At 40.7% G+C, this 72,089-nt stretch overlaps 1 long non-coding RNA gene across 1 annotated transcript; it reads left to right on the top strand.

The window, feature by feature from the left end:
- The first annotated feature begins 16,942 nt into the window (after positions 1 to 16,942).
- LOC308617562 lies at positions 16,943 to 50,507 on the top strand. The gene is made up of 4 exons (XR_014015888.1): positions 16,943 to 17,189; positions 46,395 to 46,452; positions 46,534 to 46,603; positions 49,841 to 50,507. It is a non-coding gene; the product is annotated as an uncharacterized lncRNA (long non-coding RNA).
- The last annotated feature ends 21,582 nt before the right edge of the window (positions 50,508 to 72,089 follow it).

Genomic DNA, 72,089 nt, shown 5'->3' on the forward strand with positions numbered 1-72,089 from the left:
GGCAGCTCCCTTCACTTGGCTGGGTTTTGATTTTCTTATCTGGCATGTACTCAGCCTCTGGCTCATAGGAGGCTCTCAGCAATAATACTTATTGGCTCGATTAAGTGGTCGGATGAAGGACTAGAGGATGAGGTGACCTCCAAGCTGCTTTTGATTCTGTGTAGAATGCTAATATGCACGTGGTCAAGATGGAGAAGATCAGTAGAACTTTGGAAATTTGAATTACCCGACCAGTTACCTCTGTTTTGTTTTTCACTTTGTGTAGATAGAGTCTTTTTTTGTCAAGGAGAAAAATAAATGAAATTTTACTCGGGAGAGATATAAGACAGTTACTTTCCCCTTTGGACTCCGACTCCTTGATATCTGTCAGTGGGCTGCTAATGAAAATAGCTTCGGTTCTATGGGAATAGCAGTGAGGATGATGAAATCCAGAGATGTGAACTCGTAGCACAGGATGTCCAACCAGGATCGTTCTAAATTGCTCAGAAGGCACCAATGAAAGTGAAATGCCATTGTTAATAAATATTTGTTGATTGGTTAAAGAACATGAATACTGGGTCTACCTCTGATAAAGATATCTTGTAGCTCTAAGCTTATATACCAGGGACCAAATGTAAATAAGCATGGTGGTTTCCATGAACAAGTAACCCCTTCCAAAAAGTTCTAAAAAAATTTTAACTCAAAATGGATCATATATAGATATGTAAAAAGTGAAACTATACAACTTTTAGAAGAAACCATAAGAGAAGGTCTTCATGACATTGGACTGGGCAAAGAGTTCCTAGATAAAACACCAAAAGCATGATCCACAAAAGAAAAAAATGATATATTGGTCTTCAAAAAAATATAAAACTTTGTTCTTTAAAAGGCGTGCTAAAGAGAATGAAAAGACAAGTTACAGACTGGGAAAAAATCTTTAGAAATCACATATCCATCAAAGAACTTGTATCCAGAATATATAAAGAACTCTTAAAATTTAGCAATAAGAAAACAAACAACCCAATAAAACTAGGCAAAAGATTTGGACAGATACTTCACCAAAAAAAGATACATAGGTAGAGAATAAGTACATGAAAATATGCTCAAAAATATATTGGTCATCAGGGAAATGTAAATTAAAACTACAGGGTAGTTTATTAGAATGTTTATTAGAACGGATAAGAATAAAAACAAAACTGACACCTCCAAGTGCTGGCAAGGATGTGGACAAACTGGAACTTTCAGACATTGCTGATAAGACTGTAAGATGGTATAGCTATTCTCCAAAACAGTTTAGCAATTTCTTATGAAATAAACATACACAAACCATATGACTAGGAGTCCCAGTCCTAGTTACTTTTACCCTAGAAAAATGAAACTCAAGTTCACATAAAAACCTATATCCAAATGTTTATAGAAACGTTTATAATTATTTATAATTGCCAACACCTGGAAACTACAGTATCAGTGATTTTCAAATGCATCACACTAAGTGAAAGATGCCAGAACCAAAAGGTTACATAATATGTAATTCAACTTACATGACATTCTGGAAAAGTCAAAACTGTAGTATGGAGTTACTAAAGCCTGAGGGCAGGTGGATTTTTCCAAAGGGGAAGAATCAAGGACATTTTGTGGGTGAGGAAATTGTTCTGCATCCTGACTGTGGTAATAGTTCCATGACTTTATGCACTTGTTAAAACTTACAGAATTGTACACCAAAAAAAAAAAAAAAAGAAAAGAAATGGGGTCAGGAGGTAGTTAATTTACTGTATGTAAAGTGAAAAAAAAAGTTCTGCGAGTAATGAAGGTGAAAAAAAAAAAACTGGTCAGGAACTACCCTTGGTTAATCATGAAGCTTTAATTTTTACCCAGAATAATCCTGTTTTTGGTGCTTAACTAATAGCACAATGAGTACAAGTGAACATTTTCCTGATGCTATATTTACATAGCAGCTAAGGTGACCCTTAAAGACATTCCCAAACAAGGGGCAGCTCTATCCCCTTGCCTTTCCCAACCAAGTTATCTGACACTGAAGATCCTATGACCTCGGGAGAATTATGACTGCCCAGCCAAACAAAGCGTTGATAACACCATGCCCTGCACTTTTCACCTGAGCATATGTCACCAAGACCTCACACCTGTCATCTGCCTTGGTGAGCGTGCTGGCCTGAACGCAGAGTTCACAGGAGTCATCCACGACCTCCTCACCAAATCCTCCCTGGCCTTGCCCCACGGATTAGCCCCTACTGTGATGACAGATGAGACCCAACCCGGGTGCTGCCCCTGGGCCGGGCTCAGCTGGGACAAGCTGGATTTAACACTCCATTTCTTTCCCTCACAAAGCCTATCTGTAACTCCGTGACCATTTATTGTTTAGGAATTAAAGGTCTCCTTGAGAGTCTTTTGTGTCCTTGCTAGGCCCTTGCCAGGCTATTGCTACTGCTGTTCCTCTACCAGCCTAGGGCTTCATTCTGAGGCTCTAGGGAAGTGACGGAGAACTTCAGTGCTCACATCCCAGACTTAACCTGTATTAGTTCTTCAAGGACCACCCTCCTGAAAAATCATCGGAGTCCCAGGGAAACCTCTTGGAGTCTTGGCCGCCCAGGAGAGATGCTGTGTTTTGGTAGTCTTCCGAAGGTTGTTATATGAACTATTAGTGCTTCATTGGAGTCTGTCCTATGTCTGGATAATGAATAAGTTTCAAAAAATGTAACTAACAGGGGTTCCAGTTGGATTTCCAAGGCTAATAGAATTGTGTTCTCTCTCTCCCCTTCCGGTCCCCCAATCTGCCACCGAATATATTAAAAGCTGACCTGCCAAACTTGCTTTCCCGCAGAAATTACCTTGGAAATGGAGCTGAGATTCCAGGGGTCCTGGCCTTGGAGAGAATCTAATCCAAGAAGACAGGCAGAACGGAGAAGCCTAGGAAGACTTAAAGTTGGCAGGAAAAAAATTCACAGCTAATTTGGGGGATAAACAGAAAAGTCGTTCCGGAGGGGAACTTACGGAGGGGAGCTGTGCTTGCCACCTACGCTTTCCTCTTTTGTGCTTAGCATTCAAGGACAACCAAAACATCCACCAAAAGAGAGCTAGTCCCTGCCCCAAGATTCACATAGCTTCACTCTGTTCATACCAGATCTCCAACAATACCATGGCTTTCTACCGATTTTTTTAAAATGTATTTTGATTGCTCATGATTCCTTTTTACTACTTTAATCAGCTTTGTCTCCTGAAATTTCACTTTGCCTGGCAGGGCCTCCCTCTGCCAGAGGTAAGAGAGAACCAAGATGGGCTTTCTCTCGGGAGTGGGACAAGACCAGCCATCTGGGGTAGTATCGATTTCTTCTTGTGTTAATCATTCTATCGGTTTTTAAACACTTGCTTTTTTAAAGGAAATGTAATCCTTATGTTTTTATATCTCATTTACCCTCAATTTAAGAAAGCTCTCTTTTGGAAAGAGTCACGTGAGTCATGTGATGTCCAAACAGCCTTCTTTTTTTTTTTAAGGTTATTAGCCATAGCTTGACCTTCCCTGAAATTACCTGCTCAAACCTAAGCACTATTTCTTTTTTTATTTTAAATTTTTTGGCCTTGCCATGTGGCATACGGGAACTCAGTTCCCTGATTAGGGATCGAACCCGTGCCCCCTGCATTGAGACTGTGGAGTTTTAACCACTGGACCACTAGAGGAATCCTCCAAATAGCCTTCTTGAGCCTCTAGAAGTCTTCTCCTGGAAGACGTGTCATTTCATGAGCTTTTTCGTGAGCTTCTAGAAGTCTTCTGTTTCCGAAGTAGGAAGCAATGTTTTCTCACTCTAAATTGAAAATCCAATTAAACACACACGCACACACATACATATGTACACAACTTGCAATTTAGGTGAATGCCAAGAAAGTTTAGCCCTCAATTTTCAGCTAACACCTTCTCTCACACAAGCATGTGAGAGCATTGAAACTTTAGAATCTAGAAAGAGTCTGTGGTGTGTGCTAACCATTCATTTCTCTAGCATCAATAAACTCTGACTCTGTAGCAAGTCACATCACCTGGAAGCCACTCATCTGAATGGCTGAACTCATGGGCTGTGTGGCAGACACCCTGTGTTTGAATCCTATCGTTACCCTCTTAAGGTGGTGTAAATATTAACTGAGTTAAAACAGGCAAAACAATTAATGCAACGCCTGACTGTCACCACTGAGTCCACATTAGCTGTCACCTCTAGGCTTTTGCACACTGCTCTTAGCACTTTTGGGGAACAATAAAAGAAACTGCTTTATCACAGGAGTATGTTTTTGCAATTATTGTAAAAACTGCTTTTGGAGATACCACTTGCTTTGCCTTTCGATGTCCCTTATGGAAAATACTCTTTTGTTAAATTCATGTGACATCATTCAAGCTAGAAAAACAAATTTATGTCTCCTGATGAACTGGCAGTCTTCCTTTAATGAGGTAAATGCAGGTGAATGACTGATTTTTTAATTCGTATTTTATTTTTTGCTTTGGCTGCCAGGAAGTCATGGTTTATATTCAGTTGCAGTAGTAATCCTGAGTTTAATAATAATAATGGCTAAATAATAACGCTCATTAAAAAAAGCTAAAGTTTAAGCATTTTTGAGTGTTATTGTCTGATAATTTGTACTAGCTACAAAATGAAAATGAAAGAAGGACTATTATTGCTAATAAATATACCTGAAATTAATAGACAGGGTCTTTTTGAGCCACTTGCTTTATTTCTGCCCTATGACGTATGTTATATCCTCCTGATATAAACTGGATGAAAGTACAGTCTAATGTTACAGATTTCAGCAGCTGTTAAAATTACACAGTAATTGTCCATTCACACTGTAGAATTATACCGTGGTGAATTTGCTGCTAGTGTACAGGAAGAAAATCAACATTTAGGCACTAATGAGTACGCATGAAATCAGATACACAAACACAAAATATTCTGATTGACATTGCCTTTTTTTGCCTGTACTCCAGGGCTGTTTAAAAACATAGCCAATGGACTTCCCTGGTGGCTCAGTGGTTAAGAATCCGCCTGCCAATGCCAGGGACACGGGTTCAAGCCCTGGTCCGGGAAGATACCGCCTGCCACGGAACAACAAAGCCCGTGCGCCACAACTACTGAGCCTGTGCTCTAGAGCCCGTGAGCCACACTACTGAGCCCGCGTGCCACTACTACTGAAGCCCGTGCGCCTAGGGCCCGTGCTCCACAGCAAGAGAAACCACCGCAGTGAGAAGCCCGCGCACCACAACAAAGAGTAGCCCCCGCTCTCCGCAACTAGAGAAAAGCCCGCGGATAGCAACGAAGACACAGTGCAGCCAAAAATAAATAAATAAATTTATGAAAAAACAAAACAAATAAAACATAGTCAAGGCTTTATGGGAAAGTTCTTGATTCTCTACTTCTTCAGCATCCCTATCTGTACCCCAATAGTTACTAGTTACTCCAGACACCCCAGACCAGAGGACAGTAAAGGAGGGCCCAAATTGGGCTTATAGTTCCTGTAGATTCCAGATGGGCTTTAGTTATAATTTATTTTCTGAACTGGGATATCTTTGAGAGTGAAAGGGGGCACAATGAATAGTTTTGCTGGGACCGTAGGTGTAAACACATCCTAAATAAATCAAGATGTATGATCAGTGTACTTAATAGGTTGGGATTAGTAGGAACCCACTAGCAATGGTTCCTGGGGCACTGGGAAGGCTTCTGAGTCAAAATATTTCTGTACCTCCCTTTCCTCATTGATGACTTAAATTTCATCAATACTGATTCATTCCTTTTGATTAGACATCCTCAGTCAGGGGTTAACCCCTTTCCCCACCCAAGGGGACATTTACTAATGTCATGATATTTTTCACTGTCACAGCTGGCAGGGGTGTGGCTACTGGCATCTAGTGGGTAGAGATCAGGTTGCTGCTAAACATTCTACAATGCATAGGATAGGCTCCCATGACAAAGAATTATCCAGCCCCAAATGTCCATAGTACTGAGGTTAAGAAATTCTGCTTTGGATTAAGCACTGTCTGTCGTCTCGTTTCCATTTGAAGATACCTGAGGGTCAAGAGAATGAAAAGACAAACCACAGACCGGGAGGAAATATTTGCAAAAAACACATCTTATAAAGGATTATTATCCAAAACATATATTAAAAAAACCCCTCAACAGTAAGAAAACAAACAACCTGATTAAAAAATGGGCAGGAGATCTGAACACACATCTCACCAAAGAAGATATACAGATGAGAAATATGCATATGGGAGGATGCGTGACATCATTTGTCATTAGGGAATTGCATATTAAAACAACGAGATACTACCACACACCTATTAGAATTGTAAAAATCCAAAATACTGACAACGTGAAATACTGGTGAGGATGCGGAGCAACAGGGACTCTCATTCGTTGCTGGTGGGAATGCAAAATGGTACAGACACTTTGGAAGACAGTTTGTCACTTTCTTACAAAGATAAACATTATTCTTACCGTACGATCTAGCAATCACACTCCTTGGTATTTACCTAAGTGAGTTGAAAACTGATGTCCACACAAAAACTTGTACATAGATGTTTATGAAACTTTATTTCAGTTGCCAAAACTTGGAAGCCGCCAAGATTATCTTTCAGTAGGTGAATGGATAAATAAACTGGTACATCTACACAGTAGAATATTATTCAGCACTAAAAAGCAGTGAGTTATCAAATCATGAAGAGACATGGAGAAACCTTAAATGCATGTAACTAGGTGAAAGAAGTCAATTCGAAATGGTTATGTATTGTATGATTCCAATTACATGACATTCTTTGCAAGGCAGAATTTTGGAGACAGTAAAAGGATCCGTGGTTGCCAGGCTTAGGGAGGAGAGAGAGGTGAATAGGCAGTGCACAGAGGATTTGTAGGGCAGGGAAATTTTTCCATATGATGCTACAGTGGTAGATGTAGATACATGTCATTTCACATTGTCAAAACCCTTAGACTGGACAACACCAAGAGTGAACCCTAATGTAAACTATGGGCGTTAGGTGATGATAACATGTCCATGTGTATTTGTCAGTTATAACAAATGTACAGCTCAGTGGGAGATATTGATACGGGGGCAGGGGTGTATAGGACATCTCTGTACCTTCTCACTACTGCTGCTTTCAGAGAAGTTAGCACAATCATTTATTCATTGTATAATCTGCCCTAATGTCGTGGCCTAATCTAATTAACAGGATGGACAAAGCCAAAACCAGACAATAAGATAAGAACGATTGGGCTAAGATCATTAACCACAGTTATTTGCGTTTGTTAGAGGACCTACTCTCCCCTTTCATTTGTGGGGCTGGAAAGTTGGCTCTCAGAGCTCCTCTTCCTGGATGTCCTCTGCAAATGGACTTCTCTCCCCGCCTGGATGACATGTGCATTGGAGGAGTTTCTGGAATAGACATTTAATAACCTCTAATGATTTGTGAAGGAAATTAGACAGTGTTGCCAAAAACATCAGAGAACTAATGGTGCAGCAGTCTGAGTCGAAGGGTAAGGATGTCACAGAGAGAGGGTTAAGGAATTGAGAAACAAAGAAGGAACTGAAATATCCTACTGGTTAAGGAAATCTAAGTCCGAGTGAAAAACACAGGGGCCATGTCTTCAAGTTCCCTAATAGCTGTGTTAAATGACGTCTCACATTCCTTTGACGAATTACTATTTTACTGTAGAGAAGCCACATCACACTGTCCACATGGGTCAAGCTTCCCTTTATAAAACCTGGCCCCAGGTTCCCAGACACCTAGTGTCCTAATGAAGAACAGCAGGAACTTTAATTGGTGCCTAGGCATTAACAATTCACATATTCTGTATGGCACCCTGCCAATACACTTAAAAAAAAAATCATGTAGATGTTACACAATTTCAAGTATTTCTTGAAATAGGTAGGCCACTGACTCGATATGGAAGCATTCCTTTTTGTATTGTTTATTTGGAAGAGAATTTGCCTGTACCAACAAGATTGCAAATTGACATGTAATATAAATTTATTGAGGGTTAGAGGTGTGTCTTTTAACAACTGAATATCCCCACCGAACCTAGCACAGAGGTCTGTATATTGGCAGCACTTAAATATTTCTTGAATCAGTGCACAAAGGAATTAACCCAAATTTCAGTGAAGCTGGAAGGGACCCTGAGTGATCTGCGTGCTTTCCCTTCTGGAATGAGCTCACGGGACACGTGCACATGAAGGGTTCTTTCTTCCTGGATTTGCTTTTAATATAGGAACGACAGGGTCAGTCCCTAATTCCTGAGGATCCATGGGGAATTGACACTCACAAGCCAAGGTCCCAGGTTACAGAATGCTCCCAAACAGCAAACTCGCTAAGGACAAAAGTGTATCACTTATCAAGGGCCTTCAGCAATCAAGCCAGGCATTCAGAACAGTCCTGGGTCAGTAACCATATAGGCGAGGCAGCACAGGAGATTCAAACAAAATCAGATACAAAGAGAGCAAAATCACTCTTTCTGGGAATGTGTGTCCCAAATTGACATACAGATCTGATTAGAAACAAAACCATTCTTTTCCCCGTCCAGTCAGGGACTATAAGGTTAAACCAAAAGACTTCCTCCTTTTCATGACTGGGTAAATGGGGAGTTTCTGGAAGGTGAAGGGGACAAAATGAAAATACGACACAGGTATTGTTAGAGAATTTACAGCATGAACAAGCGGTTCATTTTTCCTTTTGACTTGTGTAGCCTGTGACTGATGACTGGTCAGTGACTAAGCAAGCGCAGACAAGTGTAAGGAAATGAGGATTACTTCTTATCAACAGGGATAATCATATCAGTTGAATAGTAATTAAGCGTGCTGTGTGTCGGCACAACTGTAATTGAAAGTAGTATTTCTACAATACGGACCTTGGGATTGCTTTTAGCACATTCCCGACCTGTAACAAGACTTTGGCCCTCTTCATCACACACATATTTAGTGGGCAATACCATGCACCAAGCGCTAGGTACTGGAGATAGAGAAATAAAGGATGAAGCAACTGCCTTGTGGAAGGAGGATTTTGTGATGCCATCACAACCTAAGGGAAACAAAGAAATTCAATCCTACAATGATCTTTTTTTTCTGTCCCTGAAAGGATAACACATGTCTTGGTTGGTCTAATCTCCTTCTCCCACCCCTGACCTCACTCCACCACAGCCTCTTTGAATAGACCCGTGATTCAGGCGTGATGATGTCATGGTCTCCAACATGATGGTATTTGTTTTGAAGATCCTTAAGTGACAAGTAAGTCACAAGGCTCAAGTTTGCTCTAAGTCTCTACGTTGGAAACTGCAATTTCATATGCACTTTTCTTGATAAGTTTTTATCATTTAATTAAGTATAGTAGTACCTGATAGCTACACAGTATTTATAATACCTCCTAATTGAGCCTCACTCACATACAAATTTTAATTAAATCTTTAACATAGTGTATTGTGACTGAATTGAGATATTATGTGTTGAGGTAGAGCTTTGATTTATTTAGCAAGCGCTGTCAGATAGATCGTCTTATTTACTCTCAATATCACTTAATCGTTGGTTTTACTTCTTTCTATTCTAGTTACATATATATATATATATATATATATATTTTTTTTTTTTTTTTCTTTTTTGGTACACGGGCCTCTCACTGTTGTGGTCTCTCCCGTTATGGATCACAGGCTCTGGACGCGCAGGCTCAGCAGCCATGGCTCACGGGCCCAGCCGCTCCGCGGCATGTGGGATCTTCCCAGACCCATGTCCCCTGCATCGGCAGGCGGACTCTCAACCACTGCGCCACCAGGGAAGCCCTATTCTAGTTATATTTTAAAATAACTGTTTCCTGTCTTAGAAGTAACATACAGCAGAAAACTTGGAAAACAAAGAAAAACTCCAAGGAAGCAGGTATATATATAAATCATCCTAAATCCTTTCACACAGAGACAGTCTGTGTCATGTTTGGTGAGGCCTTGTGATTTTTTTTTTTCACATATATTCATTGTGTATTGCTTGATAAAAATTGTATACATTATACCCGTAGCTTTGCACATATTTTTCTCACTTAATTTATTGGGGCTGTTTTCTCACATCAACAAAGATTTTGTTCAGTGGTTGAATAGCATCAAAGTCCAAGTCATAAGCTGCTGCATGCTGCCTTGCCATGGTCCAGTGAAGATCTAGCCCCACGAGCCAGGGTTTGATCCAGATCAAGCAGCCATTTTCTGCATTCTCGGGAAAGGGTCGTCCCCTTAGGAATGTGGAGCTGATGATAAGTGCGTCCTTGACCTTCTGGGCAGAATGGAGAGCTCTTCTATTTTCTCAGGCTTCTGCCTGATAAGGGTGATCAAACAGCAAGATTCAAGATTTATTACTCAGGAATCTAGTTTATTTGCAGTTGCTTAGACCTCTCATTTGTGTCCTGATCCCTTTACCCAGTTGCCACCTTATTTTAGAAACTCACCAACTGAAAACAACACCAATTAACAAAACCCCAAATGCTTCAGTTGGCACCCTATTTACCATTCTGAATCAGTTTCTTTTCTTTTTTTGTTGTTGTTTCTCTTCCCTTGCCATTGCTACTGCAGTGATCAATATCAATATTTCAAATTTGCTGAGCCCTTCATTTCTGTAAAATGCATCTAAAACATGTTTATTAGTCTTTAAAAATGTAAAGCAAATTTATCTCGAAATCTGCAATGTGTACATGAATGGGTATGTATATCTGTAACTATTGTATTTTTATATGTGTAATTTTCAATAAGGCAAACCTAGTTTTTTGGGTTTTTTTTTTTTCTTTTTTTTTTGCGGTACGCAGGCCTCTCACTGTTGTGGCCTCTTCCGTTGAGGAGCACAGGCTCTGAACGCGCAGGCTCAGTGGCCATGGCTCACGGGCCCAGCCGCTCCGCGGCATGTGGGATCCTCCCGGACCGGGGCACAAACCCGTGTCCCCTGCATCGGCAGGCGGACTCTCAACCACTGCGCCACCAGGGAAGCCCCAAACCCAGTTTTTAAACAGTTTTTCCCCAACATATCCTGAAGTTATTAGCAAGGTGATTTGGCACCTTGCATTTGCATTTGAGAGTCTGCTGCATTTGAAAGTCTAGGTTTTAGAAGTCCTAGAAAAGCCTAGATAACTGAAAACAATTTTTTTTTCAAACTGTAAAATAATAATAACAATAATAATAATAACAGTTATTGCCTTCATACCAGGCCTGTTCTACCTAAGCAATTTTCCTATTTTATTTCATTAACTTCTCAAAACCACTCTGCAGTATAGGTACTCTTATAAGCCCCATTACTGCAGATGAGGAAAATATAAGTGAGAAATTCTTAAAAGCCTAATTTTGGACAATTTTCACTGCATTTCTCCTATAAGAAACTCAGTGTGAATCTCAACGCTAATCGCTCTCCTTTCAGAGTTAACAATGATACTATTAATAGTAACGTGAGTCATCCTACATTGAGTGCACATCATAAGGAAGTTACTTTACAAACATTATTCCTGATCCTCATGTGGTAGATTGTATTTGTAGCCACAATACATCTCCCTTCCTTCCACTGGCTCCTCCGCACTGTGACCTTGCTACTTCCCCATCAAGAGAAGTTAATTTCTCCATCCCCTTCGATCTACATGGGCCTTGTGACTGCTTTGACCAAGAGAATATGGCAGAAGTGACATTGTGCCAGTTTCAGCACCCAGGCCTTAAGAGCCCGGCTGCCTTCACTTCCTGTCTCTGGAGCACTTGCTGCTGGAAGCCTGCCATTATATTAATATAAGAAGTGTGTCCATGATGCGGCAACAAACCCAAGCTGTATATAAAGGCCCAGGTATAGGGAGTCAGCAAACTATAGCCCATGGGCCAAATCTAGCCCACTGCCTATGTTGCGGGGCCTTTGAGCTAAGATGGCTTTTACATTTTTTAAAGGTTGGGGGAAAAATCAAAAGAATAATATTTTGTGGTATATGAAAATTATATGAAGTTTAAATGTCAATGTCATAAATAAAGTTTATTGAAACACAGCCATTTCTTTACATTATTAGCTATGGCTGCTTTTACACTAATGGCAGAGTGGAATAGTTGTGACAGAGAACATATGGCCCTCAAAGCCTAAAATATTCACTATCTGGCCCTTTACAGGAAAGGTTTGCCATCCACCACCCCCCAACCTTGAGGATGAGAGGGAAAGGCCAGGAAGCACTAAGGCACTAATGCACATGAAGGTATATATATACCTATGACACGCATCTCTGACCGCCAGCCCAGCAAACTCAACAGATGCCACGTGGAACAGAGACAAATTGCCCAGCTGAGCCCTCCCCAAATTCCTGACCTACAATATTAAAAGCAAAATAAATGGCTGTTTTAAAGCACTAAGTTTGGGTAGCTGGTTACATGGAGATAAATAACTGAAACACCTCACAATCTTACCTACAAAAATAGGTATTATCCAGCTATTTAAGATGAGGAAACAGGCGCAGAAAGATTGAATGACTCATTCAAGGTCACACAGCTGGTAAATAGGGAACTGGGATTTCACCCCAGGTCCTTTCACTTCCTAAGCTTTATTTATGACACAATTAACACTGTAATATTTGACCTTTTCTCTACTGCTATTCTTTTTTTTTAAAGGGCAGACATTACTTTATAGAGAGCTGCTATTTCATTCATTTATTTTTATTTATTTATTTTTAGCTGTGTTGGGTCTTCATTGTTGCGAGGGGGCTTTCTCTAGTTGTGGTGAGTGGGGGCTACTCTTCGTTACGGAGCGCGGGTTTCTCATTGCAGTGGCTTCTCTTGTTGCAGAGCACAGGCTCTAGGCGCACGGGCTTCAGTAGTTGTGTCTCGTGGGCTCCAGAGTGCAGGCTCTGCAGTCATGTGGGATCTTTCTGGACCGGGGCTCGAACCCGTGTCCCCTGCATCGGCAGGCGGATTCTTAACCACTGAGCCACCAGGGAAGTCCACTACTGCTATTCATTTTATGCCCCATGTCAGTCTTCATTCATTTAACAAATGTATTGCACGTAAGCTCTGCACTTAAGCTTTGTGGGGAAACGAGATGAATTCAGATAATATTTGAAGATTTTACTTAATTTTTTACTTAGCTAAGAAGACCAAGAGTAATAGTAATATGATGATACATGAAACATTTCAAATTCAAATTCAGCATATTTATTCTGAAGCTCATGGACGACAGAATCCCATTCTAGGCAATCAAACTTTCAGAAAAGCTCTGCATTTGATCCTAATGTCACAGTCTTAAGATTTATTTTTTAAAAAGAACAGGTCAGTGAATAGATGAAAAAAAAAGCTGATTGAAAGCTCATTCCACCTATCCACAAGGTTAGTTACATGTCAGTTGTTTTTTCTTCATTTCAGATTAACTGTGTTCTTCCATGTTTAAAACATATGTAACGGCACCTGAATAGAAGTTACACAGCTGGAAACCATTAGGATTGAAAAGCAACAGAGAGTAGGAAGCAAAGCCTAGGGAAGGTGATTTTGAAGGATCAGGGGAAGGAATGTGAAAAGAAGTATAGAAGGATATTCCACGCTGTTTGCCAGTCTTTTCCTGAGGTCATTAGTAGAGACAGATTACTCAGTGAAGACCATCAGCTGGGAACACAGCTAGATGAAAACACTAAGGAGAAGACCAAGACAGCCATGGGTTTAAGGCTATTTCTTTGCTTATCAAGGACCTCTTTACCACCCTACTTAAGTGTTGGTGTCTTGAGGGCAGAAATATGACACCCAGTCCATGGTGTGTGGCCACTGGCTCATACCAGCTTGCAAGAGGTATTGTTAAAGGGCTTCCCTGGTGGTGCAGTGGTTAAGAATCAGCCTGCCAATGCAGGGGACACTGGTTCGAGCCCTGGTCAGGGAAGATCCCACAGGCCGTGGAGCAACTAGGCCCGTGAGCCACAACTACTGAGCCTGCGCTCTAGAGCCCGCGAGCCACAACTACTGAGCCAGCGTGCTGCAACTACTGAAGCCCATGCACCTAGAGCCTGTGCTCCGCAACAAGAGAAGCCACTGCAATGAGAAGCCTGTGCACCACAACGAAGAGGAGCCCCCACTTGCCACAACTAGAGAAAAGCCCGCGCGCAGCAATGAAGACCCAACACAGCCAAAAATAAATAAAATTAAATTTAAAAAAAGCTATTGTTAAAATTTCAGAAATGTCTGGGAGTCATTTGTTAAATCTTGGTAACTTGAAATCAGTCATAGGAGTAGTATTTACACCATGGAAATTGGCAAATGCTGCAAATCAGGGCTCTTTTCCCAGAAAGCCAGTTTACCAGCACTCCACTAAGACAGAGTCCATTATAATGATTAACCAGGAGTCAGCAATCCTTTCAATATGGAGTTTATAATAAAATACAAGCAATAGTTACAATAATGCTTTAAATTATTTTCAGTGACATGAGAAAAAAAGCTGGAATTAAAACCTTATCTCTAAGATAGTCTCAAGAATATTAAAACAGAGCTATGTATTGAAAAAATATTAGAAAGAAAATAGATCAATATCTTCACAGGGGCTATCTTTGCGATGTGGATTTAGAGGTGATTTTTGTCTTATTCGTTATAATTGTATCTTTCAAGTATTCTACAAGAATTAGGTGTTAATTTCTTAATTTAAAAATCCAGGGACTTCCCTGGTGGTGCAGTGGTTGAGAGTCCGCTTGCCGATGCAGGGGACACAGGTTCGTGCCCAGGTCCAGGAGGATCCCACATGCCACAGAGCAGCTGGGCCCGTGAGCCATGGCCACTGAGCCTGCGCGTCCGGAGCCTGTGCTCCTCAACGGGAGAGGCCACAACAGTGAGAGGCCTGCATACTGAAAAAAAAAAAAAATCCATTAAAATGATGTGCCTAGGTATTAACCCTTTTAAAATTTTGTTTACAGAGGGGACAGGGGGAAGGGACACAGGAAGAGAGAACGGAAGGGGAGGGCGTTCCCCTTCTCCTCCTTTCAGTCCAGTGAGAATGGAGTTGAAGAGTAACCATCGCAGTTTGATTCGGGCTAGGGGTTCTGTTAGGAGTGGGGGTGGGAAGAGTAGAGGGGTGGAAAGACAAATGGATAAAGAAAGGCAGCAAATGTAGTAGAAGGAACACTATAATGAGAATCAGAAGTTCTATTTCTAGCAGCTAAAGTAAGAAGCCATGTGATGATCATTTAACTTTGGGGGCATCCATTTCTTCACCTCTAGAGTGAGTAGGTTACACTAGAAAACGATGCATGAATTTCATTCTAATCAAGATCTTTGGGCTTCCCTGGTGGCGCAGTGGTTGAGAGTCCGCCTGCTGATGCAGGGGACACGGGTTCATGCCCCGGTCCGGGAGGATCCCACGTGCTGCGGAGCGCCTGGGCCCGTGAGCCATGGCCGCTGGGCCTGCGTGTCCAGGGCCTGTGCTCCGCAGCGGGAGAGGCCACAACAGTGAGAGGCCCGCGTACCGCAAAAAAAAAAAAAAAAAAGATCTTCTGTGTGACCTTCCTCTTGAGGACAGCCAGCTTTCAGGGTGGATGGGGGCACCATGCAGCTCCCCTGACAAGGGAAATGCAGTGCCAGAAGACTCCAGAGAAGGAATGTTTGCTGGAGAGGAAGGAAGTGAATTTTGGCAAGGTGAGAGTAGGAAGGTGTTATTTAGTGATAATGCTGGTAGGAAACTTTGTCCTAATTAAAAAACTTTTCAAAGGTATTATCAAAGGGGTTTTTGGGGACAAAAATAAGATTTCAGTTTTGTTTTATTTTATACATAGATGAAGAGTTCGTGCTTTCACAGATGTATTTCTAACTTCTACCAAGGAATTTCTGCATGTGGTCTGTATGCTAAGATCCCTGGTTATATGTTATAATGGGCAAATCGCGCATCTTCTAACATCTCATATATGCTATCGGTTTCCTGGAACACAATAATTTCCATCTTGTAGTACTTTAGACATGTCTCTTAAAAATCCAGGTATTTTCTAGGATCACATTATAAAATAGACAAATCTCAAAAATATAGTAGAATTTTTACTGGTTAACTCTGATACCAGTTTAGTTAGATAGAGGTGGAAACTAATAGTTCAGTGCATTGCTTTGTATATGGGTTCTAATTATGTATTAGTTATTATATATCTATAATATAATAGATATTAGTTATATTATATAGATAGATATTAGTTATATTAAGTTCTTGCTTATTTCTATAGATTATTTTATGTCTATTACAGTTATTCTCAGTCATTTGGAAGAAAAAATTCTCTTGATGGAATAAGATATGATGATTCCAGGGCTCCCCTGGTGGCGCAGTGGTTGAGAGTCCGCCTGCCGATGCAGGGGACACGGGTTCGTGCCCCGGTCCGGGAAGATCCCACATGCCGCGGAGTGGCTGGGCCTGTGAGCCATGGCCGCTGAGCTTGTGTGTCTGGAGCCTGTGCTCCGCAACGGGAGAGGCCACAACAGTGAGAGGCCCGCGTACCGCTAAAAAAAAAAAAAAGATATGACGGTTCCAGACTATATATTTTAAATAGTACATTTTAATCTTTTATAAAACTTGATTCAAAACATGCCATGTGCATGCCTTTTCCTCATAGAGCGTTGTGGTTTTTTAATAAGTTTATCAGTGAGCTAGTCATATACGTATGTGAAGTGGGAGCTAGTTGCTTCTTTCTGTTTTAATTGTATTTTTGAGACATTGTAAGAAAACCGTCAATGTTGCCTTCCACTGAGTCCATCTTGCAAACAGACCTGGCCTGGTTTAGCTTCCCCAAGGCGGCCTTCTGTGCTGTGTGGGGCTGGGCGTTGAGGCCACGGACACATCTGTAACCAAACCAGCAAGCGTCAGTGGGAGCTGAGATTCATTTCTGTGGAATGAGAGCCTCTCATTCCTTTGTTCTCGATATTTCCTGGCAACGTGTCCACAAGCACATGCGATTAACAGATGGTGGAAGGCATAATTGGGATTTTTATCATAACATATCCCCCATGCTTCCATCATGCACCAAAGGAGCAGAGATGTATGGGCTACCTCACTGTATCACAGCAGGATTAAACACATCTACTTCAAACTTCTAAAGGTTCTCACGACAGCCTTGACCGTTCAGTTATATCTGGCTTTCTATCAGAAGAACAGAACCCACTTCAGCAGACCAGTTCATATCAGATCCTTTAAAGATCAGCGGTTACTATGAGAGAGATTGGTTTCTGCAGAGCTGACCTGATCTGGTAAGTTGAGGCACACATCTGTGCTACACAGCTGAGGCCTACGGGATGGTCATAGTCCTGAACTTTGTACAGACAACTGCGCCCCAAAACCCATGCAGATGACAAGTTCTCATTTGCTTAACCCTGTAATTATGTGCTGCGCCAGTTAAAAAAAAAAAAAGCAGGAGTAAGTATGGGAAAAACTTATGCAAAGAAGCTGAGAGGACTCATTTTGATTTTTTTTCTTGTTGTTCAAATCTTGCGTGCGTCTTCTCAGTTCAGAATCAAAATTGTCGAGGTCGGCTTTATAAAAGCATGTATCTATTGCATGTTTTCTTAGAGAAAGTGAAATCCTTCATGATTTATGTGTCTAAAGAAGTACCGTCCATGATGATGTTCACAAGACTCCTGTGCATTTACACAGCTTGCATCATCCAAAGAATTTAAGGGGCTTTGTTAAAAGTAGCTGCTGGGCTTCCCTGGTGGCGTAGTGGTTGAGAGTCCGCCTGCTGATGCACAGGACACGGGTTCGTGCCCCGGTCCGGGAAGATCCCACATGCCGTGGAGCGGCTGGGCCCGTGAGCCATGGCCGCTGAACCTGCGCGTCCGGAGCCTGTGCTCCGCAACGGGAGAGGCCACAACAGTGAGAGGCCCACGTACCTCAAAAAAAAAAAAGTATTTGCTAGTTGAGAATATTCACATTACACCCAAGACGATTAAAATTGCAAGACTGTCATCTTGGCAGATGCCTGAGCACTGCAGTCAGTGAGGTTTATATTTGGCAATCAATGGCATAGCTAAAGAATTAGCTCAGAAAGCTTGAAATCTAAGATGGCAGTGGTTATAGTTGGTGGTCAGGACCTGGGACCGACTCTGGAATCAGATGGCTTGGTTCAAGTCTGATTCTTTCTCCTACAAGCTAAGTGACTTTGATCAAGACACCGACTTTTCAAGCCTTGATTTCCTTATTTCTAAGGGGGCATGAAAATAGGACCTACCTCATAGGGTTGTTGTAAAAATTAAATGGAATTATATATTAAAAGTGCCTAGCATTGTGCATGGTGCATAGTATGTACTCAATAAACATTAGTTATTATTATTCATACAAAGTGATAAACAGGGCCAGGTACATAATTTTCAGGCCCCAAGGCAAAGTAAAAATGTCGGGTCCCTTGTTCAAAAAGCAGGGAAAAATACTACTGAAGGTGTTAAAATATAAAGCATTTCCTTTTTTCCCCGCCCTCTCTTTCTTGACTGGTTGTGATGTTGTTCTTGTTTTTAACTAGTAGATTTTATGTTTTTAGAGCAGTTTAGGTTTACAAAAAAATCTAGAAGAAAGTACAGAGTTCCCATATACCCCTCCCCCCCCCCCAGTTTCCTCTTTTATTAATATATTTATTTCCATTAGTGTGGTACGTTTGTTATCAATAGTGACACATAATTATTAATTAAGTCCATAATTTACATTAGGGTCCACTTTTAGCATTGTACAGTTCTATGGGTTTTGACAGATGCATAGTTATGTATCCACCATTTCATTATTCTCCAGAGTAATTTCACTGCCCTAAAATTCCCTTGTGCTCCATCAATTCATTCCTCCTCCATGCTCCCCCAAATCCCTGACAACCACTTGATCTTTTTACTGTCTCCTTAGTTTGACCTTTTCCAGAATGTCATATAGTTGGAATCATACAAAATGATTTTTTCAGTCGGCCTTCTTTTACTTATCAATAAGCATTTAAGATTTTTCCTCCAAGACTTTCTGTGGCTTGATATCTCACTTCCTTTTATTGCTGAATAATATTTCAATGTGTGAGTGTACCACAGTTTGTTTATGCATTCACTTATTGAAGGACACCTTGGTTGTTTCCAGTTTTGGGCAGCTATAAATAAAGTTGCTATAAACATTCATTTGCAGCATTTTATTGTGTGTGGACAAAAATTTTCAACTCATTTGGATAAATACCTAGAAGTGCAATTGCTGGATCCTATTGTAAGACTATGTTTAGCTTTGTAAGAAACCATCAAACTGTATTCAAAAGTGGCTGAACCATTTTGCATTCCCACTAGCAATGGATGAGAGTTCCCATTGCTGTACATCCTTGCCAGCATTTGATGTTGTTAGTATTTTGGATTTTTACCATTTCAGTATGTATGTAGAGGTATCTCTGTTGTTTTAAATTGCTATTCCCTAACGACATAGGACATTGAGCATCTTTTCATATGCTTATTTACATCTGTATATCTTCTTTGGTGAGGTGTCTGTTTAGATATATATTTTTAAAATAAACAAATTTATTTATTTATTTATTTGGCTGTGTTGGGTCTTCGTTGCTGCGCACGGCCTTTCTCTAGTTTTGGTGAGCTGGGGCTACTCTTTGTTGCGGAGCACAGGCTCTAGGCTCGCGGGCTCAGTAGTTGTGGCTTGTGGGCTCTAGAGCACAGGCTCAGTAGTTGTGGTGCACAGGCTTAGTTGCTCCGCGGCATGTGGGATCTTCCCGGACCAGGGCTCGAACCTGTGTCTCCTGCATTGGCAGGCGGACTCTCAACAACTGCGCCACCAGGGAAGCCCTGTATGCACTTTTTAATCAGGTTGTTTATTTTTTTATTGTTGAGATTTAAGAGTTCTTTGAATATTTTGGACACAAGCCCTTTCTCAGATACGTTTTTTACAAATATTTTTCTCCTAGTCTGTGGCTTGTCTTTTCATTCTCTTGATGGTATCTTTCAGAGAGCAGAAGTTTTAAATTTTAATGAAATCCAAGTTAACAATTATTTTTTCATCTCGTTTTGGCATTACATCTTAAAAACTCATTGTCAGGACTTCCCTGGTGGCACAATGGTTAAGAATCTACCTGCCAGTGCAGGGGACACGGGTTTGAACTCTGATCTGGGAAAATCCCACGTGCCAAAGAGTAGCTAAGCCTGTGCACCACAACTAACTAAGCCTGTGCTCTAGAGCCTGTGAGCCACAACTACAAGCCTGCGCACTACCACTACTGAAGCCTGCGTGCTCTAGGGCCCGCATGCTCCAAAGACTGAGCCCATATGCTGCAACTACTGAAGCCCGTGCACCGAGAGCCAGTGCTCCACAAGAAAAGCCACTGCAATGAGAAGCCTACGCACCACAACGAAGAGTAGCCCCCGCTCGCCACAACTAGAGAAAGCCTGCGCCCAGTAACGAAGACCCAAAACAGCCAAAAATAAAAAAACAAAAACAAAACTCATTGTCAAACACAAGGTCATCTCGTGTGAAATAATAGAAAAAAATATATATTGGTCTCTGCCCCTGTTCCTGGCACAGAACTCCTAAAACTCTTGTAATTTCCTAAGTGATAAGAGCACTAGGAGCTCTTTTGTCTAGTATTTCTAGTATTAGTTCTAATATTTAGTCTTTGACCTCAGTTTGTGACATGGAGCTCCCAAATCTCTTGGAATTTCCTGGGTGATAGGTCTGTCTTCTGTTCTAATGAACTGACTCTTGGTTAACTCCTTCATAATTTCAGGATGGAGGCCGGTTTTCAGAAAGACCAAGCCATGATTAGAAGTTTTGGAGTTTCAGCCTCACTCCCCCATCCTCCAGGAAGGGGAGAGGGGCTGGAAACTGAGTTAATGATCAATCATACCTACATGATGAAGCCTCCATAAAAATCGCCAAAGTGGGATTGGTTGAACACATCCGTATGCTTGAAGGGTATTTTACCCCAATTCTATGGGAATAGAAGCTCCTTTGATTAGGACCCTTCACATACCATGCCCTATGCATCTCTTCCATCTGTATCCTTTTATAATAAACCAGTAAATGTAAGTAAGTGTCTTCCTGAGTTCTGTGAGCCATTCTAGCAAATTATGGAACCCCAAAAGGGGGTTGTGGGAACCTCAATTTATAGCAGGTCAGTCAGAAGTATAGGTGACGACTTGGGAATTTCAATTGACCTCTGAAGTTGGGGCAAGGGCAGTCTTATAGGGCTGAGCCCTTAACCTGTGAGATCTGATGTGGTCTCCAGGTAGATAGTGTCAGAATTGAGTTAAATTGTAGGATGCCCAGTTATCAGAGAACTGCTTGATGTGTAGAAAACCCACACATCTGGTTTCAAGCGTGAAGTGAATTGTGGTAGTAGTGTGAGAATAAAGGACAATCCAGGAGAGATTTTCCATATGCCTAATGTTTATTTTTTACTATGTTATCTTCTAGAAGTTTGGTAGTTTTTTATTTTACATTTAAGTCTATGACCCATTTTGAGTTAATTTGTATGAAAGATATATGGTCAGAGTCTAAATTCTTTTTAAAAAACATTTACATGTGGATGTCCACTTGTTCCAGTACCATTTATTGAAAAGAATATGCTTTTTCCAGTGAATTACCTTTGCTTTGTCAAAGATCAGTCAACTATATTTGTGTGGGTCTATTTTTGGGCTTTCTATTCTGTTTCATTTGTCTGTTCTTTCAACACCACCACACTTTCTTGAAAACGTAGCTTTATAGTAACTCTTGAAGTGGTACAGTGCCAGTCCTCTGACTTTTTTCTTCTTCTTCAGTATTAAGTTTACCATTCTAGGTCTTTTGCCTTTCCAATATAAACTTTAGAATCTGTTTGTCAATCACCACAAAGTAACTTGCTGGAATTTTGATTGGGATCACATTGAATCTATACATCAATCTGAGAAGAACTGACATCTTAACAGTATCGAGTCTTATCCATGAACATGGAATATTTCTCCTTTTATTTACTTACTTCGGTTTCTTTTTTTTTTTTGTGGTACGCGGGCCTCTCACTGTTGTGGCCTCTCCCGTTGTGTGGAGCACAGGCCTCCGGACTCACAGGCTCAGCGGCCATGGCTCACGGGCCCAGCCGCTCTGCGGCATGTGGGATCCTCCCAGACTAGGGCACGAACCTGTGTCCCCCGCATCGGCAGGCAGACTCTCAACCACTGTGCCACCAGGGAAACCTCATTTCGGTTTCTTTTATTAGAATTTTGTAGTTTTCCTCATAGAGATCTTATACATATTTTGTTAGCTTTATACCTATGTATTTCATATCATTGTGTTTTTTATTTGCTATCTAATGCTGCTCTAAGTAAAGAAAAATTAAAATGTTATTATGAATTTTAACATTCGTTTTATATCATGCAATGCCAGATTTAAATGCAAATATAAGAACACTTCACTCATACATGGAATAACCAAAATTATACAATTTGTATTTCATAGTTCATGGTTGCATATGTATTTTGCTCTTGCCAGACCAGTGGAAAAGCTTTACAAAATTAGTTCAGCTGCTTTTATTTCACTTCTTGATACTCACGCATTCTACTAACACTCTCTGCCTTCCGCTTACTGATGAGCAAGGAAGGACTGAAAGAAAAAAGACATAATAGGTTTCCCTATCTTCCCCTTTTCTTCTTTGTCATCATTTTTGGCATAAGTGGTTAGCTAATGCAGAGGAATAACATGAGTAACAAAAAATATGTTAGTATTCCTTGATCGTTTATGTGCTTTAGAATGGCGTTGCCTTCTTTCTGCATTTAAAGCAAGTTCTGGTTCGAATAGAAAGCTTGGCTTCTCAGAGCTGTGAGCACCACTGCTTACTCAGTCATAGACATAACACACTTTGTACTTGCATCAGGTCTTACTGAACTCCCATGCATTGTGGGTTCACTGGGATTCTGTGCCAGTGGGCATCTTGAAGCCTATGCTAATGGGGTGGCAAGGAACAGTGGTGGACATTCATCTCTCCTGTATCCCTTCTGCTTATGTGCATTGAACTTCACTTACAAAACAGAGTTGAAAGATTAAATTATTAAGAATTTCAAGATGGCAGGCTTCCCTGGTGGTGCAGTGGTTAAGAATCCACTGGCCAATGCAGGGGACCAGGGTTTGAGCCCTGGTCCAGGAAGATCCCACATGCTGCAGAGCAACTGAGCCCCTGCACCACAACTACTGAGCCTGTGCTCTAGAGCCCACGAGCCACAACTACTGAGCCCACGTGCTACAACTACTGAAGCCTGAATGCCACAACTACTGAAACCTGCATGCCTAGAGTCTGTGCTTCGCAACAAGAGAAGCCACTGCAATGAGAAGCCCGCACATCGTGATGAAGAGTAGCCGCCACTTGCCGCAACTAGAGAAAGGCCGCGCACAGAAATGAAGACCCAACACAGCCAAAAATAAATAAATAAATAAATTTATTTTTTTAAAAAAAAGAATTTCAAGATGCCAACGGCATAGCATTAAACCAAGCACAGGGCCCCCTGACTGTGAGGCCCTTTGTATGCACATGATGCTTGTCCACGAAGCCAGCCCTGCTGATAACTGTGAAGCAATGAAGTTACAAGGCAGTGCAGCTGATCACAGAAGGATGTTTACTTAGAGAATAAAGAAGGATTCAGCTGCAAAGGACATGGAGTTGATCTCTGGTTCAAGAAACTAGGCCTCCAAATACAAAATGACTAGCCAGGATCCCACAGGTAAATAGTGGGATGGGGACTCGTCTTTCCATCCAAGCAGCATTGTTGACATTCATGATGTGATATTATTTCAAGCTTCCTCCTCCCTGGATTTCAGGTCTGACAGCATCCAAAAGTGTATTGAGCTTGAATTGATGCCTCTGGAAATATCCAGATTTATACAGGTGGAATCCACGCTGAAACCCAAAGCAGTCATGACGGTCACAGCTATAGCATTACTACTGGCCACCAACACTTGCTAAAGGTGAGACTAAATTAAAACTAGTCATAGTGATAGCTTTATAGTATTGGGCATTGGTCTATGGGGAAATAGAAAAGGAGGCATCTTCCTTCACGTGGAGAAAAGTGACTGGTCTGTGTGTATTCTTGGCAGCATTTTTTGCCATTTGAGCCAGGCTCAGATGCAGAAAGAACATGTAATTCAGAAGGGACTTCAGAGATAAACTCATCCAGCGGCTTCTTAACTGTGCTCTGTGGAAACCAAGGATCCCACAAAACTGCTTTCAGGGATCCACAAGCATTTGAGTGAATTTATTTTTAGTTATTTTTAAGACTAAAAATATGCATGCTATTCAAATGTGTTATAGATCAAAGCTGGATGCAGTGGTGGTCACAAATTGAGATCTCTTCAGTTGTTTCATTAGGAAATGTTATACTTTTCAACTTATAAATAAAAGTGGTATTCCCCTTTTATCTGTTCTATGTATTGGGGAGCCATGTGAGACTTTATTTTAAGAAAGGGTTCCCTTGAATAAAAGTAAAGTTTGAAAAACACCGATCTATTCATCCTCCTTCATTTAAACCTCTTAGGACAGTATCAGGAATCATAATAGATGCTCAACAAATATTAGCTGTCATTATTTCTTACAGATGGAAAGATTGAAGCCCATGTTGACCAAGTGACTTGTACAGCATATCCTGATATTTAGCAAAACTCCAGTTTGTGTCCTGACTCCTAGATCATTTCTCTTTTCACGCTATTGCAGTTACCTCCACACCCTATCCCTGAGAAAGCAGCTAAAATTTTAAGTCTAGCAGGCATGGACTGTTTTTATGGTCCCTTTGGTCCTACCCTCTTCGTGGTCTTACAACTAGTTTGAGAGAGAGAAAGAAAGGAGGAAGAGGAGGAGGAGGAGAAAAAGAAAGGAAGGGAGGAGAAAAGAGAAGAGAGGACTTCTCTAAAATATGTTTACAGCACTTATCCCAAAGTCTCCCTACCCAGGAGGTTAAAGGATGAGTTAAAAAGAGTCCCAGATCCCAATCAAAATTCCAGCAAGTTATTTTATGTGCATCAACAAACTGATTCTAAAGTTTATATGAAGAGGAAAAGACCCAACACAATATTGAAGTTGAACAAAGTTGGAGGACTGATGCTACTTAACTTCAAGACTTATTCTAAAGCTATGGTAATCATGACTGTGTGGTATTGGTGAAAGAATAGACAAATAGAAACAGTAGAACAGAATAAAGAGCCCAGAAATAGACCCACATAAATGGAGTCAACTGATCTTTGACAAAGAATATAAGGCAATATAATAAGGCCATATAATAGAACAGAGATAGTCTTTTCAAGAAATGGTGCTGAAACAACTGGACATCTACATGCAAAAATATGAATCTAAGCACAACTTTACACCCTTTACAAAAATTAACTCAAAATGCATCATTGGCCTAAATGTAAAATGCAAAGCTATAAAACTCCTAGAAGATTACATGGGAGAAAACCTAGATGACCTCAGGTTTGACAATGAGTTTTTAGGTAAAACACCAAAGTCAAGATGCGTGAAAGAAATAATTGATAAGTTGGATTTCATTAAAATTAAAAACTTCTGCTCTGCAAAAGATACCATTAAGAGAATGGAAAGTTAAGCCACAGACTGGGAGAAAATATTTGCAGAAGATCCATCTGATAAAAAACTGTTATCCAAAATATACAAAGAACACAAAACTCAAAAATAAGAAAACAAACAACTCAATTTTAAAATGGGCCAAAGACCTTACCAGACACCTCACCAAAGAATATGTACAGATAGAAAATAAGGATATGAAAAGATACTCCACATCATATGTCATCAGGTAAATGCAAGTTAAAACAACAATGAGATACCACTATATACATATTAGAATAGCCAAAATGCTGGCAAGAATGTGAAGAAAAAGAACTCTCATATGTTGTTGGTGGGAATACAAAATGCCACTTTGGAAGACAGTTTGGTGGTTTCTTACAAAACTAAACATAGTCTTACCATATGATCCAGCAGTCATGCTCCTTGGTACTTGCCCAAAGGAGCTGAAAACTTACGTCCACACAAAAACCTGCACAAGGATGTTTAAAGCAGCTTTATTCACAATTGCCAAATCTTGGAAGCAACTAAGATGTCCTTCAGTAAGTGAATGGATAAACAAATTGTGGTACATCCATTCAATGGAATATTATTCAACACTAAAAAGAAATGAGCTGTCAAGCCATGAAAAGACATGGAGGAATCTTAAATGCATATTATTAACAGAAAAAAGCCAATCTGAAAACTCTGCATACTTTTTGATTCCAACTGTAAGACATTCAGGAAAAGGCAAAATTTTGGAGACAATAAAAAGATCACTGGTTGCCAGGGATGGGGTGGGTGTGCTATTGTTGGTAGGAATGGAGGGGAGAGAGAAATAGGCGGAGCACAGAGGATTTTTAGGGAGTGAAAATACTCTGTACAATATTCTAATGAAGAATATATGTCATTATACATTTGTCCAAAGCCAAAGAAATAAAATACCAAGAGTGAACCCTAATGTAAACAATGGACTTTGGGTAATTATAATGTGTCAAGGTACATTCATCCTTGGTAAAAAATGTACCATTCTGGTGAGTGATATGGTACATTTTGATAATGGAGGAGGTTATGGAAGCAAGGGGTATATGGGAAATCTCTGTACCTCCTTCTCAATTTGGTTGTAAACCTAAAACTGCTCTAAAAAGGTAAAGCCTTTAAAAAAAGGATTAAAAAGAAAAAAAAAAGCCCAGGGCAGGATGGGAGGGAGGAAAGGAAGTTGTGATGGAATCGTGCTCATTGAAACTCAAATCAGCAACTAATCCCTGACCTATGCAAGGGGCACTGTTCTAGGCACTAGAGGATTTCAAAGGGTTGTCTTCAGAAGGTTAAAAGCTTGTTACAGAGACAAGACAAAAAACATATGGAAAGTTAAGTAAAAACAAAACTGTGAGATAAGTAAATGGAATTAAATAAAAATCATTCACAAAGGAGTTAGAACACGGCCTCTCCTCAAGCCCAATAACTTTTCAAGCCTAATAATGCTACACCAAAATATAAAAAGCATATTCCCCATCTCCCACCCAATTCCTAAGGAGGCGGTGAGTGTAGAGTGATGGTCAAAAGCATGCACTATGGAGCGAGGCTATCTTGGATGAAATCCTGTCACAATATTCTACTGTCTGGGTGACCTTGAGCAAGTTACCCAACTTCTCTGAGCCTTGATAACCTCAGCTGTTAAATCAGTAGTAACATACCTATCTATACAGTTGTTGTGAGGGTTAAATGAAAGGCATTTTGGGGCTTCCCTGGTGGCGCAGTGGTTGAGAGTCCGCCTGCCGATGCAGGGGACACGGGTTCGTGCCCCGGTCCAGGAGGATCCCACATGCCGCGGAGGGGCTGGGCCTGTGAGCCATGGCCGCTGAGCCTGCGCGTCTGGAGCCTGTGCTCTGCAACGGGAGAGGCCACAACAGTGAGAGGCCCGTGTACTGCAAAAAACCCCCCCCCCCAAAAAAAACCCCAAAACAAACCAAAAAAGTGAAAGGCATTTTGAACAGTGCCTGACACACAGTAAGGCCTCAATAAGTTTTAGTAATTATAATTCTCTACTTTTTTCTTTTCTGTCATGAAAATTCAGAGCCAAAGTAGTATTTAAAGTGTTCTGGCCTTCCTTCTGTGCTACTCCTGCTGGTTGTCATTTTACTGCCTAGTACAGCTTCTGTTCTGACATTTAGTCAATGTTGTAGACCAAAGAGAAGGAAAAATATCTCCCATATAGGTAAAGACACTTCCAAGAAGTCAACTGGGGACATAAACGAATTTGATCTTTGGAGATGATACCCTGTCATTTTTTTTTTTTTTTTTTTTATTGCTGTGTTGGGTCTTCGTTTCTGTGTGAGGGCTTTCTCTAGTTGTGGCAAGCGGGGGCCACTCTTCATCGCGGTGCGCGGGCCTCTCACTGTCACGGCCTCTCCCGTTGCGGAGCACAGGCTCCAGATGCGCAGGCTCAGTAGTTGTGGCTCACGGGCCCAGTTGCTCCGCGGCATGTAGGATCTTCCCAGACCAGGGCTCGAACCCATGTCCCCTGCATTGGCAGGCAGACTCTCAACCACTGCGCCGGGAAACCCTCTAGCCTGTCATTTTAAGGGAGAGAAGTGAGGTGAAGAGACTGCTTAGTCTTGGGGTGATACAAGAAAGGCAATGGCAGTCACTGAAAACACCAGGCTGTGGGAATGTGTCTTGAAGGAAATTAGGTCTGGCTGCAGACGCTGAGACAAAGGTTACATTTTTTGTCTTCTCTCATTGACCTTGGCTAACAGAGCAGCTGCCATCTTGAACGTAATTGACCTCTGTGCCAAAAAGAAGAGTGATCTGAGGACTCTCAAAACAGCAATTATATGCTCTGATTTATTTCATTTTTTTCATCTTGTTTGTTAGAAATAGTCACATGGCCTGAGCCAACCAAAAAGGGCCGACAAAGTGCAATATGACCACATGTCAGATTGCGGAGAGTTGGAAATATCTGGTGAATAGTTCTTCTAGTAAATGCTGGTGAAAATATAAATATTTGTAGACTGGGATAGAGTAGAGAAAAACAAGTAAAAGCAACTTCTAGATTTTCCAGCAACCAGAGCTCTTTGCTAAGTCTTTATAATATTGTCTTAATGTGGGATCCATTGACACTGGAAAATTACTTTGCTCAGTTGAGCTTAATGAGTGCAACTGACAGGGAATCAGTTTGAACTAGGTCTGAAGTGACCCAGTATTGATTCATAATTTTCTGTTTATCACATTTATTTTTAGGCCAAAGGACTTCCTTGCCCATGAGGAATGTTTTATTTTGTTTTGTTTTGATTTTTTGGCAGTGTCACTCGGTTACCAGGATCTTAGTTCCCTGACCAGGGATTGAACCTGGCCCTCGGCAGTGAAAGCACTGAGTCCTAACCCCTGGACCACCAGGGAATTCCTGATTCTTTTCCCCCTCAGGAAGCCCATAGAATTTTGCTGGCCATTGCAACCATACACCCTGGATTTTCTGTGACAACCCTGACTTAAAATCTTCGACGCATTTTCCTCATATATTTGTCAGACCATGAGTCCTAAATTTTGGTCAGAAATGAGGTTTCTCTTCCAGAGGTCCAGAAGATCGCCAGTTGTTCAGAGCCTAGAGGACAGGGAAGAGCCCACAGCCTCCATAAATGAATAAATAAACTTCTGACACCACTCTCCAACTCTACACATTCTGGCACTACACACAAATTTAAAATATCCAGAAATCCCACTTTTCGTAACTTTGTGTCATTTATGGCTGTTCTGCGGGTGTTCTGCAGCCACTCTTCATCTTGTTTTTCATCAATACTTAGTCTATTGGTCTCCTTCAATCCACAGGGCTCCGTCCTCTATATTTTGATCACTCTTTTCCGTGGGGCAATGTAATTTTCACAGTATCATCCTGGAGTTCTTTGTGTAACTATCTTTCTAGACTAGGAATGCCTTCAAGGTCGGGGCTGGATAAACACATAAATAAATGGGGGAAATCCAAAGACCAAGAACCCTTTAAAAAGGTTTAAAAGTATGATTAAAATATCATTAAAAAATCGACATGGCAAGTAACAGGAGCTCAATAAATGCTTAAATTAATGAAGTTGTGGTTTACATATTCTATCCTGAAGATTTCCTATTTTCTACCTACATGTCAAAGTGATTGTTGAAAGGAACACAGACTGATAAAATGAATAAGTCAGGAAGCAAACTGTCATTTATAGGAAGGTTCTGCCCATGGAAGCTGCTTACTGGTAGTTTTTAGCAAGAGTGATGAGTGATTTGCCTGAACCCAGCCATCTCTAATCTTCTCCCCCTTGTGGTCAGTGGGAGACTTGTTTTAAGTGGCTGGTTTGGGTTTCTTTCCCTTTATGGCTTTCATTCCTTTAGTACCATATTCTGACCTAGAGAAACAATCATTCACAGACAAAAACCAAACTCAGACTGCAAATATTTTAACAGTAGATGTGGTCTGATGTGAATGCAGAAGGACCCGAGGACCCGGTCCCTCTTCTTCTGATCTCTTCCTTTCTTGACCAGTTCCTTTATTTCCAGCTCAAAGCCCACCACATCCAGAAAGTTTTACCTGATTTCTTGCTCTTTGGGTCTTGGGGTTCACCTTGTGGATTCCTCCATCAAGATGCCTATCACTCTGTACATCTGCTTCCTAGATAGTCATCTCTGCTGGACTGTGAACCCCTTGGGCAGGGCAGGGAAGGCAGGGGCAGGAACTGTGGCTTGCATCTCTTTATTCCAAAACATCTCTAGCGCCAGCTATAGAGCAGATGTTCAGTAAAGGTTTGTTGATATAAACAAGTGGTTTTTGCCATTACAACTTTAGGTAGACAGCATAATGCCCTTGGGTCCCAATTATCTCATTTATAAATGTAAGACTTTATAAACTATATAACCTGGACATTAAGTCCCTAAAGAGTCCATGAGTCTGGCATTATTTTTATCATCAGAATATTCTGCAAGGATTGCTCCCCTTTTGACTGCCAGGTCCTTCTCTGTAGGGCTTTTGAATACATTTTGATTTTATAAGGCCGCATGTTGCATGTCATGGTATGTCAATATTGGAGGTGGGAATGAAAAATAGCCCTGTAATTACTAGCAAAGATGGAATTAAAAAGATTTCTTTATGGTATAACTAATTGTATGAATAATTCTTTTTCAAAGAAAAACATCTATTTCATGAAGAGGTCAAAGAAGTTCATATTTACATATTTTTCAATCTGAAGACATACCAACTCATGGAAAATTCTTGAAGTATTTCTTCCCCTCGATGTGGAGCTTCTTTTACTCAATTTTCTCAACATACCAAGTTTTAGTAACATTTGACTCAAGAACCACAAAGCATTATTTAGTAAACATTCAGTTTGTGTTCAAGACATTTGAGGATGATGAAAATATATTATTTATAATATAAGTAAACTTTCCCCCCCAAAATTTTAAATTTCTACTTTGGTTCAATGAATGAACACTGAAAAATGCTTATGATTGTGAATATAAGAACTTTAACAATTAATACAGATTCTGCCATAAAACAAAACTGTGTCCAAACTGTCTAAGAGCTAGAAGACATCAGAAAGGGTCTACTATGAGTTTCTCAGTGAGACCTCATGAGAATTCCTTGTCCCATCCCGTCTCTGTTTTGGTTTTGTGAGAATCTGGGTCTAGTGTGAGGCAGAGAGCTGTGCTCAGAGTTACTGAAAGCTGAAACTTTGCTCTCCCTGAGGTAGGGAGCATTCAAAAGAAGTGGGAATGTTTGGAGGAGACAGTTCTTTCAAAACTGAGGTAAAATTTTTTCAAGTTAAAGTAAATTTGGAAGCCTATGGATATTTTTAATGAGCCAATTTAGGACAAGAGAAATCTTCAACTCATCAGAAAATAGAATATTGATATTGAAGAAAGGAAAGAAAAATAAATTTTTTAGATAAGAGAATCTTTATTCTTAAGCTATTTTTTTTAAAGAAAACCTCACTACTAGCTTGTAAAGATAGGCTGTTAGATTGTAAAGAACTGCATCTTGAAATGTAAAGATGTAAAGTGGCCCCTTAATGAAGCCTTTCTTCATCTTTACCTTTATTGTTTATTTATTTTAAAGAAAGGGTTTAAAAATTTTTTTAAATTTATTTATTTTATTTGTTTTATTTTTGGCTGCATTGGGTCTTCATTGCTGCACGTGGGCTTTCTCTAGTTGCAGCGAGCGGGGGCTACTCTTCGTTGTGGCATGCAAGCTTCTCATTGTGGTGGCTTCTCTTGTTGCGGAGCACCGGCTCTAAGCGTGCGGGTTTCAGTAGTTGTGGCATGTGGGCTCAGTAGTTGTGGCTTGCGGGCTCTAGAGCGCAGGCTCAGTAGTTGTGGTGCACAGGCTTAGTTGCTCCACAGCATGTGGGATCTTCCCAGACCAGGGCTTGAACTTGTGTCCCCTGCATTGGCAGGCAGATTCCTAACCACTGTGCCACCAGGGAAGTCCCATCTTTACCTTTATTGCACTCTTTGCAGGAATGTAGGTGCATGTAAGTCTGTGTGGACAAGATTGCATTTGCTCCTAGAAGGCTAGCTGGGAAAAGGTAGCCCTATTAAAATCAGGAGGGCCTTGTCTTCTGAGGTATTTTATTTTTGCTAGATAAAAAATCTACTGAAAAACCTTACCAAATGTCTAAGGGTGATTTCAGATCTTCTATTTATTATCCTTGAGAATGTCTAATAAATTAAGTTCATGTTGTTTTTGAGTTCTAATAAATAATAAAAGCTTATTAACTTTGTGACCACAAAGACCTGTTTTCTTTAATGATGTGCATGTACTTCTACTTTTCCCCCCCTTTGGTCTGTTCCTAGGAAAATAACTGTATATTCATATATCAGAGCCATTGGTCTTTTTTTTAAGGCTTTGTGATTTGACAGAAGTGAAACAGGAGGGAAGGGGGCAGGGTACAACCTTTGAAAGAATGGCATAGCCCAAGGACATGACATAAACTGATTAGAACCAAATGGGTCCAAGATGGCGAACAAGTCGACTTCCACTAGACCTTGAGCCTCTGTATAGGCTCACTGTAACACATCAGCAAGCTAAATGACACCCACAGGTGCCATGACAGTTCCAAGACCGACCATAAGGATCAAAAAGTGGGTGGTGGCCCAATTCTTGGAAATCCCCACCCCTTCCTAAAATAGCTGGAATACTCCTCCCACTCATTAGTCTGTGAAATTACCTATCAATATAAAAACTGACAACCCCATACCCTGGTGCCTTTCTCACCTGCTGAGATGGCCCACACTCTGTCTGTGGAGTGTGTTTCTCCCAAGGACTTTCTCATCTTCTGAGATGGTCCAAACCGTGGAGTGTGTTTCTCTGTAAATCCACTTCTTACCTATCACTTTGTCTCTCACTGAATTCTTTCTGCGATGAGACATCAAGAACCTGAGCTTCAGTAAGTCCTGAAACCAGGTGTGTGATCTCAGTTGGAAGACTGTGGGTTTTGGCCGGGTTCAAGTCCCAGTCAAGGTTTAGGCTGGATTCGAGTCCCAGCACATGAATTCAAGTCCCAATCTGAGGTGCATGGTTTTAGAACCAGGAACATAAGAGACACTCAATAAATATTTGCTGACTGCCTGATGGTTAACAGACATCCATTTCTTGGATATAATGAAAATTCCACTTAGGTTATAACAAGTTTATATAATTTATTTTAATCACAGTCATAATTTTACCTAAAGTTTTCATTTTGCTTCCTTCATTTGGATTTCCTGACCTCCGCAAAATGAAAGACTTAGAATTAAGTCATCAAGAAAAGTCATCTCTAGGGCTTCCCTGCTGGTGCAGTGGTTGAGAGTCCTCCTGCCAATGCAGGGGACACGGGTTCGTGCCCCGGTCCGGGAAGATCCCACGTGCTGCGGAGCGGCTGGGCCTGTGAGCCATGGCCGCTGAGCCTGCGCGTCTGGAGCCTGTGCTCCGCAGCAGGAGAGGCCACAGCAGTGAGAGGCCTGCAAACCCCCCCCCCAAAAAAAAAGAAAAAAAAAGAAAAGTCATCTCTAAAATCTGTGAAATAATGTGATGTGTGAGATTTGCTTCAAAATAATCTGGGAGGGGGGCAGGTAGTGGGAAGGGTGGAGATGAACAAGACTGGTCAGGAGTTGACAATTGTTGAAGCTGAGTGATGGGTACATGGGGGTGCTTTATACTATTCTACTTTTGTATATTGAAAAATTTCAATATATAAACTTAAAAAAAAGATTGGTAAGGTGGAGATAGGGATCTATGTAATATAGTTCCTGTGTCTATCCCAAGTTGTTGTTTTCTTTTTCTTTCTTTCTTTCTTTTTTTTTTTTTTTTCTTTTTTGCTTCTGGGTACCTTACTTCAAAGACAAATGGGAGTGGGGAAAACATCTCTAGGATCAGTAATGTGATAGTACTGTTTATCTCCCTAGCCCTAGGCCTCCTCTTGAGAAGTTTCTAGGCAGAAGTGAAGGCTTCTGGAAGCTTCTCAAAACTTACATTTGAGCTCCCTACCTTAGTTCCCTTTACCTTGTTTTCTAGATTGGAGGAAAATGACCTTTAGTTTCAGCAATCCATGGGAATGTGTGGGGAGGTGTTTCTCCATCGGGAACAAGATAATGGCAGCATTCCTGCCTGAGGAGAGGGCTGCAAGGATCTTTTTTCCTGTTGCCTCGAGGTACAGGCTGGTCAACTCAAATCAGCTGCTGCTGGCTGAGCCGGGTTTTCATTAATTATTTTGGGAATCATGTTGGCAACTTTTCCTTTTTTTGAGCCTTTGAAAAAACAAACACATCAAACAGTTTATATAGCTACTAGAAGAAAGATAAGATTCTTAACAACCGAACTACTGTACCTTGACCAAATTGTATTGTGTCCTGTGGGCGTGGGCTGCCACTGTCCTGACCATCTGATTTGTGAGTCTTTTCTGATCTTGCACATTTTACAGGTCACCTGTCTCAACAAAAGAGAGAAGAAATTCAAAGGTTGTCTTCGTTCTGGCCTTGTGAAATTTTCTTACACTCCTCCAGTGTCTTTGCTTTGCTTATTTAATAATTGAGCCAGTGTTAGCTTTCCTCTTTTTTCTCCCATTGACAAATGCTCAGATTTACATATAATACAATGAAATTCAATATATTTCTAAGAAGTCCACTCTAGGCAGCATAAAAATAAACTAATACATTTGTAGCACAACAATAATGTAAAAATTGGTTGTGTCAACTTGACGATTAAGTATTGGTTAACAGAATCAAAGCGTTTTTAGAGCTAGAAAGTTAAAAAAAAAAGTCCTTGGAGTTTATTCTAGCTAACTTTCTTACTTTATACAGTGGAGGTTACTGAGGCCCCCCAAAACAAAATGTCTTTTCCACCATCAGAGGTCCCTTCACAGAAAACTTGAGTTGTTTTTGCTGTCTCTGAAGAGCGGTTTCATGGAGCTTGACAAGAAGATAAATTGAGGGCTTCCCTGGTGGCACAGTGGTTGAGAATCCGCCTGCCGATGCAGGGCATACGGGTTCGTGGCCCCGTCCGGGAAGATCCCACATGCCGCGGAGTGGCTGGGCCCGTGAGCCATGGCCTCTGAGCCTGCGCGTCCGGAGCCTGTGCTCCACAACGGGAGAGGCCACAACAGTGAGAGGCCCGCGTACCGCAAAAAAAAAAAAAAAAAAAAAAAGAAGAAGATAAACTGAGCATGTCCATATTTCAAAAGTTACTGGTGACCTCTAGAAGTCACAGCAGAGTAGAAAAATGAAGTTGATATCCTCGGCTTTAGTTCATGCAAGACACGTACCAAGGAGTCTTAAGCTTCAGCATTCTCTCGGAGGCAATGTCATGTTTCTATTACAGAAAAAAAATAGAGAAAATTCAGCCACAAAAGGATCCAGTTCAAGAATTCAGTTAACGTGCATTTGGGAAATCAAAATATCCTTCTCATATTCAAAGAAAATAATTACTGTTAAAGTCCATTTTGAAGAAGTCTGCTTTTAATAATACTTTCTTTAGAGAATAGACACTCCAAAAAAAATTGGGAAAATAGATTCAGCCTCAAGTAAAATATTCTCTGTGCACCATACTGATAAGATGGAAATGGGGGGAAAAAAAGCTGTTTTGAAAAGCACCACTAAATGGAGAATATATTACCAAGTGAAATGCATTCAACATTTTAGTTCTGTTGAAAGAATAAAATATTTATAAGAATCAACTTTCTTCTTCTTGTGAACTGTATATTATTTATAGCTATGTAAAGCTACTGAAAGAACATTTAAAAAGGTAATTTAAAACTGTTTACATTCACTTATCTTTTTAAAGATTTTGACTTATTCCAACTACTGCCAGCACACATAGAATCTTTTCCACTCTAGAGGAGACAGAGCCCACTTTAAGCAACAGGAGTGGCCTTAACTACTTCTCTTGTGGTTTTGGGAGAGCGGGGGAAGAGAAGGAAAAAAAAGTCAGGAGGGTAGATGAAAGGGCTCCTTTCTAACAACCTTTTAAAAGTAAGATGCTTAGAAATACTTAACTATTGTAAACTTTGCCTCCCATATTTGCCAAGTGCCTGAAAACAAGAAATAAGGGAGACTGTAATAGTGGGCTATTAAGATAGAAAGAAGAAAGGCAACAAAGATAAATCCAGGGAAGGAAGGATGCCTGTGTATAGACACCAGAGAAGGAAGCAGGTCATAAATGTCGGGACCCTTGGCGCTATGAAGCACTTGTCCTTCCGTTCGTCTGTGGATGATGTAAAATAAATAACATCCTACACTTCTTATTTTCATTCCAGTTGGCTCAAGTGCATGAACTTTGAGAACTGGGTCATCTGTTCCTCCTACTGCTGATAAAAAATTTTGAACTGAGTAATTTTACCATGTATAAGCCTGATTATCTATCAAAAGAATCTTCTGAGAAAATTGGGTAGTGAGTGGACCTTTTAAGCCAGAGACATACTGTTGACATTATTTTAAGGGTCCTGGAGCAGCCTGTAAACCAGTGGTTTTCAAAACTATTTTCATTCATGATCCATTGTAAGAAATCTATTTTACATCACAACACATGTATATACACACATACACATAAATCTAAATTACTAAAATAAAAGTTTTGTGAAAAAATACTTCACCTTATTAGATATGATGCATTCTGATATTTGCCATTTCACTCTTTTTTTTTTTTTTCCAAAAATTCTGGTTTGTAACCCATTAAATTGATTTTACCACCAACTAAAGAGTTGAGACTCAGGGTGTGAAACACAGACATGAGCAAATCAGGGTACTGGATGGACTCAAGAATAACATGAGATTCAAGAATATGTTATTCGAATCAGACAAGTTTTGTACAGTTCAGAAGTTACCAACTTTGTGATTTATTTGCCATAATGTAAGACTTCAAACTTTTTGGAATCAAGCGTTTTTTGTTATCAATATGTGGCTTCCACTGGTAAAAGATGATTTGGCAGTATAGCTCTTTTAGATATTATACATGGTGCAGCGAAAAGAATGATTTCTTAGTTCCAGAAGGTCCAAGTATAAAGTTAGGGCCTGAAATTATAAAGAAAGTGAATAGTCTAAGCAGACAACTGAAAGAAAAAATGGACAACTGTCTGGAGGTAGCAAAGAGTTCTGAAAAATTTCAAAATGGTCACTATGACATTACACTTTTACTACTGAATTTACTTTTCCAAGGGACAATGAACCCTTCCAAGAATTTCACAATTAAGAGATCTTAAACTTTCTCTATGCCCCTCTTGATAAATGCAAGTTTCCTCTCTGTGTTATTTCTTCATTCTTTAAAGATATATTTATTGAATGTCTACAATGTGTCCAGAAATCCAGAAACAAGCCAAAGGAAAAAACTTGTTCTCAGCATGATGACAATTCATTAGAGGAGTTGAAAGATTAACACAAGTACCCTACACAAAATAGACAATCTTCCCCAACAATCAGTGAGATCCCTCTCCTGACTGTTTCTCCTCCCAGGGAACTCAATTCATCCAATGGCAGGCTATTTCTATTGGGCTGGCCAAAAAGTTCATTCGGTTAATAAATACATTGTTCAACAAAGTTCTTGGTGAAAATGAAAAATGTCTTTTATTTTTACTTAAAATCGAACAAACTTTTTGGCCAACCCAGTATATTGGACAACTCTGGCTGTTAGGAAGTTCTTTATATTAAATTGTTTACTCAGTGACATCCATCACCAAATCCTATTTCTGTTCTCACACAGTTTAATAAGAAGCAAATTTGGAATAAACTCAACTTTACTGGATTGACATCAAGAAAGGATACACATTCCTAAGGCACTATGGAAATCTGAGCGGGTCCCATTCATTGTCATCTCAGTTTGAGGGAGAGTACCTCCTGGACTGAATCCTAAAATACAATCAGAGCCATAGACTATTTTATTTATTTATTTATTTTTTTTTTTTATTTTTTTTTTTTGCAGTACGCGGGCCCCTCACTGTTGTGGCCTCTCCCGTTGCGGAGCACAGGCTCCGGACGCGCAGGCCCAGCGGCCATGGCTCACGGACCCAGACGCTCCACGGCATGTGGGATCCTCCTAGACCGGGGCACGAACCCGCGTCCCCTGCATCGGCAGGCGGACTCTCAACCACTGCGCCACCAGGGAAGCCCCAACCATAGACTATTTTAGTTGACAAAGACCCTGCAAAGATTAATCTGACTTCTATAATTTTTCAAATAGGAAAATGAGTTTGTCACCTAATCCACTGAAATATTTTCTGGGAAACATGATTCTAATTTCACTAAGGACATCAGTGGGAAAATGGGATTCACTTTTCAGAGGTTAATTGTCAACTTTGCTGCAATAGATTTTTCTTCCTGAGGCTGACATTTGATATGGTTCAGCCCCTGAAATAACCTTAAATCTAAAGCTCTTTGTTTGATGATAAAGAATATGTGTAGGTAATATCCCCAACTGAGCTGAAGTTAGGAGGAACTAGTACAAACAACTAATAAATGTTAGTGGAGGCTTTTTAAGGCTATGGATTATTATTGATATAATATAATATAATAATATAATATAATATAATATAATATAATATAATATAATATAAAAGTTTACCAAGGACTTTTACAAACCTGCTTGTTTAAAGCCTCACAATAATCTTTGAGGAAGCTATTTTTAACCCCTTATTTCACAAAAGGAAACTAAGGAAGAATACTGTTACACTCACAGCAAACTAGAACTGTAGATAGGTGTAATGATTTTCTAATCTAACTCCTTGATTGTACAGAACCTGAGGCATGAAAGGGTTAAGCAACATGATAGAATCAGGACTAGAATTTAGGGATCAGCCTCAGGAGATCTTATTGCCCAAGGTTCTGCACATGTTTGTCAAAATTCTATGGGAGTATTTTGTTAAGTCTCTTTAGATGCTTCTAAACATTTATAAATGGAGCCATGCTATACATAGTATCATTCAACTTTATTTTCTCACTTGTCTCTAACTTGGACATCTTTCCATGTTGATACCTATGTTTCGTTCTCATTGTTATTTTTGAAGGGTGAAAAAACTGGTATTCACTACACACAGTCCAATGCAGCCATACCTATTATTTGTGGCCAGCTTGAGTCCTCACTTGTCCTTGCCCATGCAGTACTGATTATTAAGTATTTTGAAGACTTATTCCTAACCCTTTCTCTGCATTCCAAAAATAGGGCAACTGAATCTTTAAATTCTTGAAAGCAGCTAATCATATTTCTCAAAAAATCTAGAACTCAACAAAGGCTAGAAATATGTGACGAGCATGCAGATCTTCACAAAGCAAGGTAGACAGTCTAGTGCTCTGGAAGCAAGGCTGAGGTCTTCCTGCAGATGCCTTGGCCAGATTTGGAGGCTGATATTTGGCAACAAAAGTTAACTTTTATTCTTGGATTTTCAGCAAGAATTCTGATGGTTGGAGCACCTTCCGCAGACATTCTAATCATTTTTACTTTAAGCCTTAATGATAGTCTCGCATAGTTCACAAAATCCAGCTGACCCTTGAACAAGGTGCGGGTTAGGGCAATTGAAAATCCAGTATAACTCCACAGTTGGCCCTCTGTATCCATGGTTCCGAATCCCTGGATGCAACCAACCACAGATCATGTAGTACTGTAATCTGTAGTACTTACTTTTGAAAAAAAATCCATTATTAGTGGACCCATGCAGTTCAAACCCATGTTGTCTAAGGATCCACTATAGAATTTTTCCCTCCCCACCATCTTTGGGCACATGAGCAAACAGTTGAACAGAACACCCTTTTGATGGAGCCATCAAAATGGCTGAAAAGGACAATGATTTGACTGAGAGCAAAAACTGATGTTCGTCATTTGATGGTAGAATTGGACAGGAAAATAATTTGGAATTTCTTCTTAATTCTCTTGCCAGCTATAGCTTTGACAGAACACAGAATGTAAAATGGATTTTTTTTTAACTTCTAACTTCAAGATAGAAAACTTTCACCACCCTTGTGACTTCCTTATTCAATTTCATGTGTTGCCGACACCAGTGAATTGAAGAAAAATAAACAACTTCATAGCATTTTATATTAGATTTGCATGATTTTGACTATCAAGATGATAGTCACACAGAGCTGTTGAGTGTTGGGATTTACAACACACTGGGAAGTTGAATCTCTTTTTTTTTGCAATAAATGAGAAACCATAATTGACATGAGTTTCTTTTTTTCTTCCCATTGTAACAAACCACACTCTAATAATAGTAACAATGTAAAAAGGAGAAGGACTGAAGGGAAGGTATATAGTCAGCTTGGTTGCGTAATGAGTGAGGCTGCTGGTGGTGATGGGTAGTGTAGTTGTTTTTTCCAAAGACTCAATTTTTCTAAATCTCCAAGAAATGGAATTTTTGTTGATTTTCCATTGATGCATTTGTTCACAGTATAATACCTGTCATCATTTACTTCGATAACCCCCACTTATTTCTTGCAACTTTCTCAATTTATGGGCAGGAAGAAATAGAATAAGAGACAGAAATACATTTTGAAGGCCTGAAAGCCTTATTTTTGTACTATATTACTGTAATATCAAGGCAAACTTTAAAATAGAACTTACACTCATCTTGAAACAGAAAACATTCTGCTCATGTTGTGACATAGAGTGTACTGTACCACACAGGTGCTAACATCACAAGTAGCTAACAAACATGTCCTACCCTGAAGGGCCAACTCTGAATATTTCCTCATTCTAACTTTAGCACATCGGACCAGTCAGTATGCTTTGGTTTAGGTTTTCTTATTTTAGATACTTTTATGAAAACAACAAGTATTGCTTTTGATTCTTCCCCGGCCCCTGACCCAGCACACAAATTATATTATAAAATTGTACATGATTTTCAAATGACAGTATAGCCCTCTCTGGAGGTTTTTTTATTCTACACTCAGTTTTCTGTACCAACAAGCCTATCGTGACATCTGGATATTTGCTGTTAGATATTCCTTTCTTTGATCTAAGGAACGGAATCCTGTTCAAATGAAAGCAAACACCGCTAAGAGGGGTAATGTATAAAGATGGTGCCAGCCATTAACACCATAGCATAAATTGTTGAATTCAGATAATTGACATTTATTGCAGGATCTCTGAGGACCTGTGTCAGGCTCAGTGATAGTAAGGACATGTCCCTGAAGAGAATTTGACCCTTGTCTTCGTTTCATTGGGCAATGTTGGACAAGTTGGTTCAATTTGGGGCTCAAGATCGTCATCTGTGAATTGAAGAGACTGGATTAGATTGGTAGTTTTCTAACCCTGGGGATGTTCAGTTTCCCCTCTAGGGAAGGAGAGGGCTCTAGCAGCTCTTGATTGTCTTAATTATATATTGATTTTTTTGTGTATATATTGCTTTTCTTTGATATATATTCATAATCTGTATTATTTGCTTTCTTCCTTTCAAGTTTTCTTTTGAAGAAAGAGTTTTGCAGCTAAAACATTACAAATGAACAACTCTGAAAAGAATTCTACTAGATGACTTTTAGTGTTTTTAAAACTGTAAAACCTCCAATGACTTTCAATATTCTGTAATGTGATCCTATTTCCTCTATTTAGAGTAGGTAAGCCTCCTGAGGGGATATTTTCACAGAAAGGGGAGAAGGAAGGTGGGAGGTTTCTGGACATTGGCCAGACTAGGGTTCGTGGTGTTTGGTGTATGTCTGGGCCGTGGGTGTGGATGTGTAGGAGGATTTGGCAAAGTCTAACTTTGCCAGTTACTCAGTTTTGTCAAAGGCTAGCCCTGGAACTCACCAGAGCATGGACCACCTGCTTTGTGGTCGATCCTTCTGAGTGAAAGAAAAAGTCCCCCTGAGAGACTTAAGAATTTCCACAAATAGCTCCATTTCAGAGATGTCATCTCTCTCTAGGAAGTACACTTTCTGCCCCTTGTAGGAAAGAAGTTTAGGGCTCAATAATTCCATTGGACACATCTCAGCAAGAAAAATGTGGTTTAAAAAATAAGAATATAAAAGAGAAATTCTCTATAAAATAATCTTATCTGATATGAAGAAACTCTGAATATAAAACATATTATGGGGCCTCCCTGGTGGCGCAGTGGTTGAGAGTCCGCCTGCCGATGCAGGGGATACGGGTTCGTGCCCCGGTCTGGGAGGATCCCATATGCCGCGGAGCGGCTGGGCCCGTGAGCCGTGGCCGCTGGGCCTGCGCGTCCGGAGCCTGTGCTCCGCAACGGGAGAGGCCACAACAGTGAGAGGCCCGCATACCACAAAAAAAAAAAAGAAGAAAAAAAAAAAAACATATTATGGCTATAGCTCTTTTCTCCCAATCCCATCTTGGAATCTTTTCTAAAGTTGTTCCAAAACAACTCTTTTAACAAGGTCAAAAGAAATTTTAGGACTCTGTTTCAAAAGTCCTTTAAAGTATCAGGAAGTGCAAAATCACTAAATCACTGACTTAAACTGACTGAAACAGAGAAGGGCTGTTGATATTATTTTATGATGCTCAGATAAAATCTTGGATTGGGGGTAAGAATGGAAAAGAGTGGATGCTCTCTGGGATCAGTTGTCCCTGAAATCCTTTTGACTGAGGACCATAGGTTTTGAGGTTGACAGAAGGTACCTTCACCTTCCCCCCATTAAACTCTGGACACAAGATCAGAATAAAGTCAAATGGGCAAATCTACAATGGCCTCAGAGCAGCCCTTATAAAGCTGAAGGAGATGAGGGTGGATAGTTAGGCCTGGGCGTCCTAGCATCCTGGTGTCGGTCCTGACTGTGATAGCATATGTGGTTGGAGGTCTGAGACGTGACAGAGAACAGAGGGAGATCAGTAAAGTAGGAAGAGTTTCCCAGAGATTAGAGGGAAGTAGGCAAACCAAGGTAAAGGAAACAGTGATGGCTGGCTTGAGGACTAAGGTACAGGTAAGATGGAACTGTCCATAGATGGATCTCAGTGATCTGAGCAGTTGCTCAGGCTTGTGAGTGACTTCTGGCCAAGAACAATCCTGGATTTTAGGTGTGTGTGGTAGATGTAAATCTCATTTTTAATTTCTCTTGAGATTTCTCCTTTGACCCATGTGTGATTTAGAAGTGTGTTTTTTAATTTCCATGTATTTTGGGATTTTCCAGTTATCTTTCTGTTATTGATTTCTAGTTAATTCCACTGTGGTCCAAGAGCAGATATTGTATGATTTCTATTCTTTTACATTTGCTAAGGTGTATTTTATAGCCCAGAATGTGGTCTGCCTTGGGGAATGTTCCATGTGAGCTTGAGAAGAACATATATTTTGCTGTTGTTTTATGAAAGAGTCAATTATATCCAGTTGGTTGAGAGCAGTATTGAGTTCAACTATATCCTTATTAATTTTCTGTCTGATAGGTATGTCCACTTCTTTTAGAGGGGTGTTGAATCTCCAACTATGATAGTAGTTTCATCTATTTCTCCTATCAGTTTTTGTCTCATGAGGTTTGACGCTCTGTTACATCTTTTCAGAGACTTGGCCCCTACCATTATGTGATGCCCCTCTTTATCCCTAATAACTTTCCTCACTTTGATTTCTGTTCAGTCTAAAGTTAATATTGCTACTCCTGCTTTCTTTTCTTTTTATATACATTTATTTATTTATTTAATTTTGGCCAGGTTGGGTCTTTGTTGCTGCATGCAAGCTTTCTCTACTTGCAGTGAGCGGGGGCTACTCTTCGTTGTGGTGTGTAGGCTTCTCATTAAGGTGGCTTCTCTTGTTGTGGAGTACGGGCTCTAGGTGTGTGGGCTTCAGCAGTTGTGGAGCGAGGGCTCAGTAGTTGTAGCTCACGGGCTCTAGAGTGCAGGCTCAGTAGTTGTGGCTCACGGGCTCTAGAGTGCAGGCTCAGTAGTTGTGGCACACGGGCTTAGTTGCTCCACAGCATGTGGGATCTTCCCAGACCAGGGCTCGAACCCGTGTCCCCTGCATTGGCAGGTGGATTCTTAACCACTGCGCCACCAGGGAACTCCAGCTACTTCTGCTTTCTATTGGTTAACGTTAGCATGGTATATTTTTCTTTATCCTGTTACTTTTAATCTATATGCACCTTTACATTTCAAGTGGAATTTTTGTAGAAAACATATAGTTGAGTCCTGTTTTTGTATCCACTCTGACCATCTCTGTCTTTTAATTGGTGCATTTAGACCACTGACATTCAAAATGATTATTGATATAGTGGGATTAATAGCTACTATATTAGTTACTGTGATTTTTATTCGTTGTCCTTGTTCTTTGTTCCTATTTTTGTCTTCCACTTTTTTCTGCCTTTTGTGGTTTTTTTGTTTTGTTTTGTTTTGTTTTGCTTTGCGGTACGCGGGCCTCTCACTGTTGTGGCCTCTCCCGTTGCGGAGCACAGGCTCCGGATGCGCAGGCTCAGCGGCCATGGCTCATGTGGGATCTTCCTGGACCGGGGCACGAACCCATGTCCCCTGTATCGGCAGGCGGACTCTCAACCACTGCGCCACCAGGGAAGCCCCCTTTTGTGGTTTTATTGAGCATTTTATGTGATTTCATCTTCTCCTATTTCTTAGCATATCAGTTATGCTTTTTCTTTTCCATTTCTTAATGATTGCCCTAGGGTTGCAATATACATTTACAACTAATCCAAGTCTACTTTCAGATAACACTCTACCACTTCATGGGTAGTGTGAGTACTTTATAATAACAAAATAATACTAATTCTTCCCTCCCATCCCTTTTATCATTGCTGTCATTCAGTTCATTTATATATACGCATCCATAAGCATATATATGCATGAGCAATATACACATGCATACATAATTGAATGCATTGTTGCTATTATTATTTTGAACAGTTATCTGTTAGATCAATTAAAAATAAGTAAAATAAAGGTTTTTTTTTTTACCTTCACTTATTCCTTCTTCAATAATCTTCCTTTCTTTATGTAGATCTGAGTTTCTGACCTATATTATTTTTCTTCTCTCTAAAAATTTCTTTCAACATTTCTTGTAAGGCAGGTCTACTAGCAACAAATTTTCTCAATTTTTGTTTGAGAAAGTCCTTATTTCTCCTTCACTTTTTTTTTTTTTTTTTTTTTTTTTTTTTGCAGTACGCGGGCCTCTCACAGTTGTGGCCTCTCCCGTTGCGGAGCACAGGCTCCGGACGCGCAGGCTCAGCGGCCATGGCTCACGGGCCCAGACACTCCACAGCATGTGGGATCCTCCTGGACCGGGGCACGAACCCGTGTCCCCTGCATTGGCAGGCGGACTCTCAACCACTGCGCCACCAGGGAAGCCCTCTCCTTCACTTTTGAAGGATAACTTCATAGGGTACAGAATTCTAGGTTGGTATCTACTCTCTTCTTGCCTGCATGGTTTCTAGAGAGGTTGGATGTAGTTCTTATCTTTCTTTGTTCCTCTGTGGGCAAGGTTTTTTCTCTCTGGCTTCTTTCAAGACTTTTTTCTTCTTCTTTGATTTTCTGTAGTTTGAAAAATGATATGTCTAGGTATAGTTTTGGGTTTTTTTGTTTTTTGTTTGTTTGTTTGTTTGTTTTTAATCCTGCTTGGTGTTCTCTGAGCTTCCTGGATATGTCGTTTGTGTTGACATTAATTTGGGGAAATTCTCAGTTTTTGACTACCATTCATGAATTTCAGAAATTTGAAATTATTATTTCAAATATTTTATCTGTCCCTATCTCTCTTTCTTTTCCTTCTGATATTCCCATTATGCATGTGTTATATCCTTTTTGGTTATCCCACAGTCCTTGGACATTCTGTTCTGTTTCTTTTCAGTCTTTGTTCTCTTTGCTTTTTAGTTTTCAAGATTTCTACTGAGATATCCTCAAGTTTAGAGATTCTTTCCTCAGCTGTGTCCCGTCTACTAATAAGCCCATCAAAGGCATTCTTCATTTCTGTTGCAATATTTTTGATCTCCAGCATTTCTTTTTGGTTCTTCTTTTAGCATTCACATCTTTCTGCTTACATTGCCCACCTGTTCTACTTTATCTATTAGATCCCTTAGCATATTAATCATAGTTGTTCTAAATTCCTGGTCTGATAATTCCAATAGCATTGCCACTTCTGGTTCTGATGATTGCTCTATCTCTTCAAATTTTTTGTCTTGTAGTATGCTTTGTATGTTTTTGTTGACAGCTAGGCATAATGTACTAGATAAAAGGAACTGCTGTAAATAAACCTTTAGTAATGTGACAGTGAGGTGTGGGGAGAGGGGAAGTGTTCTATACTCCTATGATTAGATCTCAGTCTTTCAGTGAGCCTATGCTTCTAGACTATGGACTTCAAAAGTGTTTCTCTGTATTTTTCTCCCCTCTTAGGTGGGTCAGGATGGCTAGAGTGGGCTGGAGTTGGGTATTTCCCTTCCCCATGTCAGTTAGGTTGTGATAATACCCTAGCAGGTAGGGTCTGGTGAAATAGTGCCACCTGAGGGCAGGGCTTGTTAGGAACAAAATGCTCTGGCATATTTCAAAATGGTTTATTTTCCCCTCCGCCTGCAGGGAGCTCAAGAGGATTTCCCCCCAAATTTACTGTGGGAAACTGGTCAAGCTCCTGGAGGTAAATCTTACAATATTGTTGGGGTCCCCGTATGACTGGGTGCCCCTGGAGTTTTTAACTCTCATATTTTTTCTCACTCAGCCTCCAGCAATTCATTAATTACAGATCAGGGAATTTTCCTACCCAGACGTACTCCTGAGTCTCTGTTCTGGTAAGCGGCAGCTCCCTGTGTTCGCATGTCTCTCTCTTCAATCTTGGGGGCAGTGATTAGCCCTGTGTCCTCCCTGCTCTTAAGGATCCAGGAAGAATTGTTGATTTTTCAGTCTGTTCGGCTTTTTACTTGTTGTTAAGACACAGTGGCAACTTTCAGGCACCTTATATGCAGAACCAGCTGTACATCTTATTAAGTGCCAGTCAGTGTCACTGAGAGAGCTTTTTATTGAAGGCGGAGGAATTTAAAATATACCAAGAGACTCCAGCTACCCAATGAGTTCTAATTATTAATATTTTGCTCCATCTAGGAGGATCGGAGCAAGTGTGAAGTGCCTGGTGAGAGTGAAGGATGGGCTGGGGTCTAAGAGAAAGTCTTGCTACAGTCACCAGGCTGCCCAAACAGGGTGCTTGGCCTTCCTTAAAACTCTACAATCCTTCTTAGAAAGGCAACAGTCACAATGAAAGGATCTAACTTGGCTCAGGCTTCATCCTCTATGAGGCAGTATCTATAAAGTGGGTGTATGGCTGGTCAGTAAAGCTGCTCAGAGGATTTGCTCCGTGTATATAACATGTTATTTTGTTTCTCCATAAATCCCAAGTAGGTATCAAGTGTCAGTTCTTTCTGTCAGTTCTAACTCACTGTTACTTTTTTGAATAGGAAGAGATAGCATATGATGTGTCCTATATTGAGAATTTTTAAGGTAACAGGCTATTCTATTGTAGGGAAAAAGTCAAAACCACATTATATTTACATTTTTAAGTAAAAATCAGCCAAAGAAATAATACAATATTTTGTGTGGTTGATGATATCAGAGTGTCTATTTTTTTTAAAACTTCTGAAGTCCAGTAAAGGATCTACAAACCTGTGTTGAGAGAACTGTGTTCTCGTAGAGAACAGAAGAGATAGAGTCTGATAAAATGCGCGTGTGCCTCCTAGTATAATAGAGGTGCCTTCTGATTTTGCAGTATCTCTAGTCAATGAAGCCACAGGGTGAGATCATTTGGAACATTTTACATTAAATTAGGGGAGGCTAGATAAGGGAGAGAAGCACAACTTTAACATACAATCTGGTTTAATCAAAACCAGGAAACCATGAACTCTTTGGGACTCAGAAGGAAAAAGGAGAACTTGTAATATATAGGCGCCAATGCTGCTGCTCTGTGACAGCTTCTACTTAATGGGGAAGCCGTGGTTTTTTCCAAGGTAAAGATAGTAAATCTGATTAGGGATCTGCCTAGAACAGGGAGTGTACTCTGATCTCTGGAAGAAGGTTTTGCCCTCAACAGGAAGCCTCACCACATCCTATGTGTACACTGGATGACTAATATTTATTATAGAGCCATGTGATGGAACAGTGAACAAAGGTTGTTCCTGGTCACCTTAGGTCCATCACCACAATCACTCCTCTTTGGAACGTGACATATTGCCCACCTCCTAGGACAGTTTTTGAGCCACCAACAAATGTTACTTTATAAATACAGCTCAGAACCCCCAAGGAATGTGTTAGGACAACTTATCAAACATACTGTCTCTCACCTTGTCTCTCAGCTGCAAAAGGACTCTCCCAACACTTCCTTCGTCCTCGTGGCTGTGCTGTGATTGGCTGTGAATGATGTCATGACACTGTTTACTTTTCTTAGTTGAAGGCAAGGATTGGAGTGTGATAAGTGTGTCTACATTGTGCTAGGTAATAGGAGAAACTGTACACATAGATCTTGAGCCATGTTGTACTAATTTACTATGAGCCTATGATGTGGCAACTCAATGAAACACACCTCATCTGTGTGTCTTTTGTTATTTACAACTTTTGGAAGTTTCTGTTTACCTTGGGTTCTTCCTCTTGGACTCTCTTTCTAAGTTTAGCAGTTGAGCCCTACTATTAACAAGCTGTGTCTTTCCACAAACACAAAGCAAATTACTAGGCACAATTTGAAAAGAGATTTGTGGACTGAGTTCTGCCTTGACCAAGTTTTAAGATAAGTAGGCTTTGTTTATGATTGAGAGTTGAATTGCCAGGTCTTTTGCAGCTCATTTCCACAAAGAAGAAAATGCCTGGAAAGGAGAAATTTGATTAGGTGTTTTTTCGAAAAATATTACTATATCTCATGGGTTTAGTAGTATTTCTGGCATTTCTAGAGAGGTAGGAGAAGGCTCATCGTAGAGTCTACAAATAACTCTTTAATAGATAAAGAAGAATGTAGGCAATGCTATTCAGCTAGATATCGTGGATTAGACCAGAAAGTTTTTAGGAGAGGTAAATTCTATCAAAATGTCTTCAAAGTTTTATTTTTTTATTTTTATTTTTTTACAGAATAATTTCACCCTGCTCCATACAAAATGTACAGCAGAAATTTTGGTCACACAGTCAAAATAAGAACAATAATTTTCACAATTACTTTAATTATAATTTGGAGGTAGAATGTCCAGTGAAAAGTTATGAACTCCAATTAAATAAAAATTGCACTTAAGAATCCAAGGGGCATCCTAAGGCAATGGCTTTGAACATTTAATGCCTTCATATCCTCAGTATTCCATCCACGTGATAAGCCTCACAAATTGTTGATACTGATGAGAGATATTTCACATGATTTTAGCATACTCATTAGGAGCATTCGTATATTAAAATATCCCTCAAGGTTAATTCTTATTTCATTGACAACTTTGGCTGCCTCCATGGGATTTCCAGAAGTTGCATTATTCTTTAAAGGCATTTAGCACAACTCACTCACTTGAAACTGCTTTTGTGGACAAAATTCAAAATGTGCTACCTTTATTATACACATTCATATTCTATTTTTATTTATTTATTTATTTTTTGTGGTATGCGGGCCTCTCACTGTTGTGGCCTCTCCCGTTGCGGAGCACAGGCTCAGTGGCCACGGCTCACGGGCCTAGCCTCTCCACGGCATGTGGGATCTTCCCGGACCGGGGCACGAACCCGTGTCCCCTGCATCGGCAGGCGGACTCTCAACCACTGCGCCACCAGGGAAGCCCCACGTTCATATTCTAAAAGGTAAATTTATCTAGGTAAACATACTTTTGGATTCTCATTAGAGTATGTATTGGCCTGGAGACTATTAAACTTTATATAAATATTATTTATAGGTATTAACCAAAAATTCCCTAAAATATCTAAAATCTTGAACTTGAGAGATAAGATCACTGTAAAATGTATTTAAAGTTAAGAACTTCTCTAAGGTATTGTAAATCACTTACCTGTACTGTGCTTTGTAGAATCACAGCTTGGACAAGACCACAAGAACCTAAGAATAACCAATGACCCACAACATCCAGCCTGTCTTCAGATACTTCCTATGATTGAGAACTTGCCTTTCGTGATAACTCTTCCAACTTTCACAGGAAAAGTTTTCAGAAGAATTTTACCTGGTTGACTTTGGTCAACAGGTTTAAGCTTCTGGGTCTCGGGGCCTTTTTACTTGTAAAATTGTTCCATATTTGTTGCATTTCTACTGTGGATCAGGCAGCCCCAAATATTTTTTTGGTGGGGGGGGGAACCAAGGCAGGGTATAAATAAACAGATTGATGAAATGAAAAATAAGCTGCACAGAAATTTTAGTCTTTGGGGATATAAAGTTGAACAAGACAATAGTCTAAATGGAGAGATGGGGACATAATCAAACGCTTATGAGGACAATACAATTAGTAATTTATTAAGGTTCAGGAAATTTTGGGGACACTGGGAGCTGGGGACACTGCTTGCTATTTGCTCTTTTCCCAGCTCCCTCCCACGTGCAAGCTCAAAGTGCTGATTTACTATAAAAACTGGATCAGGACTTCCCTCCAGGTGCCTCCTATCCATGCCCTCCAAAGTCCCCTAGACTGTAAACCCCAGTGAAGGCAGGGACCCCATTGATTTTATTCATCCTTTTATCCATCTCACTGAGCCCAGATTCTGTCTTATGGAGACCCCAAGTAAGTATATATTGAATAAATGAATAAATGAGTTGTATCCAGAAGCTAATGGGGAGCTACTAATGGAAGTTATTTAAAGTAATGACATGAGCTTTCTTTCCCTTATTACTCCATCTGGAAACATACTTCTGGTAGCAAATGGGGATATGGGTCAAAGGAGGCCACGTAAGGGGATATTATGATAATTCAAGTAAGGAGTAATGAGGGGATGAAATAGGGTGATGCTGAGGATACTGGCGGGCAGTAGCCTTGATGATTGACTGGGCAATGGGGAGGGTGAAGAAGTAAGAGGAGTTGAAGGTTATTTTCTGAGTTCTGGTTTTGTATTTTTCCAAATAAGGCACATGGGAGGAAGAGCAGTTTCTAGAAGCAGACCGTGAGTTCAGCTTTGGACATGTTGCACCAAATATGACTGTGGATGGTAAGATTGGGAGATGCTTGCTGGGCACTTATCAGACCAGGTCTGGAGCTCACATTGCAGACACTGTTGCCGACTCTGCAACACCCATTCCACTCCTCTCTCAGTGAATTAGGAAATTGGCCTCATCTCGAAGGTAGGCCTGATTGATCTAAAAGTATCCTACTTGCCAGAAATTAGTTCAGGAATAGGCATGTGATCTAATTCCCATCAATGAGAGGCAAGGAGGCTTCTGGAAAGGCATGGGAAGCCAGGCTTTCTCTCTCAGTGGATTTGGATGAGGAAGCCTATAGCTCTGGTGCTGCTGACAACTTTCCTACAGACACAAAGGTGTTAAGCTACAGGATGAGGCCAGCACTGAAGACTGCAGAGTGCAGAGGGAAAACCTGTTTCCTTGACGATGTTGTTGAATCTGTGCATCAGCCATCTTGGAAGCTTACTCTACCACTGGATGGCCTCTCACATGAGCGTTTTCATATCTTTTATGATCATTGGGTGAGGATCTTATTAATGGCAGTTGAAAGCATCCTAACTGAAACGGCTGAAGCTATACATCTGATGGTCACCAGCCATGGGGTGACAGCTAAAGCCGGAGATGTTAAAGAGATTACCTGGGAAAGGTAGGCTGAGAATGGAGTTCTGGGCACCTTCCACTTATTTTTGCATCCAATCTGATTCTAACCTATGAATCAAGATTTTTTTTTAGCCACACTCAATCTCCCTAAGTCTATCCTTTAACCAGTAGCCCTGTGACTCTGAACAATCTACAAATCCTTTAGCCTTTCTGTGTTTCAGTGAGCTGAACAGTGAATTGGGGGGATATTGTCTGTCCATACACCGATTATACATATACACCTATACGAACAAGTTCAGGTTTTGTAGGGCTTGACGCATATACAATCTTGAGAGACCCTCTTAAAAACTGGGTACAGAGGCTTGGAAGGAAGCGGAGCAAGTGAGGGGCCCTAAGGTTTCAAGGCACATCTTTGTCTGCTTAACTTTCAGGTTGTTGTGTGGAATGAGTGAGATACAGCATGTGACGTGTTTAACGCATGGTAATTGTTCAATAACAGTTAGCTGGAGTGATTAGGAATAACACATAATTTAGATCTAGACTATGGTGAGGCACTGCTATCTGTATTTATTTAATTTTTACATTGCTAGTTTAAACTCTTCCCCGCACTTTTGAGCAGAGTTCTTGCTAACTCCCTCTCCCTCACTCTCCCTATAAGGCCCACTTCTCCACTAGGCAGAGGGGAAAGGTGCCTTGGGCCCATAATAATTTAGAAGCACGCAAAAATGTTTTTATTTCTTTTAAAATCAGCAGAAAAACATGACCTTTCAGGTTAAAACAATTTAATACAAATATCAGTATATTCACCTTTATTCCAACGCTGTAGTAAAATCTAATTTTTAATATTTTCTTATGGAGAATGAAACCCATAAGGCAAAAGTTCCCAAGGCTCACAAAAGTCAGTATGCAGCCCTGCTATCTGTTTCTCTCCTTTGGTCACTTCTTCTGTTTTCCATTATTTTCTACACCTTCATCTCTTCCTTGTCTCTCCCCACTCTTCACTGTTTTAAACCGATTATTCTCCTACCTCTAGCATTTTCTGGTCTATATCCATACGACTATCTCGTGTAAAATGAAAAAATAAAAACAAGCATTTTCCTTGTGTTTCTTTCCTGTCTCGGCCTTTTAATTCCTCAGGTTATCAGCTTTCAGAGTGAAGACACAAAATCCCTTTGAGAATGGAAGACTCAGAACAGAGAGTTTGAGACACACCTTCTGAAACTGCAGCCTCCTGAGAGTCACAGCAAAGAGTGTTGCCGCTCTGCATTTCACACTGGAACACAGTGTAGACGACGGACATTCATTAGGATTACGGAGCCAGGGAGGCTTACCGCACTGTGACAGCTCACAAGGAAGAGAATGCTGCTTCTTCTTTTGGATGCAATTCTGAGTGTCATGTATGTATTAATCCTTGGGCTCAAGCCAAGTTACATTGGTGTGAGATGCAATCTATTATTTTTAGGTCATATTGGGTAGGGGCGGAGGCTATCATTTTAGGTTAGTAAGAAGGTAGGTTGGGTTAATTTCAGATGATCGAGTTTCCTGTTATGAGCCTTCCTTCAAAAAACTAATTTTGGAATGTTATCATTTATAGTTCATGCTTATGGAGAACTTAATGTTGGAAGCATTCCTTAGATCAAGGGGATTTCACGCCTGGGTAATTTTCAAGTTGTATTGTTTTCCAGCTTACTTGCCTGACTTAGAATCCCTACTGCTTCTTAAATTTCACAAATAAATGACTTAAAGACAAAAGCTTACACACCAAAAACAAACCAGTACTTAACTCCCTCTTCCAAAACCCCCACTGTCCTGAGGGAGATATACATAAAGTAAGAAAAAAAAGTGGCAAGTTTCCTGTTTCATGAATGCCTTGAATTCTAATTATTTCTTAAAGACAGATTGAAAACAAAGGTTTTTATGAATAATGATTATTAAGATTGTAATCTCTAAACTCTGGCATATAAGTCTCTGATTTACCGTATAAGTTCACACTGATTACCCAAGATGATTTCCAGATGTTTACTCTCTGCATGTAATTAAATTTTGCTAAAAATTATAACTGACTCAGTTGCTTGAAAAAAAGAACTGTCAACAGAAACACGAAAGAAGTTTTCACTGAGATATTTTTCCCTTCACGGTAGTCACTCCTCTCATGACAGAAATCTCCTTCCTCAAAAATCTCTGGCTCACTTAAACCCACTCCTGATTTTAACCGGAGAAGAGAAAGTTGCTCTAAGACATGCGATGGATTGATCGCTTCAAGTCCATCATTTGCGAGGAAACTGCCACAGAATTTGTATGACAGCGTAGAAAATTGGCACAAGTAAATGATTGGGTCTGTATTCACAGGCGTAAAAGGGAATAGAAAAATATGACAATGGGCAGTAAAATTAAAACTTCAGGGAGAATCAAAGTATCATGGAAAAACAAGTAAGAGCATTGTCTGTTTATGTACTGGGAACTGAAATTATAAGTTTGGGGAAATCTGTGCAATATATCAGCTAGAATGTGAGTATAATGCACAATAGCAAATGAGGAGACAGATACCATGTGATGGAAAAGGAAAAAAGTCAGGCAAGAAAAGAGTTCAAAGATGCATATCAGGTAGAAAGCATTTAAATACATTAGAAAGAAGGAGATGGTAAAATAATCAAATGCAGAGGAATAAAGCTGAGGGGAAACACAGAGAGAAGAAGAAGGAGGCCAAATAATTTGACAAGAGAGGAAGGATGAAAAGATAGAATGAGAGCAAGCACCAGGCAATGGTTCTTAATGACCTGTTTCTCATGAAAAATGTATTATCCTGGAAGGGAATGATTTTTCTCCTCCCACACACTACTTTGATTTGTGTGTCTACAACACACCGAGCCCACTGGGATGCAGCCGATGGATTCAGAGCCTCCAGGATGATCAACAAGAGACTGCCGTTCCAGACACCAAATGCAGTGTACATAATTACATATCAATGCAAGTCAGCTAACGTTGATGGAGTGTGTACTCTCAGGATGAAGCAGGCATCAGCACTGTGACAGAAGTTCGGGGTCTTGACAGAAATGCAAAACCCCAAATGAACCACAATGGTGATTCATGGGGAGGAAGACTCAAAAAGGGTAAATGTAACTTGACCCAGAAGTTCTTAACCTTATTCTGAATAACGGACTTTGCATATTTGATGAAAGTCTCAGGCTTTTACCCCAGAAAACGCACATTTGTGTGTACAAACAAAATTGTGTTTATGTCAAAAGGTTTATAGGTCTCCTGAAGTCTGTGCTCCCCCTACTTTAAGATCTTAGAGTTCTGAATTTTAATACAGAACAATGTTTAATAGGCCACTATTTAAACTACTTACTGATTCACTTCAGTTACAACCTTAGGAATTACTGTAATTACTGAATTTAACTAAAGAGTGAGGCACAGATGTTGTCCCTCTGGGAAATCTTTATTCAAACATGACTTCAATCTTCCGGCAGGGTTGGATTTTTTGTTTATGTATTATTTATACGTTGCTGTGTTCTAGAAAAAAATTTTGACTTGTAAAATGCACATAATGCAAAATAACAAAATAAGTACTTGGAGGAATCAGGTGAAATAAAAACATGAGTAAAAAGCCCACAAAATCCAGAGACAAAAATTAGCAGAGTCATGGTAGATGTTAGTTACAATTTTGTAACTTTCTGGTAGCCAAAGCTAAGACAAAGACAGGCTTAATTACAAGACATAACATTTTATAAAACAAAAATTAATTATATATTAGGCTGCAAGTAACAGAAAACACAGTTAATAATGCTTTACATGAATCAGTGGCTATTTTTCTCACTAACAGGAAGTCCAGAGGTGGGCACTTGTTCAGTCATGTTATCGGAGACCCAGGCTTTTTCTATCTGTCTTCCCTACTATCCTTAGGGTGTTGATTTTTATCACTCTGTAGCCTCACTGCCTCAAGTGGGCTGCTACAACTCCAGACATCACATCCATGACCAAGGTAGAGAGAAGAGGTAAGGACAGGCTAGAGATCTCTCCTCCCACATGTATTTTTCATCAGGAAAGTAATTGCCATCCCTTCCTTTTGCCAATTGCCATTGCTTCCTTGCAGACTTCCTTCTATGTTTCATGGCCACAACGGGATCATATGAATTCCCCCTCACTACAAGAGAGACTGGAAAAGTGAGCATCTGACTTTTTGGCCTTTACAGAGAAAGGAGGGCAGGCAAGGGCCTTGGGAATGGCTTTGGGTTAGTGTCTTCTACAGATAATATCAACAGTTTTTCCTGATGTAGAGCAGCCTCACTTCTGGGTGTCCTCAAAAGGAGGATACTGTGTGATTCCTCAGATTATGCCCTAAACATCAATGCATGCAGAAAATGCAGCAGCAAGTACTATCGTGTTCCATGAGACTTTGTGTTTCTCTCTATAGGCTGATGGCTTAGGCTAAGGCACAAATTTGGAAAAGGGAGGTCTACGAGGAATCAAACCTCAAGTTGACAGCCCTGTTATGATCTCGTTTAATCCAAGGGCAACAGTTAGCCTAGCTAGTGTAATGTATGGGCAGCAAGGTCCTTGTACCACTCCTTTGTAAATATTATTTCTCACAACTGGACTTTGAAGTAGAATGAGACCACAGGGACTTAAAGGCTGTAATCTCCAGCACAAATCTACCTGGAACATAAAAGCCTGCATTGCTGATAAGAGCAGACACAGATGCTTTAACAACCTGCTAGTGAGAGGGGAGGGTTAAGTGCTCCTTCTACAAATTCAGAAGCATAACCAACACGTATGCCTGCTGGATAAATGTTCTCTGACTGGTGAAGATGGGTCCCAAGAAGAAGAGGTAATCATTCTTTCTACTCTATTCCCTTAGCGCTGCATCTCCATCTCCATGATAGCATGTAGAGTCCAGGTTTATGTACCTCTATTACTGGTTATAAGCCTACTCATTTTGTAGCCCAAGACCATGTTATTTTTCGTATAACAGACAGGTATGTTCTCAGAAATATCTAGAAAAAATATTCTTTTATTGAACAGTGGGTAGAGGTTGCTTAGATAATATCTGGAGGGAAACTTTGCACAAAGAAATCAATGACAACTTCCTTCCTGTTATTTCTAGTAGTAATGGCTTGAAATAAGCAGTATTTGAATTCTTATTGTTTAAAGACTGGAATACTAGATGCAATGGGTTAGACACTAGAGGATAAAAGTTCAAGGGAAGGGCTTCCCTGGTGGCGCAGTGGTTGGGAGTCCGCCGGCTGATGCAGGGGACACGGGTTCTTGTCCCTGTCCGGGAAGATCCCACGTGCCGCGGAGCGGCTGGGCCTGTGAACCATGGCCGCTGAGCCTGCGCGTCCAGAGCCTGTGCTCTGCAATGGGAGAGGCCACAACAGGGAGAGGCCCGCGTACCGAAAAAAAAAAAAAGTTCAAGGGAAGGAAGATGTATTTTCTCTTGAAGAACCTGTGAACTAGTTGTGAGGATAGGCATATTGTATCTGAGAAAGGAAACCAAAACATTTACAACCGCTGTTGTTTTAATAAAGGGTAAATTCGACGTAGGGCAGAAAAAAGGTACAATTAAATTATAATGCTTTTGTGTCTAATTCCATGTCTAAGGTCTTTTGTTTGATAAAAAAGATTAAGGCCTATGACTTGTTTTATAATTGGAGGTGTTCCATAAATAAAGAGTTGGTGAATAGAGTTACCTGACATGGAATTTTAAAATATACTGGTGAAATATATTCTTCATCATGTATAATCAAGCTACATCTTTTGCATTAATTGTTGGTTTAGATTAGAAACACAATCTGCTAATTGTTTTTTTATTGCTATAGACATTAAGGCGGCATTCCCATCTTATTTGGGGTTTAGGAGCAAATGGAAAATGACATCATATAAATTACACACAAAGTTGCAGGAATAACAGGAAATGAAAGATGAACAAGACATGTGGGGAGAACAAAAAAGCTTATTTATTGCCACTGAAAGTTAAAAAATTACGAGATGGGATGTCAGGGGTGCCAATTAGCTGGAGAGCATGAAATTCTGAGCAAAGAATTTCAGATTTCACATGCTAAGAAAAAGAGAGTGAAGGTACTTTAAAAAATATCGGACTGTTGGATTATAAAATCTTTGAGAATAATGACTGTCTTCCAGGTTTACATTTATTCACTCAATAAACTCTATGGCTCTGTGGGGGATCAAAAATAAATAAGAAATGTAATCCTTGCTCCTCTATGGTCCATGGTCTACTAGAGAAGAAATTATGTTTATACAAAAACCTGTAATACAAGGTGGACTGTTTTAAATTCCATGGCAGGAATATAGATCAAGTTCCAGGGACTCTGCTATGTGAAGGAGTATCCCAGCTGTATGGCATTGAGAAAGGCTTCCTAGAAGAGGTGACATCTGAGCTGGATACTAAGGGATCAGTGGTGCTTTGACCTAGAGAGACATCGGGAAGAAGAACATTCTAAGGAGGAGAAACAGTGTAGCTAAAGTGTTGGTGGCAGAAAAGAGAGGCATATGTATAGAGAATAGAAAACAATCCCGTTTTTCGGTCCATAAGAGTTCATTAAGTGGAAAAATGAGAGATAAAAATGAAAACAAGAGTTGAGGTCAGATTCTAGAGAGTCTGTTAGATTTAAATGAAGGCACTTGGACTTTATTTGGTAGATAATGAGAAGCTATCGATGCTTCTTGAGTACCTGACAGAAATTGAACACATGTTTTTCGAGTTGGAAGAGGCTTCAGATGATAGGAGCCAAGCTATCACTCTGTTCACTTTGAAGTGCCCAGCATAGCCTTAGCATGTAATAAATAGATGACAATATTTTTTAATTGGCAATTAGAGAAATACATGAGCAGGGAAGCCATCTAAGAAAATTATTGAGAATGTCTGACATCTCCAGGGGAACAAACATGGGATGGATCAGGTGTGCTCTGTTGGCGCTCACTATTCATACCCATCCCCTTCTGCATGGTCCCTGTATCACAGGGGCTGGAAGGTTAACAGCTACATTTCTCAGGATCCCTTGCTGCCAGGGTTTCAGATGCCTCCCATGAGATTTTGAAGGTGAAATGCAGGTGAAGGCCAATTTTATTTCTGCAGCAGTGACAGGTTCTGGCAGAAATTAGTTTTTGCTGTGGACAGACTTCACATCCCACTTTCTTGTGACCAGCTTCACGGATATGGGGCAACTGTAAAATTGGCAGCAGTTCCTTAACCTCTGGGTGTTGACAGTGATTTCCTGACCTCTGGTTCAGAGCTACAGGGTTATAACCTCAAAAACTAGCAGAGGCACGAGGTTTCCATCTAAGAGGACTTCCTCACTTACATTTAGCTCTTCCAATAATTTTGTAGCACTCAATTCCCTGTATTAAATTCCTTTCTACTTGAGGTACCTAAAATGGTTTCTGTTTCCTGCACTGAATGCTGACAAGAACAAGAGATGAAGAAACTTGTATAGCAGAGGGAAATAGTCATTCAAGGATACGTCATTGTGAGATGGAAGAAAAGAAATTGAAGTTGGAGGTCCTTCGTCACTACTAAGGGCACCAATGTCCTCGTTTCAAATGTCACATCTATTTGAAGAAGAAGGCAAGCAAGATAATCTTTATTCTGCACGGTTGTATACTCAGCTAAAAATAGGGAGTGCCATTAAGGAAGGGGGCAAGGAAGCATATGGAGGACAGTTAGCGCTCCCAGTCACATCACTGTAACCATTCAGTCTTCCCTCATATGGAGGCTGGCAGTTTCTCTTTTCTTGCTCCCTCAGGCCCCAACACCATCCCCATCCCAGGTCATAATCTTAATGCTACTGCTTTTGTCACTTTACCCTCTCCCCCCTACCTGGAACATTCTACTTGGAGTACTTCTCCTAGCATTAATTATTTTAAAATTCTTTCTCTATCAGCCTACCTCTGACCACCTGAATTTTCCCTCTTCTATGTCTACCAAAAAATGGAACACCCCACCAGACCCCTCAGGCCAAATTTCTATAATGCCTTCTTGTAGAGTCACCTTGACCTGGCTTCTAGAAGGGCTTCAGGTTGTATTGCCCTTCTCTTGACCCTCCATTCTATTTTTCCTTCCAAAAGTCCAGTAGTTCTTGAAAACAACTTCCGTGAAGCTTTTTTGGACTAACTGCAGCCCTCTGTACACCTCACATGAAGCCCCAACCAATCTCCCTTCTTCTGTGCCTTACCAGGACTGTAAACTATTTTTTGTAATGTAAATTACATCTCTTCCAGTTTTGCCAGTATTCTTTCAGAGTTCTTTTTAATCTGTGAGTTTTCTCCAGCCATATTTTTTCCTTTTCCACTTTTTCTACTCTTACATTAAAAGTGGCTCAGGGATTGAAGCCCTCTGACCATAGACAGATATGAAAAGAGACAGTTAATTCATGCATTCCGTTGATAAAGTTTCCCTCTTGGCTCTCTTTGAGGTAAGTGAGACCCAATGAACATCTTTCTGCATCTTCTGGGACCTATCATGGCTCTTATCTACAACACCTTGGGCTTCCCAAGCTTAAGGCTTAGAAATGCATCCATAGACAACTGACTTGCAATGCCACTCCCTAGAGAAATGCCCTGGCTGTGAAAGCACCTATTGCCTAAATAAAGTGAGGATGCCCTCTCATGGAAGTCTAAGATCAGTTTGATACAATTCAATATCTAATCTCCATGTAACAGGACAAGGAAAGGAGCGTCTTCTGTGCCTTCAGCAATTACAATAGTCCAGGTTATGTTGCTGTAGCCAACAGCCTTCAAATATGAGTGGCTTTAAACCAAAAACGTTGATTTCTTGCTCATGCTACTTGTCCCTTGTAGGTTGGCAGGGGGACTCTGATATTATAGTTATTTAAAGGCTCAGGCTGATGGAGAAACTACCATCTCAAATACTGGTGGTCCCCATTCCAGAGAGCCTTACATCAGTAATTCAATACTCCAGGCAGGAAGAGACCCATGTCCCTTCTACTCACTGGCTAGAACTAGTCACGTGGCCCTACCCAACCACAAGGAGACCAGGAAGTGCAATCCACTTTGCTTGAAAGGGTGGAGAACTGGAAATATTTAGAGAACAGTACTAATATTATCCACAAGACCTAAGAGAAGTCTAGTCAATTGTGACTATTAATACTCACAAGCCACTATTTGATCCAGAATAACTTGAGGCAATTGCAATTCATATTTCTAAACCTCTTTGTGTTTCAGTCAAAGGAAATCACTTTCAACGTTTTGCTGCTAATTACTCTGTATCTCTCTCAAATTGTTCCTACTTCAAGGTAAAATGTTTTGAGAGCTCTGGTACAAACTCCCAGGCCTGTCTCAGCTTCCTTGTTAATATCCTTGGCACTTGGGCTCTCCTTGAGCGTCCTCCCCACCCCTCCCACCAGCCCCAGCCTCCCCCCTGCACTTGCCTGTCACCCTGGGAGCGGCTTGCATGCATCACTGTTTCAGTGGAAGGCAGCAATACACAAGGGCACCTCATTGTTGGAAAGGAACTGCCTTCTGCCTGCCAAGGACAAATGCAGACACACAAAGCAATATCAAGCAAGACTTCACATCAAAGGGAACCCTGCCTGGGCTTGCCAAGAGCAGGGCTGCCTCTGAGACTTTCCCTTCAGCCTTGTTAGTATTCTTAGGGCCCACAGGGCCCAGGGTGTTCCTACCAGTCCCCCTCATTCATCCAGCACTCCTGTTTACTCTGACACCTGAAGCTCAGACTCTCCCTGAATGTGGCCCCGACCACTTGAATGGAGCAGAATGCCAAGTGTTTTAAAATGTTGGGTGATTAGGAAGGAAAATCCATGAGAAATATTTACTCCATGAACTCTGTTTGAGTAGGAGAACAGAATACTTTGCTCAGTTTGTTCACTGCAACAACACAGAGTTAAGTCCCTGCCTAGTGCTTCAGGGGAAAAAGCACAGAAGGGAAACTTACCTATTGAGGAAGGAAGGATGCTCTATGAGCAGAGGTTGGGGACCATTAGAACCGATGCTGACATGGAGACTGGCTGTCCTAGGCACTCAGACCTGGTGGGGAGAAGTGGTTTCCAGAGAAACTTCTAGTTCTACTTTAGAATTAACACAAGAGTTCAGGTTCCATTGCTCTCAGGAAAAGAAAAAGTCTCTGTTTTAGAAGGAGGATGAGGAAAAAATGGAGAAAGGGACTGACAGTGACAGATAAACTTTATTTTAGAAAACAGGTAAGGCTTTCTGTTCTGGATACTAAAGAACTCTTTTGGAAAGCTACGTTAATCATCAAAATACAATGGAAGTTTTTGAAAGTTTTAAAGTCAAAGATTGTGCGCGATGGAAGGGGAACTTAGAGACTGTTTTTTCCAAATCTCTTTTTTTTGTTTTTGAGTTAAGAAAACCTGAGGCTCAGGGATGTCAAAGGGCTTGTTCACAGTAACACACTGGTTAATGGCAAAGCTGTTGCTAGAACCCTGAGCTCCTGGCTCCCAGGCTTGGTGGAGCAGTCCTAGACATGGCATGCGATCAGAGTGCAGGTCTGCAACTTCGTCAAGGACAGTATTTTTAACACATGGCTTCAACCCTTTGACTAAGATCTTCCACTGTGGCCAACCATACTGCCCTGTTCCAACAGCTTCCCAGAACTGTAGTAATTAGAGCAAAAAAAATAACGGACAGGGCCCAGAGAAAATGTCACAGTTCTAGAAGTGGGAGGAGGTACAGATAATGCCTTTACATAATTTCCTACTTTCAGAACACTTCATGTAACCATGGATCCATGGAGAGAGCGCAGGCATTCCATGATGGGAAAAAAAGAATTACATCTTTTACTAACCTTTTATTGAAAGGCAGCATTTCCTTCATCATGAAGGTAGGCAACAAACCAAGACAGTATTTGCAGAACTTGGCCTTTGTCACTAATAGAAATAATAAATATTCTCATATTATATTAGTTTGGTAGATATCTTGGAATATCTTTACCCTCATTACCACTTTGCAATTACGGTAATTATTTGATCTGCCACTAGAGTTTGTTATTTAGTGCTTAATAAATAAGCACATATTTGGCTATGTTACAGATTTTTATAAATATTTTGAAAACAAAATTTCAGTATAATTAGATTCCTTTATAATCCTTGGTATTTTATTTTATGCAGTTAAAGGCATTGTTCCGAGAAGGGATCTGTAGAATTCATCTGACTGTCAAAAGGGTCCTTGGCATGAAGATTGGGAATCCCTGACATATGAGGGGTGAATGAGTGTCAGGTTGCTGATGGGTACTCATGTCACTCGATCCCATGTGTCTGTTCCATCACCCTGTGGGCCCAGAGTGACAGACATGCTCGCTTGTCATTCCGGATTGGAGAACCGCCAGTGTCTCTTGCTTACAGTTCCAGGATGCACCAGCCTTTGAAAGCTGGTATGACTATATTACAAACGTGACAGGAAAGAATCCATTGTTTGGCATTATTATTAAAATGAAGGCTGATAGAGATTTGGTGACATCTGTATTAAGAGGGTTGTATTCACATGGCTCATGGAAGTTTTTTCCCCAGGGAGTTGGCATTCCAAAGTCCACTCAAAAGAAAATCAGATTTTTCAAAGGTGGTAAAAGTTGGTTTGGCATGGCAAATAAATGTTTAGAAAGAAAATGAAATTTGAAAATATCAAGGCACCATTTTCCACCCCTCAAATAGGCAAAGAATTTTAAAGATGACAGTTTGCAGGAATGGTGGGGTGTAATGAAATGAGTGTTTTCATAAGCTGCCCACAAGACCAAGAGTTGGTCTAACTTTTCTAGATGACAGTTTGGATTCTATGTTTTAATTGCTTTTCACCCAGTCATTTCACTTCTAGGAATTTATCCCTACAGACAGAATGACAAGATATTCTTTTAAGGACCTTCCCTGGTGGTGCAGTGGTTAAGAATCCGCCTGCCAATGCAGGGGACACGGGTTCGAGCTCTGGTCCGGGAAGATCCCACATGCCTGGAGCAACTAAGGCCGTGCACGACAACTACTGAGCCTGCGCTCTAGAGCCCGCGAGCCACAACAACTGAGCCCACGTGCCACAACTACTGAAGCCCACGCACGGAGAGTCCATGCTCTGCAACAAGTGAAGCCACCGCAGTGAGAAGCCTGCGCACCGCAATGAATAGTAGCCCCTGCTCTTCGCAACTAGAGAAAGCCTGCGCGTAGCAACAAAGACCCAACGCAGCCAAACATAAATAAATTTTTTAAAAAAAGATATTCTTTTAAGGATCTTCATCAAAATATTATTTGTAACAGTCAAAACTGGCAACAACGTGAATGCCAACAATATGAGGTTGGTTAAATAAATTATGCTGCTTCTGCAAGACAAGCTATTATGTAGCTAATTTTAAAAAATACCCATTCTGAAAATATTTAACGATATGGGAAAATGCATAAATATAATGTTAGGCCTAAAATGCAAGACATAGAACTGCATGTGTAAAATAATCCTGTTTTTAGTTTCAAAAATATTCATTGTGTTTCTTTGCAATCTTAACTTATATGCATATGCATGTAGAATATATACATGTTTAAAAAAAAACTTGGGAGGAAATGTATCAACTTGTCAGTATTGGCAGTCTTTGGGTAGCTGTATTTGAATACTTTTATTGACTTCTTTATACTTTGTGGTATATTCTGATATTAGATAAAGCAGTAAGACATTGTGTTTTCAATGATGAGCTGGGCCATAGGGGATGATCTCTGTTTGCAGTGCCTTCTTGTTGCTCCAGACAAAAGTTTGTTTTGCTGGTTGCTACTGTTAGTTTTCTCCTAACCTTTGCTCTCTTTCCTCACCATGGGCTTCCAGATGTCCGATTTAACCAAGTTCAGGGCATTCAACTCACGTACATTTTCCCCCTCTAGCTTGTACAGAAAATTCAGAAACTACATGAGGGCTGCCAATCTGATAGAGTTAGCATCAGTGTGAATGTCAACCAGAAACCTCTAGGCATAATGAGAAATAGTTCAATGGGGGGAATTTGAAGCTTTTGTAAACAAAACTGAAGATGGAGCTTAAAATAGGGTGAGAATTTGAGGAGGCATCTGCCCCTCTTCTTTTTTTACCTCTGACTGTTTCTGCCTAGCTGTGCTTTGTGCATGTCAAGAGCCAGGAAAGGCGATGAAAAAGAATTCTTCTAGAGCCACTTAACCTTTTGCTGATATTTGCTTGAAAGTGATACATTTTCAACTTTCAGTGATTATTTAGCAGGTAGCCTTATAAATTGGCTGGAAAAAAAATGTTTGGCTGGATGAAGACATTATCTATTGATTTTACCTTGAAAGTGAGAATTATGAAGGCAGTTTTTCTGTCTGTGAATATTTGTTTTAAGCTTCTATTATTTGTAATGCCATTTAGAATTTTGAAAACACTAGAGCCTATATTCCCTTCCTCCTCTCTTTCTTAAACTTGGATCGATTTTCTCCTGGGTGAAGTTTAAAATAATAAAAACTGAGAAACCATTTACTCAATGCTTCCTGTTGCATAGCAATCAAAACAAACAAGTCCCTTTCCTCTGTTAAGAACTTCCAATAAAACAAATCACAATGGTTGTGTTTAAAAAAGATGATTTCCAAGCCTCCTTTTTTTTTTCTTTAAGAAAAAAAAATTAGAGGCCAAAGATTGCAGGAAAAAAACTCAGTTGACTTTTTTAGTGTTTCACTTCTCATGCTTCTGCAGGGATTTGAAAACTTTTTCTTTTGTGGTGAGGCCAGAGGGGCTGAGCTGGACATATGAGTACCAAGCCAACCAAAGCAGGAAAAACAATAAGAAATAATACTAACCATCAAGGGTTCAGTATCCTCTGTGTGCCCGGCGCAGTGCCATGTCAATTACCTAATCCTGTAACAAATCCCTCGTGTTGGGTATCTTCCATCTGCATATGCCCAAGTCTTCCCTCTACTCTTCTCCATCCCGTTCTCTGCTCAGGAACCATGATGTGTATGGACTGCAGCAAAGGGCTCCCTTGCCCAGGGGCACTGGCAAGAGAGAGGAGGGAGGAGACAAGGATGGGGTGCTGCTTTTCCTGGCGTCTGTCTGCTGCTTACGGCAGGTTGGCTGTGTCCCTCTGCCCAGAGCCCCAGCCCCCGCCAGGCAGTGCTCCCCATCCAGCTCCTCTCCCTGAGTCCAGGAATTGCTCTTTGCACTCAGCCCTTCAGGCATCCTGATGGAAAGGGCTCTTCCCTGTTGCTAGCTCGAGAGGGTGACCCTATCCTTGATGGTAGAGTCCCGCCCTACCCGGCCCTCTGCAAAGTGTCACTTTGTTCACCCCCTCAGTCACCCCTTCTGAGGATGCCATCTGTTTCCTGCTTACCTGTTACCCCCGTCACCACCCTCAGGCAGACCCTGGTAGTTCTTGCTAAGAGGACTATGATAGCCCCCAACGGACTCTTGCTTTCCAGATTATTTTGTATTCTCTTGTAAAGCAAACCTTTCTTTTTTTAAAAAAAAATTATATATATATGTATTATTGAAGTATAGTTGGTTTACAATGTTGTGTTAGTTTCAGGTGTACAACACAGTGATTCATTTATACATACACACACATATATATGCATATATATATTCTTATTCAGATTCTTTTCCCTTATAGGTTATTGCAAAATATTGAGTACAGTTCCTTGCGCTATACAGTAGGCCCTTGTTGGTTATCTATTTTATTTATATATAGTAGTGTGTTTATGTTAATCCCAACCTCCTAATTTATCCCTCCCCCCCCCCTTTCCCCTTTGGTAACCACAAGTTTGATTTCCATGTCTGTGGAGCAAATCTTTCTAAAGCACTGCTAAGACACTCAGTTTGCCCCCATCCCTCCATAGGAAAGTATTCAAACATGCCATCTTTAGACTTTCCAGAGCTCTCAGGTTTGGTCAAACCGGTTTGTGCTCCGTTTCTTGAACGATGGGGCAATTTTCTCCTTCCCTGTGATCGCTCACACAGTCAACGGGCCTCTGCTGCCCGCTTCCAAAATTACACTCATCCCTCAAGATTCTCCTCCAGCCCCACCTTTTCCAGTTAGTCTTTCCTCCCTGATGTTTTTGTTGGAATGTCTTTCTGTGCAAGTTATTGGGAAATCAATGACATATCACCTTGCCATACATCCACTAGTATTTTGGAAACATTATTTACATTTTAAATCATTTGACTTTTCAAAATCATGGGCTTTGGCACCAAGTAGTTTTGGCCTTGACTGAAAGCTCTGTCAACAGTGGAAACTCACGTAAGTTATTAACCTGGCAATCTCCCTTGACTCCAAAATGAAAGGGTAATAGTAATACCCACCTTACATAGTATTGTGAGGATTAAGTTAACATCTATAAAACTCCTATTATAGGGTATGGCAGATAAATATTATGTTACTTCTCTTGTTTTCTCTTTCCTCCAACTAGGGCTCAAAACTAGCTAACATTTATTAAATGCTTATCATGTTTCATGTACTATTCTAAGCATTTTGCACACATTAATTTAATTACAGCAGTCCTACGTATTACTATTCTCCCTATTTTATGGATGGAGAAACTAAGGTACAGAGAGGTTAAGACACTTGCCCAAAGACCAAGCTGGGAGCATTCATTCACACTCAGACTGTAGACTTTTCGAGACAAAGACCCATCTTTACACCAGATTTCTTTCTGTCTTTCACAGGGCCAAGCATGATGTCTTATATATAGTCGGTATTCAATAAACGTTGATTTCCTTCCAAGAGGCAAAGGCAATTAAGCTAGTGTCGCAATAGGCAGGGGGCTAGAAATGCACGTGGTCAAAGCAGCAGCTGCTTCCAGGAAGCAAGCGGTAAGTAACCGTGCAGCTGAGACGGAGCTAGGATGCGAGTTTCTGGCAACTGAGGAATGCGGCTGCTGCAGGAAGTCCGAGGGAAGCCAGCTCGGGGGGAGGTAAGAAAGAGGAGAACCTGAGCGGGGGAGGCCAGCCATGGTGGAAACCTGTACCAACTAAGCCGGAACTCCTCTGCCAGCAATCCTCCAGGCCCCGAGGAGACAGTAAATCTTACTTCATCCTCTGGTTCTACCGCTGGAGCATCTTTAAAAACACTTAGCCCCAGACTAATGGGCCCTTCCCTGCAGCCCTCCTTACCTAAGCCAGCAACCTCAGAGCTTTCTGGGATTGCTATTAAAACACCCAGATCCTAGGAATCGCTCCCCACCAACACAATTGTCGCTCACGCCAAGCAGGGGACATATGGCCGAGCATCTGGGAGGGGGCAGATCGGCCAGGAGTGCTGGCGGGCGGCACAGGCTTTCATTAGACTGGATGTGTCACAGTAAATCATTTTGTAAACGTGCCCGCCCCTTCTCTCCGCATAGCGAAACATAAAGGAAGGCGAATTACCCGCAGCTCCATACTGCCGTTCGAATATGCCAAAGCTTGTGCCGGAGACACTTACTGACATTGCCTTAAATATCTTTTTAAGATCTTGGCCAGGTCAGGCATACCAATGGCATGACAGAGCTTGCAAATCAATGCCCCAGCTGTTTTGGTTTTTTAATAAAACTGAATGTGATCTCTTTTAAATGATCGCCTTCCACCCCCTAGTTTTCTACAGGGTTTTCGGAGAGCGGCACTGTGGGCAGCCTTGAAGTCAGGACTTGGCTCTGAAACGATAGTTGTTCCTTTGGGGTGGGAGTGGGGGTAGAAATGAAATATTTGCGGGGTTACTGTCGTCATCTTTTCCTAGTCCCCGGCCTCACAAATCTGGTGACAGACATAATTCACAAAACCAATGTGTGGCTTGCTGCTGTTTTAAGAAATGGATTTACCAAAATGTTGCCGAAGAATCTAAAGGTTTCAACTTCTGAAAATCACGTTGGGTTCTCCATCTGGGATCAGTCCAAGTGATTTATTCATAATTTTATTAGAGATCTTTTCCCAGGGAAATTCTCTGTATCTGATTATCAACATAATGGAAACTGAAAGAGCCCCTACCAAGAATTCAACCGTATGCATATGACTTTTGCCCCTGGAAAAAAATGGAATATGTAAAACTGTCATCAACAGGAACCATCTTGACTGCAGGACATCCACGGTCCCCAGTTACGACAGGAATTCCTCATGCAAATAGGGAGGTGGTCCTGTCTAATCTGAGGTTCCAGTAGGAGGAAAAATCCAATGTAAGTGTTTATAAATCAGAGTTTTATAATGATATTAGTTGACTGCTACTTATGTGGGTCATAAATGTGACACCACGATAAATAGTCTAGCTGCTTTGAGGATGTATTTGAAGGACTCTTTTACGGGCTTTGAGATATTACAGTACCTCCATCAGGAAGGTCTCATCTGCTTTTGCAGTTTATTGCTTTTACGTTCTATAGTTTGTACAAAATGTCTAAGCTTTGTTTCTTCCAATATTTTGCCTGGGCTACACTAGTGGAAGTCTGTGTTTTCCCTGGGCCTTCAGAACCACAAGCCAAATTAAGACAAATGGGGAGTTGGAGCCTCAGCTGGGCCCCTGGAGAGGCCTCCTCCCACTGCCTTCCCTCCCCTGACTTTTCATAAACCAACTTCGAAGCAACTAAAATCCCCCCCCCCCCTTTTTTTCTGACCACAGGCAAAGTTCTGTCTCCTCGGTTCTCTGAAAGTTATCCATTCCTGAATTTTACCCTTAACCACAGTGGAGGAAAGGGAATAACTGAGGTCAGGAAATATGGAAAGAATGTTAACAATTTACCACTAAAATATACATTAAGAATATTTTCAGCCAGTATAATCTCCACGTTGAACTTCTAAATCTAGAATTCTCCTGTCATATGACCATCTTCACATTTACGTGTGCCCCTTTCAGCTTCAGTGCAGTCCTTCCTGAATGAACTCTTTGTAAAAGGTAGGGCTGAGTCAAAACAGACAAATAAGGTCTCCAAGTTTCCCTCCCTGTTCAACACTTGGCTTCACTGATTATAAATGTGAAAGCGGTTAGGTTAAAATACTCGTCTTTTACATGAGCCAGTGCATGAATATCACCAGAGATTTGAATAGACATAAAAATGGAAGCAAAAATACACTCACAGGTAGTGCCTTCAATTGAACAAGTTCCGTTAATAGAAATCCAGTCATAAATACTTTTGCTTTAAGATTGTCACAGAATGTTAGCATCAGACAGGGACGTAGAGATCCTTTGATTCCATCCCTCACTTTATACAGGACACCAGTAACAATAATCATCACTGCCAGTGTGTATGGGTTATCTCATTTAAACCTAACAACCCTAGGATGTGTCATCCCCATTTTGCAGATGGGAAACCGAGGCAGAGAGAGGCGCAGTGACTTGCTCAAGTTGAAGTGGCAGAGGTAGGATTCAAACTCAGGCATTCAGGTTCCTGATTCAAACACTGGGTTAGGGAACCTCCAGGGATTTGAGCCCTTGTCTCCAACAGCTGGCCTCTTTGCCCTGCCCTGGGGCAAGTGGATGGCTGTGACCTGCCTGGCTTTATCCTCTCCTTCCTTGTGACATGTCTCCTCCTCACACTGATCTCAGGTTGGCCTGGAATGGCTGTCATGATCCAAGATGAATCCGTCTTTGTCCCAAGAGCTGTAGCCAAGGCCTCCCCAGACACGCATGCTGGGCTGCATCTGTCGCTAATGGGATTTCCAGATTTCTGTGTCTTGATGAGTCCCCACTTGGCAGCCTTGCATATCCATGAATCTAATGTGTGTAGTCATGCTCTTCAGCTGTTCCAGTCTGGCAAAAAAGTGATGATGGCTGTGGTCAGGTTAACTCTGAAGGCAGACTCACTGTAGAAGAAATGGCCCCCTTAGCAGGGTTAGGTTTCTGAGTCCATCTTTGCAGGGCTGAAGCTACCTTAAGAAGGCAATAAGTCATATGATAATAATGCCTCTGAACACATCCAACACTCACCTTCCTTAGATCCTGAGCACTTTATATATTATTTCCATGTACGTGAACTTTCCTTAGAGGTATTTTTTCCTTCTTTCCCCTTTTTTTCTTAAGTGACGTATTGTAACTTGAAGGCCACTCTCTTGTTCCGCTTTGTTTTCTCTGTATATTACCTACCATAGGGCATTAAACTTGGAAAACCAACCAATGATTATTAAATGCAAAAAAGAACAGCCTGTACCAAAGCCCTATTTTCTCATTGACCTGTGTAATGGACTTCAGCATTTCTTGGCTATCCACACCCATTCTATATCCCAACATACCCACTTTCCTTTTGGAGAATTCTCTCTCCCTCACGGTGTGAGATCTCAGTGATCAATAAGTCCAAGCGCCCATTTCTCACTCTGGAAGCTGTAGGGGGAAGTCCCGATCTCATAGGGTTGTAATGTGTATTTACTGAGTTAATTCATCTGAAACATGTAGCAACTGCTCAGTAGTATTAGCTTCTCTACTTGCTATTATTGTTCTTCATCTTGTTCTTGTTTGCCTTCCCATTTTTGTTATTATTATTAGATTACTATCCTCTTATGGCAGCTGGAACAATGACATTTGATCTGAACTTTGCCACTCACTCTTTCCCCTGGAATGTTGAATGTTGTATGGTGGACACGGGACAGAAGATGTGGTTGGATTTTTTTTTTAATTGTGAAATATAATGACACTTAGGGAAGAGTGCATAAAACTACATGAAAGATTTATAAATAATTGAAAGCGAGAACCAATGTCAAGATTATCAGCCTCCTAAGGCTTCCTGTGTGTCCCACACCAATTGAAACCCTCTCCCTAATTCAGGGATAGCTTCACGGGTATGCGATCTGTGCAGTGGCACAGGGCTCCGTGCTCAGAAGTGTCCCAGCCTTTGTTTCATGCTTTGCAGTTGCTATCTCGAAATTCCTAATAATCTTTAACCTAGCAGTCATGCATTTTCATTTTGCGCTGGGCCCTGCAAATTAGGTAGCTGGTCCTATCTTCACTTCTTGAGGTAACCATTATCCTGACTTTTATGAAGATGATTTTCCTGCTTTTCTTCATAATTTCATCACCTATGTGTGCATCTGGAGCTCTTCATCCCAGTGGTCTTCTCTGACATACTCTTTCTGCTACAAAGTCTACCAATCCTATGATTCCTGTTTCATAGCCTTCAGAGATGCCCTGTCTGTTACCTTCCAATATTCCCCCAATACATTTTATTTTGCTTAGGCTTGCCAGTGTCGATTTCTGTTGCTTGCAATCAAAGAAACACTACTGGTACAGTCTGTTACTAAAAGACTCTTGATTGAGAAAAAGACAGTATATAGTAGTTTTTCTTTGTTTTGTTTCTCTCTGCCCGTACCCCAAAGTCTGATGGGTATTCTATAGATTTGAGATTTATTTTAAAAACTGACTACCATCTAACCTGACAAATTCTTGTGCTCTAGCAGAAGAGATTGAAACTCGAAGTTGTGAAAGCAGTTACCTATATTTAGAAAAATATCTTCAGGACAGGCCACAAAGCCCAAAGTACCTGCCAATGACACTTTTTTCTTTTCAGAAAAGTTGCTTTGGGCTGCTAATGGATTATCACTTTGTGAAGAATTCCTCCCCATGAGATGTAGTTGCGGTAGGGCCCCCAGTCCTCAGCTGCACATGTATTCTTGTCCCCCTAATTTCAGTG

The sequence above is a fragment of the Mesoplodon bidens genome, assembly GCF_964165515.1.
Source record: "Mesoplodon bidens genome assembly, chromosome: 5".
NCBI lineage: Eukaryota > Metazoa > Chordata > Mammalia > Artiodactyla > Ziphiidae > Mesoplodon > Mesoplodon bidens.